The 72,089-nt window shown below is 36.8% G+C and overlaps 1 pseudogene across 1 annotated transcript; it reads left to right on the top strand.

Annotated features, from left to right (window-relative positions):
- The first annotated feature begins 7,027 nt into the window (after positions 1-7,027).
- LOC149537195 (uncharacterized) lies at positions 7,028-24,774 on the top strand (annotated as a pseudogene). The gene is made up of 7 exons (XR_016358046.1): positions 7,028-7,512; positions 8,497-9,568; positions 10,511-10,780; positions 10,859-11,974; positions 13,641-14,099; positions 23,681-23,857; positions 24,177-24,774. The product of XR_016358046.1 is annotated as an uncharacterized LOC149537195 (transcript).
- The last annotated feature ends 47,315 nt before the right edge of the window (positions 24,775-72,089 follow it).

Here is a 72,089-nt window from a genome sequence, read left to right on the forward strand (position 1 = left end):
GCTAAAATGTTGAACCTACACATTTATGGAGAAAATTCATGCAAAAATTTAAAATTTCAGGCAAAAATTCATAAAACTTTAAATTATGAAGGATCTCAATGGCTTACCAAGGCACCATAGTCAGTCGAACACTCATATTTGCAACCCCTCTTGAATCTATGCTCTCATAATGGGACAACCATCCTCACTGGCTCAAAGCTCCAAAACAAAAAAAAGTAAAAGGGGAGTGTAAAAATGAAATGGGTAAAAGGTCGTTTGACCTATTTAACCCTCCTTTGGGGCACTTTATGAAATTTTCAACCCTATATGCCCAAATCAATGCCTTTGACCCATTTCATTAAACTAGCTATCATTCCAAAACAACTCAATCACCTACATTTATCCCACTTTACCATCAATTGTTCTCATCACATTTTCAAAAATAAAATTGGCATATCCCTATTTTTGCCCATTACTTTTTCCAATTTCATTTCTAGGAGGGCAGTATACCCATATCAAACTGGGGCATCAAAAACGTTCAAAATAAAAAACATTCTGCCCCAACCAATTTCAAACGACAATCAAACAAAACTAGGGCATCCAAACAAGTTATCTTAAATGAAGGATTTTAAACATCGCAATATCAAATCAAACATCAAATTATCACCAATCAGATATCGTACCAACTTTGAATCAAACATCATATCAACATCAGTAATAAAATATCAAATCATCAACAATCAAGCAAACATCTTTGACCAGATACTCAAACAACAATATTTGGCCTAAAAATCAGAAAATCAAGACAATCTTTGAACTAATAAGAGGGGCATTTGTAGACACCCTAAAATTGGTAAAGACCTAAAACAACACAAGTTTCGATAAAATAACGTAAATTAAGAACAAAATTAGATAATGGAGGAAAAAAACAAACTTTCAAATCAATGGTAACATCAAGTCATTAATCAATCATTCACCTATCAAATCAAAAAGGACCTAAATCACTTTAAAAAGAGGGGAAAAAAAATTATAGAATAATAAAATGAAATAAAATGGAAAAGGAAAAAGGAAAAGGAAAAGGAAAAAGTTGAAAATAAATGGAACATTTATAAATCAATAAAATTCATTCATCCTCTCAAAAGTGAAAATCCTCCTTTTTGAAATTAAAAGAATTGAAAAAACCCTCATTTATCCTCACAAACTAAGTCTGTTGCACTTTTTCTTTTTGTGCCTTATGAGATATTTATAGTTTCACCATTACCCTCCAATAAAAAGTAAAATCTTGATCCTTACCCCAATCCCCTTCTGAAATCATATAAATAGGAGGGAAATTCAAGAGCAAAAGGACCCATTTTTTAGGCATCTGCACTATAGGCATATTTAGAGTTGTCATCCATGTTAGCATTGTTATTGTATAGAATTCATGTAGTTTTGGTATCATGTTAGTGTTACTTTAGTAGTTATCTAACATCACTTGGCATTGTTTAGTCTTATGCATGCACTTATCATATCATTTTAGTGTTATTATCTTCATATAATCCACATTTTCATATGATTCTTACATAGACTTTTGTAGATCTACATTCATAACATACTCCCATTCTATAACTGTCACTAAGATGTTGGTCTGAGAGAAATTTTAACAGTTGTAGTTAGGGAAACATGAGATATTCATGGAGTCTTTGTTTAATAGTGATCTCTTGGGTCTAGATTAGTTCATTTTTATTTCGATTACACTCTACATTAAGGTCTCATGAATACACTATTTCATCGTGTACAAGAAGCAAAGTCAATATCAAGACTAGTGATAGTGTCTTGGTCATTTTGGTTAAAGATTATGATCCACTTTTTGTTGTAGACTTCCAACACTCTAATTTTCCTATGACAACCAATTGAACATATGATGTCTATTTAACATTTCACAATTCAACTCAAGTCTATCCATAATGCTCTAATGACCATTTACTTTCATAATTTGATTTTTCTACCAAAAAGATTAACTATTGATAATATTTTGATCTACTAAGGTGAATAGACTAGTACACTTCATGTGACCATTAAATACTATGTTGATCATGTCATGCTTCCACTTCTCATATGTCATTCACAAACACATCTTCTGCTTACCCCACCATAGGCAGGGACTAGAGCTACATGCAACTCTTGTTTTGATCATGATATTCAATTAATTTCTAAAATTTATCTTTAAAGGCCAACTAACATAAATTTTGTAATGTATTTAAATGTTTATTTTATAAAGTATTTTTTTGGTGTATTTTTTAAAGAAATATCAATAAGCTTATAGAGATATGTCAAATATTTGAAAGCACAATTGCAAAAGGAAACTACTTATAAATCAATTTCCACATTGCATTTTCTTCATGCATCTTTATAAGTCATAAGGAAGTCACAATCTCTTTCTTACCTTAATTGCTTGAAGTTGGATTAGCGGCGATTGCATGCTTGCAAATAGAAGGATTGGAAACTAATATGGTTCATTTATTTATTAAATATTAGTTAGCTGTCACATTTTGTCACTGTAGGTTACATCTCTCGGTGCAAAGAGAAATTGAAACATTCTAAGTGGCAAATGGTTGGTTAAGGTTGGTTGGGGATCTCTCTTGACCTATGTTTTTTTGGCCTTTTGAGAGCTTTTGCCCTTCTTATTATATTTCTACAAAGTTTTCTTGTTGGTTGTGTGTTGTTAGCATCATTTTCATGCTTTTTATTACACACCAGCTTTTGGTGTTATTCATTGACAATGTTATACTTATGACTTCATCAAAATCAACCCACTTATTAATGCCGATAGGCATTTTACAATGGCAGAATGGGTAGAGTGGGATGGTGTGAGCATGTTAATGTTAATGTTATTCTTCTATGCTAAATTTGACAACCATCTACATGTCAACAGTTTAAATATTATTATAAATAGAATATACTTTTAAAAATAATTTAATAAATACCACATTAAATATTTGTTTAAATTATAATATTTGGATATATAAATCATAATTTTTTTTCAGAAATTAAAATAAAAAGCTTAAATTAGTAAAAAATTAAATAAATGGAGATAAAGAAAAAATAAATAATTTTAAATGTAGTAAATTAAATTATTATTATTTTGTAGTATCTATCGACATTTCTTTAGAAAGATTTATTTAAGATATTTATGCTAGTTTTATTTATTTTCTTAATTAAAAATGTTATAATAATTAAATCACAATATTGTCATTGTAATCAAAATTTAAATCCAAATAGAATGTTATTATTATTATACTTATTATCACCAATATTTTTAAGTTCATAAATAAATTAATCAATCTACAAATTGTTTTACGGGTACCTAATCATCAATTTTAACAAATATTTAATATTAGAAAAATTTAAATCTCAAACACAAAATACAATGAATAGAGTACGAGGGACAAGATCTCTTAACCCAACCTAAATGGTTTTGGTCAGCTATCGAAGAATACTGCAATAAAAATTTGTATAAAGAATGGCCCAACGACAAGGCCACGAAGCCATGCAAATAAAATGGACAATGTAAATTGTGATTACGTTTAGCGCTGCAGACAGTGTACATATTGAAGTGGGCAAACCTTAATAGCGGCATGAAGATATATATGGGGATGTCTATGGAATGTATTGAAGAAAGAGTAATGTTTTTCCTCCTGCGACGGGTTGCTCCTAAATACTGATATGGTGTATGTATTGCAAAAGGAAAAGTAAAACTGATACAAGTGTACCCCTCTCCTTTTCTAGCCTGATTGTGTAAATTATGTTTAAAAAAAGTTTGTTTAACCATGCAAGGTGAATATACTTTTGGATTGTGAACACCGAACAATTATTTTAGAATTAAAGTGTATCAATAGATCTTATAGCTAATTTAGCACGACTATTTATACATTTTAAATAGTACAAGTTTAGTATTCAATTCAACTAATTATTACTATTGTTCTGGTTTTTTAATAAGTACAATCCATACAAGAATTAAAGAAGGAGAATCTCCAAATGTTCATACTTAAAATGTTCTAATAACTATGCATTACACTTTATTAGAAGTTGTCACACTTCTATACAAATATTCTAATAATAGTCTATTATATTACACAATTCTATTAATAGAATTATTATGTAAAAATAGGGGTAAAAATTTATTAAGACATAAAGGATTACGACAAGGGGAGATCAACAAGAAGCTCTCTCTTGAGCAGCAAGTTTATCAAATTCTTGTAACAACTCAAGGGGAAGTTGCTCTTTATCCATAACATTCTAGCCTGGAGCATGACCAGAAGCCCATTTGGCCAAACAATCAGCAGCTTTGTTCCATTCACGAGGAATGTAACTAAACCTAATGAACTCAAGAGATGTACAAAAGAGAAGAGTCTAATTAACAACATCGATCAGCTGCCAACTAACATCCTCAAGCTCCTATAGGGAAAGTGAGTTCACCACCACTTGGGAGTTAGACTCACAAATAATCTTGTGGCATTCTCGCAAACAACATTATTCCATAGCATATAAAATGGCCTAAGCCTCCATGATATTGTTAGTATGGTCACCCTTATGTACTGAGAAAAATAATTTAACTTCATCAGAACTGCAACGAGCCATTCCCCCAATACTAGCAGGGTTTGGATTCCCTCTAAAAGAAACATCAGTGTTAATTTTTGAAACTCCATGAGGAGGAGAAGTCCAATGCCCCTTCTGATTCACCCATCATTTTCCCTATTGCAGAGGCTGTTTGGGCACTCTTTGATACCATTGAGCTGCAACCCCATCTGGAAGATGAAAATTGAGGCGATTGCATATAGCAAGATCAGTTGGATCCATACCCCCATCTATCACACACTTCACTTGAATAGTTTCTTGAAGAGAATGTGAGATCTTCCACCAAAGATGCATAACACCAATCTGAACGTCTTAGAAGATTCAACGAGTCCTCTCCAGCCAGATATGCCAAAGAATGAAAGATGGGCCAACAATTCAAGCAACATGGAGAGGAGAAGACTTGGAGGGAGCACTGACCAAACAGGCCCAGAACTCAAGCAAAGAGGAAGCATGCCTACAAGAGCAACCCTAAGCACTCCACCAAAGGTGTCATAACTGAGTAGAAAAGGAGCAATGAAAGAACATATGGGAGACAAACTCCTCCCCATTACCACACAAAACACAATAAGAGGGGCCCTGAAATCCATGTTCACAAAGATTATCCCACGTGAGACAATGGTTGTGAGCCACTAGCCACATGAAAAAATTTCACTTGGACCAAGAAAATTTATTCTAAACTTGCTTGCAGCAAGGGACCTTAGCATCCTCGAATAATTGTCATCTCCTGATACCTAGTAGAGACATGATATTTACTAGACAAGGTACCTCCCCAAGCCAAAATATCTAGTCCTACCAGAGAGGAACACTCCCTAGAGGCCAAAATCTAAGAAATCTCTTGACGATCCACCTTTGTGCCTCCTGGAGGCCAATCAGATGAGTGCTTCCATCTGTAACCAACAATAGGTCCCAATTGATAAGGAGTCTTCGAATGAGCCACTTTATCCCATCTAGTACCATGAAAAGAATCACAGAGAGTCTGAAGATGAGGGTACATTGATAATATGGATGAGAATCCATCCCAAACATCAGACCAAAACAAAGCCTCAAAGCCTCCCTTACATATCTAGAAAAGACCTCTCTTGACTAATAGAGCACTAGTCTTCAAAGTATGCCAGACCATAGAGCCACGACCTTTGAGAGGAAGTACAAAAATAGAGCAAGGATTAGTACCACTAAAATATTTATGGGTGATAATACGAGCCCAAAGTTGATGTTGTCCAGAGCACCATCGCCAATAAAGCTTAGTAGCCAATGCTTGACTACTCAAGAGATTTGATCGAAGACTAAGACCACCCTCCTTTTTAAGCTTACAAACAATCTCCTAGCTAATCAAACTCCATTTAGTGCTATGCAAATTACCACTCCAAAGGAATTGCTGAGAAAGAGCATCAAACTCGTTGAGAAAGTAAATAGTAGCAACCTGAACCATGCTTATATAAGTAGGAAGAGATTGAATAATAGATTGAAGAAAAGTAACCTGAGCAGTAATAGAAATCCATATATGAGTCCAATGATTTACCTTTTCCTAAAGCTTGATAATCAAATTTTGCCAGAAGAGTTGTGGCTACCTAGAAACAACAATAGGGATGCCAAGATAAGTCAAAGGAAGCAATGCAATCTGAAACCACAGGGCATGAACAATCCTTTGCTGAATAGAATCAAGAGTATTAAAAAAGTGAATGGAAGATTTGTGCTCATTGGCCTTTTGGCCTGAAGCTACCAAATAAATATCAAGAGTATGTCGAAAGGTTTCAGCTTCCTTGATCCTAGCAAGGCCCACAAGAGCAGAATCATCAACAAATTGAAGGTGAGAAAGAGTAGGTAAACCATTACCCCACTGCCACCTTGAATAGAATTCTAGGACACTTGATACTTAATGAATCTGCCTAAGCTCTCATCCATGATGATGAAAAGATATGGGGAGAGAGGGTCACCCTGGCAGAGACCTCTAGAGGCATCAAATAGCTGGGAAGGTTGACCATTAAGAAAAACTGAAAAAGAGGTAGAAGGAACACAACTCATCCCTTGATAAAAAGGTTATTTCTTTTGCTAGAATTTCTATTGAAATTGATTTGAATAACCCATTACCAGATTCTTTAAAAATTTGTCTTAGAGCTTCTTCCTAGGTGCAGTAGTTAGATTATGAATCCTTCCCTTTTCGATGTCGGGTATGTCATGAGTATGGTCATTTACAGTGTCCTCACAACTTGACTTCCGAAAGAGTGGATGGTTCTACAAATGGTAGTGGTATGGAGATAAAAAAGCCATACTACAAAGCCAACTAAGTCGGAGTGTTTTGCTTACATACATTTCCAGAAAGTTGATTCCTTGATGGAATGCATCGGATTGGATTGGCATTCTTAATATCTTGGGAACTTATCTCTCTCTTGATTGTATAGAATCAAAAAAATATTGCACGCGGTATAGACCGGCCTGCTTTAATCCAGCATTAAGAAGCCCAAGCATGGCCAGTAGAAAATTCGATGTGTTCGAGCTTCAGGGGACCAGACACGAGAAAAACTTTAGTGGACCATCTCTACTATAGATTAATTGCCGCACAAGTTAACGTATTCCTGGACAAGGAGACGCTTGAAAGAGGAAACCATATAAGATTGAGCCTAGAACAAGCCATACAGAATTCACATAAAGTGATCCCCATTTTCTCAAAAAACTATGCCTACTCTGTATGGTGCCTCAATGAATTAATAATGATGGTGGAATCCAAGACTACTATGATTCCTATATTCTATGATGTTGACCACAAGAAGTTCGCCATTAGAAGGGCCCTTTTGCTAAAGCTTTTCAACGGCATAGGGATTTGCTCAGATACAGTGAAGATACCCTGCACAAGTGGTGCAGGGCTCTACATGAAGCTTCTAGTTTCTCGGGCTGGTCTCTCCCTGACGATTTTAATGGGTAGGTATTGTTATTTTCAACTGCATTATTTCTTTGTGATCACATGATTTGAAATTTGGACTTGAATAATAATAGGAAAGAAAATTTCGAAATGGGCGCTGAAAGTGAGTTACTGCCAATTGGAGAATGACATGGAAGAAAAAGAATTGACTTCAATAATGCGAAATGAAACCTCCCAATCAATATTATTCACAAGCTCTAGAATGCGGACAGAAACGAATAGAAGAAGAAACTCTAATATTATAAGAGTTATCAGTCCTGAATAGAGCATCCCCTTGTCTGCATACAACCTGCTCACACTTTCTACCCAGTAAAACCAGTAGATCAAGATGAACCCATCCAGTTTATAACTCTTATAACTATTATAAAATTGACAGTTTTTAACAACTTGGCAAATTTTTGGTGCCAGTAAAAGTCATAAAAGCTTGCTAGGCCAGAAAACTCAGCCAGTTTCTGCAACTTGGAGAATACTCTGCTAGTAATACATCTATGAATTACTCAAATTGTGCATCATAAGTTTATATGTATCTCATCACCATATGGACCTTTAGCTAAGCCAAGAGAAAATCTTAAAGTTATTGTACATTAACAATTCACATGGTGCCTTGGGGGGTTCGGCCTTTGCAATTACAGTTTTACCTACTAATGTTTTCATGTACTTTTTGCATGTTTAAATTTCAAGGTCAAGGGCTCCAATAGATTCTTAAATGGCCTTCAGACAAAAATTAGTCTTACAATGGATAAATTAGTTAAAAGAGCCTGACTAATTCAAACTGTTAGGTAGGATGAGTTGGCAACTGTAACGTTTCATTATATGGCTAGGGTTTTGTTATGTTATGTTTTAACTTTTAGGAAAGCATTACCTCATATATTCCATCCTCGGGGGACATTGCATTTTGTGTCCAGATTTGGCTTTCATTAGGTCCCTTAAAATGTTAATTTGTCTATGTACACATCAGCTAATTAATAATTTTATCTATGCAGATATGAAGGGAAACTTGTCGATATTGTGACATCACAGATCCTTAGAAAGCTGCAAACAACAAGACAAGTTCCTAAATTCTCTGTTGGACTTGAGGAATGTGTGGCAGAGGTGATTACCTTATTACAAATGGAGTCTGATGAAAGACTGATAATAGTGGGTATTTCTAGGATGAGTGGCACAGGCAAAACAACTCTTGCAACATCAGTATTTAACAACATCTGTTTCAATTTCAGTCACAGTTACTTTTTATCAGATGTTAGAAACACTGAACACTCCGAACTGCGAAGGAAAATAGTAAAACATCTGGTACATAGAAACAAAAATTCTGCTGAAGGAGACAGTTGGATAGGAAAAGATTCTATAAGTATCACTAATGCACTTCTGGTTCTTGATGATGTTGACGATCAAGATGTTTTAGACGAACTATTAGAACACTGGTTTCATCTCCAGGGAAGAATCATTGTAACATCTAGAGATACAAATGTGCTATGCAGGAACCATAATCATATATCCTATCATGTAGATGAGCTCAACTATGATCATTCTTTGAGATTGTTTAGTTGGCATACTTTCTCTCAAGAGTTTCCCAGTAAAAAATATCAAGACCTGACTGAGAAGGTTGTAAAGGCCTGCCAAGGGCTTCCTCTAACTATAGAGGTTATAGCTCGGCTTTTGTATGACAAGAAAGACTCCCAAATCTGGATTGAAGTCTTGAAGCAGTTAGAAAGTCGTGAAATTACTAAAATTGAGGAAAGGCTAAGAATTAGCTATGATAATCTAAATGAAACAGAAAAACAAATTTTTCTTGACATTGCATGTTTCTTCATTGGAAGTGAGAAATGCAAAGCCTTGAGCATTTGGAAAAGTTCTGGATGGTCTGCAAATTTGGCTATACACAATCTTTATGCCAAATCTCTTATAAAGTTCAGTTTTGATGATCGTCTGCAAATGCATGACATTCTCCATGATATGGGATGTGCAATTGTGAGAAAGCAGGATCCTGCTGATCCTGGCAAACGCAGCAAATTGTGGGATGAAAAGGAAGTTAGAAAAGCTTTTAAAGATCATTCGGTAATTTTATCTCTAAATCTTGACATGATGATGTCACAAAAGTATCCATAATTTATTAATTTGTTATTGTGTTTTCTCATTTCTGGAATAGTCATATATAAGTCTTATGTAACCCGTTACCATGTCTTTTGCTAATAATCAGAATCTTGTACTGCTCTGATACATGTTATTCTAATTCTATAAATATAATGCTGTAAATATAATCCTTCCATTTGAAAAATGTGGGTATAAGATTTGAAAACTTACATAATCCTCGTCTGATTTTGAACCCATGATTCCATCTGCAGAAATTGGTTTTCTTGTAGTGTAAGACTTGCCCAGTTAGTAAAGTCATTTTCAAACAACTAAACAAATTTCTTCCTCATACGATTGGCCTATGCTCCTTTGTTTACTTTGGTAAATTTGCCTAGTAGTGGTTGAGAAACTAACTAAATATATGGGTATAAGATCTGAACACTTGCATAGTCCCCATCTAATTTTGGATCGATGATTCTTGTCTGCAGGAATTGATTTTCTTGAAGTGGAAGACTTACCCAGTTAGTAAAGTCATTTTCAAACAACCAAACGAACTTCTTCCTAATATAAGGGGCCTATGATCCTTTGTTTACTTGGGTAAATTTGCCTGGTAGTGGCTGAGAAACTAACTTTCCAAGTAATACATCTTGATATTTATTGAAAGCATTCTTATTAGGTTTTAGGAATATGTGGTCAGTGGGGTTCCAAAAGTGGCTTGGGTTAGAGTCCAACCCCAACTTATAAGAAAATAAATTAAAGACTGGCTCTGAGGAAAGCCTCAGGTTTGAGTTGCAAACAAAAAGGGAGAAGTAAAACATTATACAACAATTAGTAAACCAATGAGTTCTTAGAATGAAAAGTTTTCTCTGTGTCTCTTTTTGCGAGCTCTGAATGAAATGCAACTGACAAGGCCCGTCTATGGAACAGGTAACAAGAAGTGTTCAAGGCATCATCTATGATTCTCACAAGTGGAAAGTTTGGAGTACAGAAGATTTTGAGCCAAAGAAGAACCTATGTCTGCTTTCAGTTAGCAACACAATCATACAAGGAGACTCCAGAAAGCTAACCTCACAATCGATATGGCTAAGGTGGAAGTGTTGTTTTCTGGAATGTTTACCTGTAGAACTGAAAATAGCAGTTCTAGAACTGCCTGAAAGCAGCATAAAGCAAGTATGGGATGACCAATTTCATCAAAAGGTAATTTCACCTTGGTTGTCTGCCTGTCTTGGTTTTACTTATGGACAGTTATGATCTAATTAACACTTGTATTTACAGGTATCCAAGTATCTTAAAGTTTTGAATCTCAGTAAGTGCTCCCAGCTTGATAAACTTCCAGATTTTTCGAAGCTATGTTTTTTGGTAAAATTGGAACTGCATGGTTGTGTGAACATAACGACATTACCTGAGTCAATTGGCACTCTAGAAAAGCTAGAGTATCTGGATTTGTCAAACTGTCAAAATCTCAAGGAACTTCCACATAGCTTTTCAGGGCTTGTTTCACTTAAAAAGCTAAACCTTTCTCATTGTACTGGTCTTACTATGCTGCCAGACAATTTGGGAAATCTTACCTCAATGAGAGAGCTTTTAATAATATCTACTTCAATATCTGAGATACCAAACTTCTTTGCAGGCATGTTCTTCTTGGAAAAATTGTCTATAAGCAACTCCACTGCTTTGAAGAGACTGCCAAACTCCCTTGGGACCCTCCATGGCTTGCGCATTTTAGATGTGGACTCATCTGGTTTTATTTGCTTACCTGAAGATATTGGGAAACTTTGCCATCTTGAAGAACTCAAATCTTTCTTTTTGCTGCAATATACTGCAACTCCCTGAAAGTTTTGGAAACCTTGAGAACCTTAGGATCTTAAGATTAAATGGAATTTATAACCTTATGAGACTTCCAGGAAACTTATCAGGTCTTGAAGCACTGCAAGTTCTTGTGGACTAAAGATGCTACCCGCACAGTTTGCATTGCTAATGTCTCTGGAGGTTGTTCATCTAGAATACAACAATTTTTGCAAATTACCCATGAACATTCAATACCTACATAAATTGACTAAACTGGTTATTTGTGGTTGTGAAGAGCTTCTAGAATTGCCCTGCCTTCGAGCAAGTCTAGTCCATGTTGATGTAAGTTACTGTAAAAGGTTGAGGAGAGTCTCAGACTTTTCAAACATGAAATGTTTGGAGACTCTAATGCTGCAGAACTGTGAGGAATTGGAATGTCTACCCGGACTGGGGTCTTTACAGGCTTTGGTAGATCTCAATATAATGGGATGTAAGAGCCTTAAGAGCACAGATATCACAGGCATGGAGTCATTGAAGTCTTTGGGAAGACTACACCTTGGTGGAACCGGTGTCATTGTATCTAAACTACAGAAGTGGGCTAAGGTAGACCCTGTCTGCATTCTCTGTTTTCTTAGATATATTTTGCTTCCGTAATGGATTCCATTCTATAATATACAACCTTTGAGATGGCTGTAGGATAATTAACATCTGCCTGCATTTGTAATAGTTGCCTTGAGAGTTCAATAATTGTTGAAATTTACTGAAAAAATGATAAGCAGCAGTGTTCCCATCCAGCACATTAGAACTTGATTAGGATTACAGCATGGTGTGAATGAGGATTGAAAAACTTCAATAATTTTTAAAGTGTTTTGGATTAAGGTAAAAACAGGTTTTGAGGGGCACTCAAAACCCTTGACAACATAATCAAAAGATAATCAAATATAACCATAATTACCACAAATAGATAGCATTGCAGGTTTTGCATGGACCTGAAACCCCAGCCATCATTACACCAAACTTTATAACAGAAATAGCATTTAAAGACCAAGACCCCAGAGAGGGCAAAAAAGACCAAAACAGTGCTGGAAGAAACAGAATACTAGCAGGACCAACCAGCAACCAGCAACCAGAACAAAAAATGAAACAGACACTTAAACAGAACTAACAAACAGCAACAGAAACAGAGCACTAGGCAAGCTCTTTCATGGCTTTAGCCAGGCTCTTCCCAAGACTAGCAACCTCCTCTACAGAATCCTTCACAGCTGAAGTGGAGGACGCCATGTTTGCCTTCTTTGTGTTTAAGCCTAGTGCATTTGCTTGGACCTCCACTGAGAGAAATAGCAGCAGGAAACACATAATCTTCAGCAAACTATCAACAGAAGCACAGAGATTGGAAGTGACATTGTGCATATTCTGCTCACTATCCTTTAACAGGTGGCGAAAATTAGCCTCATAATGCATGAATTTCCCAGAGATATTACCAATTTTAGCCTCAAGAGCCACCCTCTTAGTGATTTCATCATCCTGATTACCCTGCAAAACCTTAACATTATTCTTCAAGGCCTTCACCTCGATGTAAATCCAGGTGGCTGCTGCCAAGGAGTTGTCCGCTCTCATTTTGGCTTTATGAAGAAATTCAAGAGAACCCCCATATCCACCTCACCTAGAACATCTAACTCATTAGTCAAGCAATTCTCCTGCTCCTTTGCATGGGTGACGTTAATCTCCTCGGGCCCAATATCATTTTGACCTCCAGGAATCGAAGTATCAAGAGGGTGGGAAACATTATCCATTACAATTTCTGAAGTGTTGCCCACAAATTAAAATTGTGATAAATCATCAGGATGTAGAAGTGAACTATGATGTGATCATTCACATTAGTTTTTGTTTTTCTAAAGATGGATGGCAGCAATGGTGCAACTAATGTGATTATTGAAAGTTGAAACCTATAATAAGAGTCAATGAATTTTGTTGGCTGAAAAAGCATTTATCATGTAACTATTTCCTATTGAAGTACTGTTCATTCATCGTTCTTGATTTTCATGGTGAAATTATTGACAAATTTATGTAGAAAGATATTTTTCTGAAATGTAAGGGCAATTTAATATGTAGCCGTGTGTAAACTCCCTTCTGTCCTTAGTTATTCAATAGTTATCATCTTTATTGCATTTCTTGTTAGTCATTTTTATTGAGGGAAAACCATATTCTAGCAGAAAATTATTCATATCATAGCATATTCATGTCTGATGAACCTGCTTTGGTATGGCAGGGAAGGGAATTAATTTTCTATGGGAAAGAAATTCCAAAGTGGCTTAATCATCAAATGCAAAAGAACATGGACAACTACACTGGTTCAAATTCACCTTTAATGGATATTCATATATCAATGGACCAGAACATGAGATATCTAGGGGTTATTTTCTGCTTTGTTTCATATGAGAAGGATAGTGGTATTGATGCCACTGTTATCAGAGGTGAATTCGAAGTCTTAAGGATTCAAGTTGTGAGGAATAGAGGTGAAGATAGTAGAGAAAATGGTAGAGATGAGCTTCATCTTTTCATCTGCAGTGAAAAGCATGATTTTGTGAGAAGCTTGCAAGAGGGGGACAGGATTTGTATTTGGGCACACCCATCACATCTACATCCACGAATATGAGGCAAAAATAGTGGAGTTCTTTTGCTATGCAGAAGGGAAGGTCAAGAGACACAAGCCTTAGAGCAGGAGAATGTCGTCGGTAGAAATTGTGCATCGGCCGACGGGTCCCTTCGGTAAAAGTCTTGTTATGTAGCCGACGGGTAAACAATTTGTAGTGGGCATAATGTATCTGGCCAACGGACTCCTTCGGGAAAGTTCTTTGGAAGATATTTATAACCCCTTCGAGGAGATCATATCATATCAGAAAAGCATAATGTACTGTTGGTATATGCGAATAATAATAAGAGTTCTGCTATTTTCTGTTCGGTGTTCGTGTCTATTTCCTGTGTGTGTTGCTTAATTAATCCATACGGTAAACATTTGGCGCCGTTGCCCGATGGATCTGGCACGTAGGCAGGCGGATATGAATTAAATGCCGAATCAGTTGAACAAAGATAAGAGTAAGCTGAAGGAAAAAGATGACACACGCGTTGCGTAGGAAAATTTAATTTTGGCTCAGCAGATAGAGCGTCGAAGAAGGTTTCAGAAGATTTCTGATGGAAACAAGAGCGCGGAAGGATTGTTGAAGGAGACTCGACAACGGCTTGATTTGATGGAAGAAGCGAGGGAGGAGTTTCTGAACCTGCATACGCCACAGGAAGAGAATCCTGACAGAAGGAGATCAACTCGCACGGCTCGGAGTGCCGAAGGAGCACGAGCGCAGAGTGACCTCTTCGTCCGAAATATACTTCCGGAACGGACAGCTTCGGTTGACGAACCCTCTTCTTCACCAAACAGCGCGGAAGCAGAAAACAACGCGGGTGTGCCGAACAACGCGGGTGTCCAAAACAGCGCAGGTGTGCAGAACAGCGCGGGTGTTCAAAACAGCACGGGAGCTCAGAACAACGCGGGTGATCAAAATAGCACGGGAGTGCAAAACAGCGCAGGTACACAACAAAACCCTCGACATACAATGATAATGGCAGGTCCGAAGGAAAAAATGCCTAAATTTGATGGTGATGAAGCAGCTAATCCCATTCGACATTGTAAAACATGTGAAACAATCTGGAGGGCAAATGGCATAACAGATACAAACAAATGGATCCGACAATTTTCTGCTACCCTACGGGGTGTTGCGATTGATTGGTTTACTGATGCTGATCCACAGAAATTAAATAGTTGGGATAATATTAAGGAGTTCATCGCGGAATTTCAACTTTTGCGTGATGATAATGAAATTGTAGCCGAGATATTCAATACCAAGCAAAAGAAGAATGAAACAGTACGGGTATTTACTAGGAGATTGAAGGACTTAATTAGTGAAATGGAGAATAAACCGGCAGATGGGCTCCAGAAAAGATGGTTCATTGAAGGCCTTCACCCGAAGCTGCGGAGAAAGATGAAGATCGTGCCACCATCGACATACATTGAAGCGTACAATAGGGCAATGAACCTCGAAAGTGACCAGAAGACAAAGAAGAAGAAGAAGACCAGCTCGTCAGATTTAGATGACGATGAGCCTTCAGGAGAAGATAGCAGCGACGATGACGAGGGAAGCAGCAAGAAAGTTCGTGCTCTTCAGAAGGACATGATGCGGATGATGAAGGAATTCAAAAACATGAACAAGGAGACTAAGGGTAATGATCTATGGTGCACGGAGTGTAAGAAAGAAGGCCATACGAAAGGATCCTGCCCGAAAGATCAATTTTGTGAAATCTGCTAGATCCTCGGACACTCGGTAAAGGAATGCCCTTTCAATTTAAAAACAAGGACACCACAGCAAATGTTCCTATCACAGGAGCCATCCCCGTCAGGAGGGAACGGGAACACCAGTACGGAAGGTGCCACATCAGGTGGATACAAAAACAACCGGCGCGGTCCAAACAACAACATCAATAACAACAATGGTGGCAACAACACTGGAGGAAGGAGTCGAATCTAGTACAATGCGAATGGTCGGCCAATTGTTCAATGCCGTGCATGCAATTTGTGGGGTCACTTCGCCTGAGAGTGCACAACGACGAACACACCGAAGTTGCTATGCCGATGGTGTGGACCTGGAGATCATGATGATACTAAGTGTCCGAAGTCCGAAGTAAACTTGATTACCGTAGGGACAGACGAAGAAGAAGTTCTGGCAATCACTCGGAAACAGGCGAAGCTATACCCTGACCCAGTGGAAGAAAAAAAGCGACTGGAGGAAGCAAGGGCAGAGATCCAGAAAGCAACACAGGCAGAAATGGCACGCCTGAAGGACCAGCCAAGTACCTCAGTCAGGAACTGTGCAGAACAGAACATTGTACGGCAAATATTGCAAGCTGAGATACCCGTCAGGCTAAATGATCTGTTGCTTACGATGCCTCAATGCCGTACGACCCTCACAAATATAGTCCCAAGTGCTAAGCAACCCGTAGAGCAAGACAACAACAAACAGGGGGGTACAAGTGCAGAAGATCCGATGTTGTTAGCTCTTTCCTTTGGACGCTATCCGGCGGTTGTTGAAATGGGCATTCTCGGGATTGTACTAATGGACACGATCGTCGACGGAGGATCCAGTGTCAATGTGCTACCAGAGGATACTTGGAAGAAGTTGGGCCGGCCGACATTATGGCCACCTACCTTCCAGCTGCTAACGGCCGATCAACATGGAATCAAGCCATTGGGAATACTCACAACACAACCAGTGACAATCGGAACACAACCATTCCTGTTGGACTTCGTTGTGATTCCTCTCAAGCGGAAGGGGTACGATGCTATTTTGGGTCGGGGGTGGCTGATACAAGCAAAAGCAAAGCACGATTGGAAGAAAAATACTTTATCACTCGAAAGCAAAGGCCGAAAGTATGTCATTGATCTGCACACTCAGATGGTCGGGGATGAAGCCCTCTCATCAGATTCTGAGGGAGAAGAGGATGAAAAGGGGCAAATTATGGAACCAGATCAGGTAGGAGTTTTACGACTGGAAGGAGATGACGATTTGGATTCAGTAAATGGTCTATACCATTGGCAGATAGAGGATTATGAATTGTTTCCAATCTACAACGTACTGACAATAGAAGAAAACAATACCGATGCATTTCCAAAGGAGTTCACTGAAATAACGGAAGGGGATGCGTCACTCGATGTAACCCCCGCACATCGGTTCACTAAAGAACCCATCAAATACAATGAAGTCACGTTGCAGACCATGAATTTGGGAGACGAAGCAGAACCACGGAACATACTGGTAGGGGACAATTGGGACCCAGTATTAAAGGCAGCAACATTCAAAATATTTTTAGAATATAAGGATGTCTTTGCATGGACGTACAAAGACCTGAAGGGCGTGCCACCTGACTTGTGTGTGCACCGCATTCCATTGATCGAAGGAGCAACACCGGTATGGAAAAGGCCCTACAGAATGAACAAAAATTATGCGGCCCGGGTTACGGAAGAAATCAATCAGATGCTAGAAGCCGGAATTATTTTTAAGGTACAGACTAGTGAATGGGTATCCCCGATTGTGATCTCCCTGAAGGACTCCATTCAAATCCGAATATGTGTTGATTTTCGATGCTTGAATGCAGTCACCATCAAGGATCCGTTCCCGATCCCATTCACGGATAGCATCCTCGAGGAGGTGGCGAGACATGAGATCTACTCATTTATGGATGGTTTTTTTGGCTACAATCAGATCTCAATCGCAGAAGAGGATAAACTGAAGACGACATTTGTCGTAGAAGATGGGGTCTATGCCTATAATCGGATGTCGTTCGGTCTGTGCAATGCGCCTGCAACATTTCAGCGGATCATACTACACATCTTTTACAAGATGTCCGTCAAAAACTACAAGGCATTTTTGGATGATTGGTCAGTGTTCAGTGCGGAGGACAAACATCTGGCAGCCTTAGGTGAGTGTATGGAAAGGTGCCGCCGTGCGCGTTTGGCCCTCAACCCGAAGAAGTGCAGATTTATGGTTCCACACGGAAGGTTGCTCGGACACATAGTCTGTAAGGAAGGACTAAAGACAGATCCGGACAAAGTGCGGGTCATATTGGAGATGCAGCCGTCCACCAATGTGACAGAGGTAAAATCTTTCCTTGGGCATATAGGGTATTACAGGCGTTTTATCAAGAATTTTGCCAAGATAGCCTATCCGTTGGATAGGTTAACTTCCAAGACAGAATCATTCCGATGGGACAAGGAACAGGATGAAGCATTTGAAGGACTCAAGGTACGACTGGCTACAGCACCTATTTTGGCATACCCTGATTGGAAGACGGAGTTTCATGTCCATGTGGATGCATCAAACTATGCGATCGGAGCAACTCTCGCACAGACGGGAAGCCACGGGTTGGATCATCCAATCTACTTCGCCAGTCTTTTGCTATCAAAAGCTGAACAAAATTATAGTACAACTGAACGGGAAGCATTGGGGATGGTCTGTGCTGTGCAGAAATTTCGACATTACTTGTTGGCCACTCCATTTGTGTTCTATGTTGATCATCAGGCCCTGTTGTATATGATCAAAAAACTAGTCATTCAAGGAAGAATCAGCCGATGGTTACTCCTGTTGCAGGAGTTTACTTTCAAGATTATTGTACGGCCAAGAAAGAAACATGTAAGCGCGGATCATTTATCATGTATCAGAATAGGAGAACCGGCAGACGGTGTAAATGATGACTTTCCTGACGCACAGCTATTTCAGATTGCTGCACTACCAGAATGGTATACAAGCATTGGCGAATACTTGTCAACAGGACAGTTTCCAAATACCATGCCACCGAATGAAAAACGGAAGTTGGTGATACGGAGTGGAACATTCCAACTGATTAATGGATTGTTGTATAAAATGGGACCCAATCAGATCCTGCGGCGTATCCTGAAGGAAGAAATTCCACGGGTACTGAAGGAAGCGCACGAAGGACCGGCAGGAGGACACATGGGGCCGGACACAACTGCACGAAAAATACTTCTAGGCTAGCAGGATTATGGTGGCCAACAGTATACAATGACGCCAGGGAATGGGTTGTTGCATGCGATACATGTCAGCCAGCTGGAAAACCCTTGAAAAGAGATTTCATGCCTCTGAATCCTTCTCATGCTCAGGAGCTTTTTGAACGATGGGGTTTGGATTTCATAGGACCCCTAAAGACGAGCCGAACCAGAAGATGCCGTTACATTGTGGTTGCCATGGAATACTTGACTAAATGGGTGGAGGCGCGTGCACTACCAGACAACTCAGTGGTAAGTACAACACAGTTTATTTATGAGCAAATTATTACTAGGTACGGCATTCCATTACAAGTAACAAGCGATAGAGGAGGACATTTTGTAAACCATGTGATCCGACTGCTCACCACGGAGTTCAAAATTTACCATTCGCTGTCAAGTCCGTACTACCCAAGGGCAAACGGACAGGCTGAAGCTACCAACAAAATCTTGGTATCAATTATATACAAATCCTGCGCCATCGAAGGGGAGGATTGGGAGGAGAAATTACCTTCTGCTCTATGGGCTTACCGCACGACGTACAAAGTCACAACAGGACACACGCCGTTTCAACTGATGTTTGGACAAGAGGTTGTAGTACCAGCGGAATTTATGATACCAAGCTTACGGATAGCACTAGAAAACAAGTTGGGCGACATGGAAAGCTTAAGGGAGCGGCTGTATAAACTGAACAATTTAGAGGAAAAGCGATTATTAGCACAGTGGGCAAATGAAGTAACGCAGAATAGGCGGAAGGCATGGCACGATAAGCACCTGAAGCTAAACAGGTTTCAACCCGGACAGTGGGTATTAAAGTACGACGACCAGAATGAGATCAAATCGAGCAAGTTCAAGGTTAAGTGGGTCGGGCCGTATCAGATTCGGGAAGTAGGGGATAATGGAGCAATCAAATTATGGACTTTGGATGGACACGAAGTGCCTCAGGCGGTGAATGGGTCGAAGTTGAAGATATATCATGAGCGGAATACTTCTGCGTCAGAAAAAAGGTAAACTGACTTTGTAAAGAAGAAAAAAAGAAAAAAAAACAAAGTAAAGCACCGTACGGCGCCGTACGGTTTCTGGGAGGCACCGTACAGTTTTTAAAAAGCACCGTACGGGTTCTAAAAAGCACTGTACAGTTTCATATTAACAGGAGACATCACCGTACGGGTTTCCATATCTGACTTGGCGTACGGTTTTCCAGACAATTACAGTACAGTTTGTTTAAAGAATGTACGGATTTTAGGTTGTAGTACGGTTTTTAATGAATGTACAGATTCCATGGCTATGGTACGGTTTTTAATGAAGGTACGAATTCCATAGTTGCTGAACGATTTTCTTATGGTACGGATTTTCCTTGCACTGTACGGTTTCTAAAAGTTGCATTCTCTAACACTGAGACCACCGTACGGTTTTTTTAAAGAAGCCTCAGAAGATTAACGTACGAAACTTGGAGCCAAGAGTTGTAATTTCCATTGTACGGATTTTCAAAGACCAAGTAGGATATTGCAAGTACGGCCTTCCAAGAAGGTTGAAATCCAGATTTCGTCAAGTTGGAAGCCGTACGAATTTCATCACAGAAGGGTCAAGTTATCATATGCAACTTGCAGGGCACTGTACGGCTTGTTAAAACACCGACCATACTGAAGGCTTCCAGCATTTCAAGTGTACGGTTTCCTTCTGAAGAGTAGGGTGCGGATTATTGAATGTAGGATCTTCCAGGTTAAGGTACGAAGTTCACCAATAAGCAAGGCGGTATACCATGATCAGTGGAGGGTATTGAAATTACTACCGTACGGATTTGGGGAAGGCAAACTGTGCGTACGGATTTCTCATTCCAAAGGTTGCAATTCACCGTTCGGACTTGGAAGAATTCTTCACTATACGGATTTGGGAGACCGTTAGGAAAAGATAAATATAATTAATGGAGTCTGTAGGTAAACGGCAGTGGAAAAAACAATTAGCACAGTCCAAACTTGCGAAAGGCAGGAGCATGGCAGGTACAGGTAATTTGAATGAAGGCTCGAGCAGCAGCAAGGAGAAGCGTAAGACTGTAGCACCTGCAGTAGCTGAAGTCACACCACAGACTATACAATTTGAGGGATTAAATGGAATGGATTGCTGGAAATGGTGGCAAGAAACCCCTGATGACCATCCAGTCAAAGCAAGCATCAGAAGAGCGCAGGTGGAATGGGCCATTCAGATGCCGATTTTTTGCATTCAAGATTATGAAGGGTATCTGCGTACCATGATTGAGACATATGGCAGAGCTTCTTGCAGGAGCACATTTCAGTACCTGGGACGGAACTTAGTGGTATCATTCAAAGTAGCAGATTTCACACGGGTTTTTGGCATTCCAAGGCAGCAGGGCAGAAAGATTCAGTCGAAGAAAATTCCAAAGGATGGGAAACTATTTTTAATCAAATTAGTATGTGGAGATTTGACTGAAGCAGAACAGGCGGCATTAGCTGAGACATCAAAGGGGAGGGGTTTAAAGAAAACCGACATTTCGGAAGGGCCATGGCGGTGTCTGATGGACTTGGTCAAAAGCAGGCTCACGAGATCCTCTAGGGCATCGGATATCACATTTCCGCAGCTGTCCATGATGAACGGCATAATGACTGGGAAAGTGTATGATTGGGCGTCTGTGTTGGTTGAACGGATGCATGAATTCATGACTCTCCAGCACAAGACCTTCTATATGCCCCATTACGCCATTGGTCTATTTCTGGATGCTGTAGTCCGGTTGATTCCAACAGAGGTGATAGAGGCATAGCCTGGACCACTGGCTCCAGGAGAACCTCCTATCATGCAATGGAAGCACTTGGACACAATCTCTGGGCAGAAGGGTTCAGCAGGTCAAAAGAGGCCTCGGATGGACATGGCAGATGATACTGACAGCGGCCGACAGGAGACATCTTCTAAGCAGGATAGTGTGGAGGGTGAGGATAATGAAGCGGTTCAGATTGTCACGGCTACCCCCTTGCTATTTTCGCGTACTACAGTTCCTATGACTTCCGAGTTGTTACCCCAAGGTCTACACATGGCTCACATTCCAGGGTTTGGGCAGACTCGGTGACCGATATTGATGACTGGAGGATCCCACCAGGCAGTTACACTAGCCGCACCATGGCAACACGGGGTACGGCCTTCTCCTGTCCGACCGGGGGCAGGATTTGCGATCGGCTTTGGCCACCTAACCGCACTCGTCAATCGAGAGACTTCTTCAGCTCCTGAAGCACTTTCGATAGCAGCACCCATGGCGCCTGCCATAAGTCAGTCAGAAGCAGTTGTTACAGTAGCACAGTCAGCAGAAGCTCAGGCACTTCCGGTAGAGAACGTATCAGACGGAGGAGTACAGGAGTGTACGGACCCAACGCAGCTCGAACAACCAGAGGTCATGGATAGAGCCAGTGTTTTTATGAGGCAGCAGTTCTGACTTGTCCCTGACAGGCGTGGCCCGTCCATTCAGTCCCCCAGCTATTCCGGAGTAGCACCTGTACCAGAGCCTCAGTCTCAGGAGGAGGGAATGCCACATGTCGTGATTGCGCCGACAGCAGAGGAGGCGGCACCGGATGTGGGCATGGCTCCTGCTGATGAGGAGGACAATAGTGATCCTGAATGGTCATTCGAGGACTTCGCCAAGGAGGATTATGGGTCGGATGAGGATAGGTGCAGGGACTACCTCAGGACTATGAAGTCTGCATTGAAGAAGGGGCATGATGTGGCGATTCAGGCTCTCACTCGACGAAGGGAGTGGCATTTGATTCGAGCATATATTCGTGGGATTTGTCCTAAGCGATTCCAAACTTGTTTTGTAGATAGAGGTTGGCCGACAGTTGAGACACTAGAGATGTTGGCAGATTGGGCCACTGAGCCAGAGTTGGGACCGAGTGACACTTCGATGATGAAGTTGGCACATGAGATCGTGGGACTGTACAAAGAGGTTTACTATGCGCGGCAGCGCGCGGAGGCGGATAGGGCAGCAGACAGTGTTGCAGCTCAGAGATCTCTAGCGGTTGAAAAAGAGGCAAGAGGAAAGTTAGCCACTGATTTGGCCGACAAGCAGGCAGCATGGGCAGCAGAGCGGGCAAAACTATTGAAGGATATGGCAGCAGTGGTACAGGAGAAGGACGCAGCTATCCGGAATAAAGATGCAGCAGAGCATGAGTTACAGTTGGCCAGGAGGCAGGCTATGGATGCTGCGCTTCTACTGAAGGAGGCCGTAGAAGTTAATTCATAGATTCAGACAAATCTGCGCATCCGGACTGACCAGGTGTATGAGTTGCGTCGTCAACAGCACTCTTCTGGGACACCTCCTTCTTCTCTCTAGTATTTCTTTTTCTTGATTGTGGGTTGTCTCCTAATTTTGCTAGTCGTCAGGAGACAACTTTTCTTTTTGGGGGGGATGATGTCGTCGGTAGAAATTGTGCATCGGCCGACGGGTCCCTTCGGTAAAAGTCTTGTTATGTAGCCGACGGGTAAACAGTTTGTAGGGGGCATAATGTATCTGGCCGACGGACTCCTTCGGGAAAGTTCTTCGGAAGATATTTATAACCCCTTCGAGGAGATCATATCATATCAGAAAAGCATAATGTACTGTTGGTATATGCGAATAATAATAAGAGTTCTGTTGTTTGCTGTTCGGTGTTCGTGTCTATTTCCTGTGTGCGTTGCTTAATTAATCCATACGGTAAACAGAGAACAATTTATATGATAAACTCTTTCTGGACTTGGCATGGATACAATGGAGCTGGATTGCATGGAATCATTTGCCCACAGATTTTGGCATGAACATTCTTGCTGCTTATGACTTGGTAAGTTCCTTCATGAACAAGAAGATTTGGACCTATTCTATGTCACTTGCATCACAGTCATTGGTATTGCATCAGAAGCTTAAATAAGTTTAGAATTGATTCTCAAACAAAGCCAAACTAGTTTTTCTTTCTCTGGAGATCACTTTGATTCATATTCTTTTTCATTGTATTTGGTAGTTCAACATTGAACTTGGTGAAGGAAATTGACTCACACCTAGCTTATCATATACTTCATTTGTCTTGACAGTTAACACAAGCAAGGCACTTGAGGAAATCATGTCATGTGTGACAATTGACAAATTAAAGTTGATATGTACTGTTTTAAATGTAGAAAAATGGTTATATTGTTTGAGAATAATGATATTTGTGTTCTGTTTTGCAGGGTCTCAGTTTTTCTCAGGACATGCTTCGCATGGTAATTGAAAAGGCAGGAATGAGATGGAAATTGGAGGAATACTTTGAACTAGAAACTGTATTGTTTCAGCAAACAGAAGAAACTGCTGGTGAAACAACAATAAATTTGAATCCCAATTTATTGGTTTGGAGGAACTCTGAAGCCATATGTGGAGCAACTGGAGGTACCAAAAGCAGTGAGGTAGATATATATGTGGGGAATAGATGGTTGGAATGGAGAAGTCTATTGGCCAATGGGTGGTCAGAATTGTTGATAGAATTGGGAGTAAGAACTACAAAGAGATCAATTACAGATGTTCATGTAAAAATGCTTTTAATATGTAGCATTTGGGAGCATAAATCAAATTCACCCTCTTCAAGAACTTTTAAACTATCAAACATAGTGTTGATAGAAGAGCACGGGTTGAAAGACAAACAACACTATCTAATTCTATAGATATTTATGTTAGATACCTTGGAGGATGAGACTCATTTCTGTCCGTCAAATGAAATGATTATTTCTATAATGTTTAAACATGAATTACAATGAAAAATTATCTACTTATGCACGTTCAATAGATAAATAATTTCTCTTCCTGTACAAATTTCCATTTTGTGGCAATGGTAGCATCCAACTAGTGTAGAAATCTTGCCTTCAATCCTATGAAGTTATGAAGCATTCCCCATGATTTTCAGGCAAAACAAGAGACTGACTTGAGGGGAGTCCAATTCCATGGTGGAAGATTTGTGTTTTTTAAACTTTAGACAAGGACTATACACTGGTCAGCTAACCTCACAGATTATTTTGAATGTATTAGCAGGCATGGACAAGTGTTCTAGAGAATCCTGATGACCAATCAGATAACTGGTATGAACCAAAATGTTGGATGATCAGAGTGTAAGAGTATTTCCACGCTTTAGGAAATGCTAGTCATTTCCTCCACCAAATTCACTGGTAAATCAGAGGTCAGCCTGATAAACAACGACACCAACCAATCAAGCTGGCATCCCGCAAGTTGTCAGTAAAATTCAGCACTGAGCATCCTGGATCTAGTTGTACAATTCCTACTTTGGAATGCTGAAGGAAATCTGAAGAGGCACGATAAATTTGGGGATGAATCAGAGTTTGAAACACCCTACAATTTTTCTCATGGACAATGACGTCCAGAAGATTAGTAGTTTCCTCTGCTGCTTCAATTGCTTCCAGGCAGCAGCTGATGTGCGTTATTGCTTTTCCCTTTCCTGACTTTTTAATTTTCTTTCCTCTTGTGGTCTTAGATAACTAGTCTTTCTTTAAGAACTTTCTTATAGAGGACCATCAGATTCACTTCCACATCTGGGTGGATTGGCCTTGCCATTTGATTAAAGGACAATTGGTTGGCCAGTAAATTTGTTTTTGATTGGGCAAACAGGGATGGCCAGTTAATTTGTTGTGTTATTCTATCTCTTGCAGCTTATTCACCTGTGTTACCAGTTCTAACAGTAACTGAAACTGCTTTACTTTGCATTCATTTTTTCTCTTCGATAAATCTGGTTCTGCTTAACAAAAGGAAGTAAATTGATTCAATCAGATCTGATTATCTATTTTCATTCTGAGATCAAATTAAGGGAAACCAATCTTGCAGATGACAACTGAAGTTATGAATGTTCACTTTTCTTATACATTCTACTTGGGAGTTATCGCATCATCATATGCCTAGAAATATTGAAAGCTTAAAATCATTTTTAACAACTGAATACTATGCCAAAAATTGGTAGCATAAAACAGAACATTCGACATTGAGCTAAAAATTGCACTGGATTGGATCAACTGTAACGATATGTTTGAAATATGCTATTCCTTTTTAATTTAGGATTTCTTGAGTTTAAAGAGCAAATAAAATAATATCAAATAAGAAAACTAAAAACGCAGATGATTGGAAAAACACATAATACAGTGAACTACATGATTCACTGTTAAAGGCTACATCCACAGGAAAGCAGGGCAGTATCTTTATTCACTGTTACTCTCACATACAATACATCATCTGCACTCATCCTTTTATACAAATGTATTACTTTTTAAAGATGAAGAGAAAGCAAAGAAACAAAGAGAAGAAGTAAAGAAATGGTCAAATAACCATTGGACTTCACATTCTCAACAATCTCTCACTTGACATCCAACTTATACAGCTACGAAGAATGCTATCACCTGCATTTCCACTCTTAATGCTACATTTTAATCAAGTCTAGAGAAGTTTGGAGAAGCTTTGCTAGAATTAATCATCTCCAGATTTTGTTTAGGAACACTTCAGATGAGTCTTCTCCAAACCAAGTCCAAAACCATAAAATCTAGCAGTTGCTTAGCATTCTGATTATAGACAATACTCATAGTTGTTGTAGCTGATGTGTCCACACTTCTACCAAACACTGCAATCTGGTCTTTCTCTACTGTGATCTGGAGCCTAATCAGACTCATAGGTTTATTCAGTGCGATTTTCCTCTAGATTATTTCTACGGGGGTTTGGGGTGCATTCACTATCGTAGTACAAGGTGGGGTCCAAAGCCAAAAATGCCCTTATATTGTAAAAAGGGTCGGCTACTATTTTTGTATTATTCTAACCCTAATTTTGTAAGTGGCAAAAGCTTGTATAAAAAGGCTTAGGGTTAGAGATTTCATGATGAATGGTGATATTGTAGCTTCTTGCACAGTATTGAGCTGTAAGGGATTACGGATTGTAATCATTGGATAATAATAATGTTGGACTTGCTATTGGTGGATGTAGCCCAGAGATTAGGTGAACCACATTAAATCTTGATGTCTTGTGTTCTCTTTTATGCGATCTACTATTTTCTGGTATTGGTTATATTTGCATGTAACTATTATTTCTATTCAAAGTTAATACTAACATTTTCCACATGCTTGATGGTTCCAATAGCATCACTTTTCAATACCAAACCTTGAACTATACTATGGTCAGGCAGTCTTCCCCCCAGCCCCAATAAATAGCGCACTGTTGTAGGTGTTCCTCCAAGCTTATGATGGTCTACCATTACATGTTTTCTACTAGGCTTAAGATTAGCAAGAAAAGGCACTTGAATACTAATCCTTTGGAAAACTTTGAGAGTTAAGCGCAAACCCAACTTATCACGGCTTAGCATTTAGCGGTATCTAGAGTAGGATATGTTAGTGATTAATGTTCACAATATAACTGAGGGGGCGAGGTGAATCAGTTATATAATTATCTAACTCAATATCAACTTAAATCCAACTAAATTATGTGAGCAATGTAATCAGCAATCATGAAAGACAAATATACACAGTGACACCAAATATGTTGATTAGGGAAACCCTTGATCAAAGGGAAAACCCCGGTGAGAATGATACCCACAAGATGATGTACTAATATAAATTTTCCTTGTGAAAGGCTAGACCCTGTTAGGAGTCTAATTAATCACATTCAATACATGTAGAGTCCTTGTGAGGAGACTTTGAATCCCTATTAGGAGATTCTAACCTTGTTAGGAGTTGTGGAAGGCAGCTGAACCCACTGTCCAAATAGCTTTAGGATTAGATCAACGAACCCACTGTCCAATTGACCTCAGTGCTATTCCTTTCAGAATAATAAATGTAAAAAAAGCTTTTACTTCTTCCTCTGTCCAGTACGTTGGACTTCTTCACCTTCAGATCGTGCAATCAGATCTGGAACTCTATACTCAGTAATAATAACCCTTAAGGTCACTTACACACATAGATAAGTCACTCTGCTTCTGTAGTGCTTTGCTGCTTAATAATTCGCAAGTCTTGTCTACTCACTCTATGTTAAACATGGAAAACATCTTTCCTTTATACCATGCTCAATAATAAATCCTTGAGTTGGCTTTCTACTTAGTTAATTAAATGAATACACATTTAATTAATGATGTCGGCTCACAGTTATAAACAAACTTTCACACGTGCAACTTTCGTACATGCGCACTCTCTCACGTCATCAACAGTCAGCATACTATCTCCTATTAACTACGCAACCTTTCACTGTATTTGTACATAACTACGGCAATCACATAATAGGAACCGCTTTCCTAATACTCTATTTCTATACGATTTTCTGTAGATCAATCATATCTTATGTACACTATCAATTCAGGTTCTGCACACTTACCCTTGTAACAAAGACATACTATAGTATGCGCTGGAAACTGCGCATTAATAGATAAGTAATATATTGTTTTTAATACAAAAATCACAGTTTGCCGCTCTGTCAGTCTTTACAAATTTGTTACTATGTTGTCATCAATGACAAACACAACCATGAATACATCATATCAATGTTCTACAATGCTCCCCCATAGCATCAGCATTCATGCTAACAATCTCCCCCTTTGGCATCAATGGAAACATAGATGAAAAACATCTAAGTTCCAAGAATACAATATATATCTTCTTTCGTTTTCCTTAAATAATCATGTTCTGCTTTCTTCCCAATTGAACTACATAGAATGTTTTTCATGTCACTCTCTCCTCCATTGGCATCAATGTCAAAGGTAATACTCAAATGGTTCAATTGCTTAAAGGTACAATAATTTACCAACATGACCATAAGTTAGTCTATTGCTTTACAACTTTGTATATAAATCCATAAACAACTCAAGTGTCTAGAGACACTGTTTCATACCAATCACCAATTACGAAGAGTCTTTTGCTGACTCTATTTATCACAAATACTCCACCATTGAGGAAGCATTAACATTCAGTCCAGTCTAACAATAGTGCTTTGTTCCCTAGACTGATGCACCTTTGCATCTTCTATTCTGAAGTAGGCAGGGGCATAACCCGAAGCCTAACTCTTAGGTACTCAAATGTATCCTTTGGTAAGGCTTTTCTGAAAATATCTGCAATTTGTTCTTTGGTGTTAATATACTCTAGCCTGATTTCTTTTTCTGCAACTGTCTCTCTCAACACATGATACTTTATAGAGATATTCTTAGTTGTAGAATGTAAGACAGGATTTTTTGACATGTCAACTATACTTGTGTTATCATAGTAAATGATAATAGGTTCTTTGAATGTAATTCCAATATCCTTCATCATCTGCTTCATCCATATGCCTTGATTACAGTTGTTTGTTGCTGCAACATATTGTGCCTCTACAGTGCTTTGTGAAGTGCAGTCTTGTTTCTTGTTGAGCCAAGAAACAAGTCTTCCACCAAGAAAGAATGCTCCTCCACTAGGACTTTTTCTATCATCCATATCTCCAGCCCAATCAACATCAGTATAAGTGCAAAGAGTAAAATGATTACTTCTATCATACCAAATGCCATAACCAAATGTACCTTTTAGATATCTGAATATCCTCTTTTACTACTACATAGTGATATTCTTTAGGATCAACTTGAAATCTTGCCACAATTCCAACTGCATTAGCTATGTCTGGTCTACAATGAGTTAGGTACTGCAATCCTCCAATCATAGATCTATACTTCTTTTGTTCAATAGTGGGTGTCTCATCTTTGTAGATAACTTGTGACCAGTTACCATAGGGGTTCCAACAAGCTTACAATTTTCTAGTCCAAATCTTTCAAGTATTTAGTCTTAAGAAATAAAGATACCTTCTTTATTTTGAACAATTTGTTATCCTAAGAAAAATTTCATCTCTCCTATCATACTCATCTTGAATTCATTCTTCATATCTTTTGAGAATTTGTTACTAGCTTCATAATTTCCTCCAAAAAAGATATCATCAACAAATACAATGATTATCAACAAACCATTTTCTATTTCTTTCAAGTACAAGTTGTTGTCTGTTGTTCCTTTATCGAATCCAAGCTTTGCTAAGTATTTATCTAACCTTGCATACCAGGTTCTGGGTGTTTTCTTTAATCCATACAAGGTTTTCTTTAATCTACAAACCGTATCCTTCTCTTCTATCAAAGGAAAACCTTTTGGCTGCTCAATATGAACTTCTTCTTCAAGTTCTCTATTCGAGAATGCTGACTTGACATCCATTTTATATACTTTGAAGTTTTTATTTGCTGCGTATGCCAAGAACATTCTGACTGCTTCCATTCTTGCTGCAGGTGCATATGTTTCGTCATAATCTATTCCTTCTTGCTGAGAGTAGCCTTTGCATGCTAGTCTTGCTTTGTTTCTTATTACTTCTCCTTGTTCATTCATTTTGTTTCTAAACACCCATTTTGTGCCAATCACATTCTTGTCCTTAGGTCTAGGGCCTAGTTCCCATGTGTCATTCTTTATTATCTATTCGAGTTCTTCCTTCATTGCTTTCATCCAATGATCATCCTTGATTGTTTCATCTGCGCTCTTGGGTTCTACTTGAGATATTAGACATAGTTCTTCACTGATTCTACTTCTTGTCATTAGTCCTTTTCTTTACTTCTTATTATCTAATCAGCAGGATGATTTCTCATCATATTTTTATTTCAGGTAGGAGTTGTTGCTTCAACTCTTATTTCAAGTATTGTGCTCTGTTCTTCTCTTATTTCTTCAGTTTGTATATTATCTGCAAATCATTATTAGTCTTGAGAAACAATTCATTGCATCTATTTGTCATCTCAGAGTTATAATCCATCATCTTGTCTTTGGTACCAAACTTTTCATCTATTCTCACATTTGTGCACTCTACTATATTCTTTGTTCTGTAATTGAAACATCTGTAGGCTTTACTTTTTAATGAATAGCCAAGAAACATACCTTCATCACTCCTTGGATCAAACTTACCGATATCATCATCTCTCTTGATGTAACATATACTCCCAAATATTCCAAAATATTTGACCAATGGTGAGTATCCAAACCATAATTCATAAGGTGTTTTTTCCATACCTTTCTTGATCTGTACTTTGTTCAGAGTATATACTGTTTTATTGACTGCTTCTCTCCAAAATGTCTTTGGTACAAGGTCTTGCTACTTCAGCAATTGATCTATTTCTTCTTTTAGCAATCCCATTCTGCTCAGGTGAAGATAGTTGTCTTTTGATTCCATGCTCTTCACAGTAGATGTTGTATTCTCTAGAAGTGAATTCTCCTCCTCTATCATATCTTAAGCTCTTGAGTTTTTACTCTTGATTCATTCTCTACTTTGTTCTTGAATATTTCAAATTTCTCAAATGCTTCTGATTTTTCTTTAAGAAAAGATACTCACATCATTCTAGTAAAATCATCAACAAAAATCATAAAATATGTTTCTCCATAGAGTCCTCTTGTTCTTGAAGGACCACTTAAATCTGTATGGACCAATTCTAGCTTCTGTGTAGTTCCAAATTGCTTGCTAGGAAATGAAATTTTCTTCTACTTAGCCAAGATATATTCCTTACAAACAATGTCAATGGGCTTAGTGATCTTAGGTAAGTCTCTCACAACAAGTGTATTACTTGCTTTCACAATGTTGTCAAAGTTTATATGACAAAATCTTTTGTGCCATAACCAACTGTTGTCAACTTTAGCTACTAAACATGTTATTTCAGTGGTGTTTAACTGAAATACATTACATCTAGTTCTTGTGCTAGTACCAAGCAATTTTCCTTCCTTGTCCTTAATGATGCATGTGTCATTACCAAATTGTAATTGATAACCCTTGTCCGTAAGTTGTCCAACACTTAACAAGTTATGTTTTAGTCCATCAACAAAATAAACATCATCAGTATTTGTTTTACCATCAAGTGTGATAGATCCAATTCTTGTAATGTGATAGGCTGCATTATTCCCTACTCTAACAATCCCTCCATCATGGCTTTTGAATTTGGCAAATTTGCTCATATCACCAGTCATGTGATGTGAACACCACTATCAATGATCCAATCTTTCTTTTCAACTTGTGAAATCAGCACACTTTCTTCTCTAATCTCTTTGTCAAGATCATCCTCCTTTATAGCTATGAATCCCAATTCATCTTCACTTTTGCTTTGGTCAAATTCTTCTTCTTCTTCTTCTTCATAAGCATATAAGCAATTTCTAGGTCTTCTAGATTTGAATCGTCCCTTATACTTCCTTTCTCTTTTGGGACACTTAGATGCATAATGACCATATTTATTGTATGTCCAACATTTAAAAATGTTCTTACCATCTTTTTCTCTTTCCACAAGAAGAGCTACTCCTTTGATCTTTTCCTCAACAATCTTGTTGTTGCTGGCAACATCTTCTTGTGCTCTTGTATTCTTTGCTAGACTAGGTTTAACACTTAATGCACTGAATGTTGTCTCCACTTTTGCTAATTCTCCAGATTGCTTCAGATCGAATTCTACAGCTTCCAATCTACTAAGCAATGTTTCTTTGGTCAAATTTTTAGTACAAGGTATCATGAGCTAAATCATCTATGTAACTGTCTTGAAGGGTGGTGTCAAACTTTTCAAGATCTTCCATATTACTTCATCATCAGATTTGGTTCCTACATAAGATTTGATTCCTGCAACAATCTCAGATATTCTGCCAATATAGCTTATAGATTCATATTTCATCATTCTAGCATCTTGAAATGCCCAATTCAAGTTTTGTAATTTAACTCTTTTTGCATGTGTATCACCCTCATAATTAGCTTCTAAAGTTTTCCAAATTTCATGCTCGATGTTTTGATTAATTTTACTTGACTATTCTCACTTTTAGGTAGAGTTGACAATATTGCTTCTCTTGCCCTTATGTTGCACATGAATACTTCTCTTTGCTCCTTGGTACAACTTTCAAGATTGTCTTCATCTGCAATCTCCTTAGATACCTTGGTTACAAGCCCATATCTTGGACCCATGCACAAAAGATGAGTTTTCGTCTTGTCCTTCCAGCGGTCGAAATTGGTGCCATCAAATTTTGGACTTTCCTTTTTGAATATATTCGCCATAGATCTCCTTAGGTTTTTAAACCCTTTCTTCAAAGACCTAATGCTCTGATACCAATTGTTAGTAATTAATGTTCACAATATAACTAAAAGGGGGGGGGTGGGGGTGCGGGGGAGGTGAATCAGTTATATAATTATCTAACTCAATATTAACTTAAATCCAACTTAATCATGTGATCAATATAATCAGCAATCATGAAAGACAGATATACATAGTGACACCAGATATGTTGACTAGGGAAACCCTTGATCAGAGGGAAAACCCCGGTGGGAATGTACTAATATAAATGTTTCTTGTGAAAGGCTAGACCATGTTAGGAGTCTAATTAATCACATTCAGTACATATAAGTCCTTGTTAGGAGACTTTGAATCCCTATTAGAAGTTGTGGAAGGTAGCTGAACCCACTGTCCAAACAGCTTCAGGATCAAATCAACAAACCCCCTGTCCAATTGACTTCAGTACTATTCCTTTTAGAATAATAGATGTAAAACAAGCTTTTACTTCTTCCTCTATCCAGTATGTCAGACTTCTTCACCTTCAGATTGTGCAATCAGATCTGGAACTCTATACTCAGTAATAATAACCCTTAAGGTCATTTACATGCATAGATAAGTCACTCTGCTTCTGTAGCACTTTGTTGCTTAATAATTTGCAAGTCTTGTCTACTCACTCTATGTTAAACACAGAAAACATCTTTCCTTTATACCATGCACAATAATAAATCCTTGAGTCGACTTCCTACTTAGTTAATTAAATGAATACACATTTAATTAATGTTGTCGGCTCACAATTATAAACAAACTTTCACATGTGTGACTTCCGTACATGCGCACTCTCTAACATCATCAACAATCAGCATATTGTCTCTAGTTAACTGCACAACCTTTCACTATATTTGTAATGAACTGCAGCAATCACATAATAGGAATTGCTTTTCTAATACTCTGTTTCCATATGATTCTCTGTAGATCAATCATATCTTCCGTTCACTATCAATTCAGGTTCTACACACTTACCCTTTTAACAAAGACATACTATAGTATGCATTGGAAATTGCGCACTAACGGATAAGTAATATATTGTTTTTAATACAAAAATTCTAGTTTGTTACTCTGTCAGTCCTTACAAACTTTATATTATGTTGTCATCAATGACAAACACAGTCATGAATACATCATATCAATGTTCTACAATGCTCCTCCATAGCATCAACAATCATGCTAACAGGATATGCTATACATTTTGATTTGCAAGTTCTCTCTTTGGTCTTGTTTACCTTCCTATATGTCGCATAACATTGGATGTGAGGTATATTGTGTGGAGCTATGGTGAACACTAAGTTTTTGAGCATGTGTTATCACTTCGTCATTTTTTGGTGATGACATGGGGATCATTTATCTCTTTCCATTGTTTAGTGTGAAGAACTCAAAGAGCTACAAAGACTTGTGATGAGAGTTGAATTTGCATCATATCAATTTACAGATTTTGTATATCATTATGTATGTTTCTTGGTACTACATGATAATGATTACACTTTCCATATGATGTTATTAGGTGGATCTTTACGTATCTTGATCATTCTCAAATATTATATTACCTATGTAGTGGGAGTTGCTAATGTATATGTTCTTCATTGATAAATTTGGCAATTAGACCTTGTGCTTGCATGTTATGGGTTGTATTTGTTGATGGCATGAGATTCATTTGTTATGGTTTGCATACGTATAGTTGGATGTGTTAGAACTTGTTGTGAATCAGCTATGGAGATTATTTCTTGGCAGCTACCAATGCATATTTGATACTTTTGGATTGAGTGTTGTCTTGGGATATCACTTGAGGCAGGACATAAGCTTCTTTGGGACAGATAGTGGCATCTCTTTGGATGGCTTATTATCTTTGTGCATTGACATTATGGAGAAAGAGAGTATTCATTATTGGGATAGTAGTCACCTTGTTTCTTATTGGAAGTATCTTGATAGAGCGCATAAAACACTTTTCTTTCTAGTGGAATAAAAGTTGGATACAAAGAGAAAATATTCGAACTTATTCTTGAAAGAATGGAAAGGATGTGATGTAATAACACCAATGAAATCTCAACTAAAGTGTAATTCCACTAAGCACATTTAATCAGACAGTTGGCATACATCGCATTGTAAGCCTATCAATTCAAAGCTAAACTCCATATTGTTTCGCTTGTTCTTATATATTCTAAAACTGAGTGTAGAGATTACTATTTTAGAAGCTTGCATAGCTTAAACTAAGTATACAACTAAAATAAAAATCTCTTTTGAATTTATTACTGAAAATTCCTTGAACAGGTTTATCATTCAGCAGGAATGCACTTTGATAGGCCTAGCACAGATATCTCTGACTTAAAATATTAAAGGTATGAAATGGTCATATATACATGTGCGGGTCTGGAACCATTTGCATTGGCTATTGGTGCATTCTTCCAGGGGATTGACCGCCAATCATCCTAGAAATTACTATTGCACCTTTGCTGTTGTGTTTCTGGAACTGAATGTATTAGAATCTAAAATAATACAAAATGCACCCTTAACACCTTTCAAAGCAGACATATTGTTCAAAGATTGATATACGCAGGAACTTTTGTAGCAATGATGAAATGTTTTCGATTAACTGTCGTCTGTGGCTGACTCGCTATCCAGAGTAGCTCTCATATCCGCAGCCCGTTTACTCACACATATTGAAGCTCTATGAAGCGGAAAGGATCACGATGGACAATATAGGTGAAAACAATCCATAATTGCCTATCACTGGCAAATATAGGTATCACGCACTGCTACCCACAATGGCAATGATGGAGATTGTATTCCGGACTATTCAAAGCCGCGTGTTGTCTTTAAGGATGCCTTTTCCTTGCTTTCAAAAAAACAGTACATCCCGAAGTGGTCCCTGCCCATTAGATTCAAAAACCCATTGTCGGAATGAATCGGCCCGATAACACTTTCCTGACCCACCCGCTGATAATAGAGTTAGAGGGCAATCATAAAATATCGATTCATATTTCACCACTGACAATGATGTTATGTTAAACTTCCACGGCATAAGATTTATGCAATTTCTTTCCTCCTGAGCACATCTAATATTTTAAGACATATAAATCGGACCTTCATATCTCGCTTCAATAAAACGGACAGTCTGAACGAAGATGCGAACCTTCTACAAGTTCAGGTTTATATGTGACAGCCGATGCCCTCCATTAATGGGAGCTGATATGAACAAAGAAGAACATGATACATTATTGATTAACACTGGCCACCTCTGTTATTCTCAAATTGCTGTGAAAAAAATTCTGATTTTCTGCTGATTCATTCTTCCAAACTCTTGTATTGATCGTCCACTCACAAAAATGGTCTTTAAAAGGTTCTCCGGACTGATAAATTTGAGAAAACTTTCCAATTGAATAGAATAATTATCAAATATCTTCTCCACTCCTACGGACAAATAAATAATATTACTTTTTAATATGTTTAGTTCCTTTGGAAAGTATTCTTGGAATCATTCAATTCAACTTTAGATTCAATTGACCAATCAATTCGTAGGATTTAAAAGATTAAAAGAAACTTCAAATGTTTATATTTTTTCTATTTTTCATTATTTTATAAATCATATTTTTCATAGACCATACTATTTTTTATTAAAGAAAATTCAATTTTCTCTAACAAAAATACAAATATTTTTTAACAATATCATGCATAATGAATGCATTAATTACAACTTTATCTTTTTCACAATTGTGACTAGTGGGTTAACTTTTCAAGTTTTACATTTATGTTTATCTTTGTCATTTGTAAGAAATTAAAAATATTTTGTCATGCATTAATTACAACTTTGCATTTTTCACATTTGTGACAAGTGGATTAACTTTTTTAAAATTAAATAATCGATTGATCAAAAAAAAGTTAAGTACAAAATCAGAACAGGGGAGGCAAGCCTCAACCACCAAGTTCAACTAAAAATCATAGACAGCTAACTTGCACAATATGTAATAGTTTTACGAGAATACAAAAAAGAAAGAGAGGAACTAATCCAGAATATCATCATGGTCTTCAATCCAAGTAGTCCAACCATGCTCTCCTTCCATCCAAACCACTTTCTTCCTCTCAAGAATATGAGCAAAGAAATCCAATCTGTCAACAAAAGGGCCTCTAGTATCCCTTATTTCCTTAAGCAATCGCTTAAGGGCTTCCTCGAAAGCAGCCTAATCATCAACAATGTTGGTCCATTCCAGCCCATGTTTCATTTCGTGTCCATCATGCAGGAGCCTTTTCAGCCTATCTTTCTCAAGTTTCATAATGCAACACACCTGCGAAACAATCTTAAATCGTATGAATTTCAATTGAAACAAATTAAGGGATCTACCAATGTCTTGGAATTTGTCCTCATTCCTATATTTCTAAATAAGCCAAAGAATGTGAGAGGAGAGAATATTCCAAAAGAAATTAGCATCCTTTTTGAGACCAAAAATGTATCCAAGAATAATATCCATAACAGAGAAATGAATAGTAATAATTATTCCAAAAAAATTCCAAATAATCCTAGCAAACTAACAAGTAAAGAAAATATTTCTTAAACTTTCAGGAGTCATGCATATAGAACAAGAGTCAACATCACCAATTTGATTCTTAACAGGAAGTCTGTCAAGAAGAAGCTGACATTTAAAATGCAATATTTTGGGAGGAATAGGAGATTTCCAAAATCTGTCAACAACTTTTTGCCATTCAAGAAAATCTAAATTCATATACCAAATGGAATTCAAATGTGAAAGAATGGAGTTATCTTTATTAAAAACTTTATAAATATCCTTAGCTTTGATATTACGCAGGAGGGAACCATCCTCCTAGCGAAAGGATAAGAATCTGTGGGAATCCACATCACATCTACGAGGCAAATTGAATGGGCTACATGCATTAGAAATCAAATTATAAGTACGCTTGTTGGAGTCGGGAAGATTAAACTTAAGTCTAATATCCTGCCAACTAGCAAGATTATCATTTTCCAGAATATCAATGAAACTCTTAATACCAAGATTATTCCAATACTTAGTAGAACACCCTTGAGTCAGGGCAAGAGGTTTGCCATTGTGCTTCAAATTCCACCAGATGGAATGTTCACCATGAATTGAGTTATTACTATCAAAATTAGAATTATAAATAAAGCCCCTCACAAGCTCCCAAGCCTTCCAGATAGACTTAAAGACCAGGGAACCTTGGACAGAGATGGAGAACGTCCCTGCAACGAGATCAGGAAAAGGAAGATTCTTCCAATACTTAGCCTACCTAGGGAAGCTAGATTGAATATTATGTCTCAGAAGAATTTTCCAAGGCTCCTGTCCATCAAGGGCCTAAAAAATCCATTTAGCAGCAAGAGAGACCCCTTGAATCCTAAGGTCTTTGAGGCCTAATCCACCTAACCTCTTATCAATATGACACCAACTCCATCTAACAACATGTTTTTTCCTATTCCCTTTACCATCAGACCATAGGAATCTCCTAATGGCCTTTTGAATTTCAAAAAGTTGGTAATTGCTAAACATCCAAACAGAGGAATAATAGATACTATAAGAAGATTATTTTTTTTGGCAAACTTGCACTCTACCAGCAAGGGAAAGAACCCTATTATCCCACTTGTAGAGCTTTTTGAAATTCTGTCCTTAACCCAAATCCACATCTCTTTGAGTGAAGGGGAGATGGAAAAAGGAACTCCCAAGTATCTAACAATCTTGTTAGTTCTGCCCCATGAATAACCAAACTGGAGGAACCAATTAGGAGGTTCCTCTTTCTAGCCAAGCATAACAGATTTGGACTTCGATATGCGAGCACCGGAGATGGCCTCAAAGAATTCAAGCTTTTGATTATGATGTTGGATATTAAGATAGGATGACTCAAGGAAGAGAGAAGTGCCACCCACAAATTGGATATTGAGAAGCTCAAAATTGTCAGGAAGCGAGATTCCATTAACCTTGGGGGAGATAGCGTCATCTCTAAGGATATAGTACAAAGCATCAGAGGCAATGACAAAAAGATCAGGAGCAAGAGGACAACCTTGTCTAATTGATCGGGACAAGGGTATAGGGTTGGATAAAAGACCATTGATTTCAATTCTAGCAGAGGAGTCCTTAAGAAGGACTTGAATGAATCTATTAAATTCAGCAGGGAAGCCAAAGGCCTGAAGAATAGAGAGGATGAAATCCCATTCAACATGATCATAAGCTTTCTCAAAATCTAAGTGAAACATAGAAAAAATTTGATTTGATGACTTAGCCCACTCCATAGATTCCCAGCTTGTAACAAGATTTTCTAGAATATATCTCCCCTTGATGAAAACAGTCTGGGTGGGACAAATGAAATTGGGAAGAACACTAACAAGCTGAGAAGCCAAAGCTTTGGCTAGAATTTTGTAAGAAACATTGAGCAGAGTAATCGACCACCAATTCTTGATAAGAGACTTATCTCCATCTTTAGGGATGAGCTTAATAATCCCCTTATTAATAGAGCTACCAAGAGTGCCTCGATCATAGGCCTCTTAGTAAAGATCCAGTAGATCTTTAGCAATCCAATCAATATTAGATTTGTAAAATTCAGCAGGTAGGCCATCCGACCCAGGAACAGATATAGCATCAGTAATTTCCTAAAGAGAAATCCTAGCCCTAAGAGTGGCAACATCATCCTTAGAAATTTTCTTAGGTATAAGCACCTTGCATTTATTCCTAAGCTCTTTGGTATTACTACTGTCCTCAAAACTGAATAAGGTTTTGCAAAAGTTCTCAAAGGTAGCAACAATGTCATTAATGTCATTGAGCTCTTGATTATCAATGACAATTCTATCTATTTTTTCTTTACTCTATTTTTTCTTGAGATAATTAAAAAAGAATTTGGAACCCATGTCCCCATATTTTAACCATTACTGATGCCCTCTGATAGCGGCTTCAATGGTTTTAACATGTTGATGTTTCCTCAGAGAGTCTTTGGCAGCAGAGACACATTTAACAATTGAGATGGAAGTAGGATTAGCTTGAGCATCCAATTCAGCAGATTGTAGGTGATCATTTAATTCATTTTCAACTCTTCTATAATTCTTAGCCTTTCTTTGGCCTAAGGCTTGGAATATAACCCTCCAAGAGGAGACATTCCTATTCCATCGATCCACATGGGAAGGGGAGTTATTAACAAGATTGAACATTCTAACCATCTTAACAGCAATAATAGTGTCATGATCATTAAGTAAAGATGTGTTAAGAATAAATTTATCATTATGATGAGTGCTAGGAGTAAGAGCATTCCTGATATTAATGAGGGCGACAATAGGAAGATGATCAGAGAGAGTAGAAGATGAAGCAAAAATAGGGGATTGCTGATGATTGGGAGAGAATGAAGCAAAATCAGAGTTGACATAAAATCTATATAGCCTGGAGTATATCCTATTATTCCGCTATTGAAAGTTAGACCATGTATACCAGAGGTTAGAAGTGTCTTTTCTTTGTCCTTCCAAAGGATCGAACAAGTTAAGTTTATGTTTACAATGATCCCAATAAAATTTCTCTTGATGTTTCCAGGCAAAGGGAAGACCACCAAGCTTATCATCTTGATTCTCAACCATGTTAAAATCTCTGGCCAAAATCCATGGTATGTTGGGTAAGTTATAAAGCCAATTCCAAAAAACAATTATGTCTTTAACCTCATTAGGGGCATAAACAGAACACACTCCAAAAGAGAAGCCATTAAAATCCATTAAGACCCAATCCACACGATTGCAAAGGGACCTACCATAGGAACTAATATACTTTTCCCAATAAGGATTAATTAACAGGGCAACACCTTCTTTCCCTTTAGGATGATTGGTGCAGATTTTAATGGCATCCCTCTAGATGAAATCCAGAGAAGAACTAAGAAGAAAATTAATAGCCTTGAGCTCTTGCATCATGTGAAAGTCTATATTTTTATGCCCCAATAAAAATCTCTTGATACTATGCTTCCTATCAAAAGACTCAAGGCCTCTTATGTTCCAAGATATGCACTTCATGATGAAGAATGCATGTGAGGGCCAGTAATAGGAGTCAAAATCTCCCCTTTCTTTTTGTTTTTAGAGCCCAAGGGCCTGCCCTTTATCTTAGAGGCATTAGAACCCAAGAAGGGATCATCCTCATCCTCTCCATACTTCGAATGAGATCCAACCATGTTGAAATCCCCAATAGTATATGATCCATCAAGTGTCTGGGTCATCATACTATTCGGATTTCCAAAATTCTCAATAATACTAGTCCCAACCAGCTTTTGAGATGTAGTATTATCAAAATTTTTATTAGCAAGTATGACTTCAATAAAATAATCATCATCTAATTCTTTAAGGGCAGAGATGGGGGGGCTAATGGTGTTACCATCAGAAGGGGGAGCTACATTCAGGTTAGGGAAATCCTTACGACTAACCATGCATGTAGGGCCCTCACTTATTTTCAAGAAAAAAACATTTTTATCTTTTCCCTCACAAATGAATGTCTAATCAATATTAATTTATCACTATTTATTTTCCTAAATGTAGAGTTAAATGTTTTATATTTCTTATTTTAGATATGTTGATTAGTTTTACATTGATGTTTATTTTTACCATTTGTAAAGAATGTTATTTCTTTAAGTTTACACTATATTTTACTAGCTACTATTTTACAATCTTTTTTTTTTCTATTTTTTTAAATATTTTTACAAATTGTAAAACTAATACTACCTCTCAAACTAAATAAATATTTTGGTAATTTGAATTAAGTAATCAACAATTTATTTTTTTAAATCAAATATTTCAACTTATAATGAATTGGTAGAAATGACTAGTTCATTTATATAATATAATTTTTATTGTTATTTATATATTTCTTAAAATAATATAATTATCAATATTTTTTTAATTGCCTTCAACTCTCTCTATCATTCTACCTTTAATTGTGCATATAATAACATATCATTCTCTTTTTTAGCTCTTTCTTCATTTCCTTTTCTTTCTACCTATAAATCTATATTTTCTTTCTTTTCCAATTATTGGTAGGAACTTTGATGCATTGCATCTCTTGTTTAATATTACTTTTAATTTTTATATATTAAATAATTAAACTTATTGTCAAGATAGGATATTAAAGAGGATAAATTGTTTTATGTCACATTTTTGAGTTGCAATGTTAATGATTTAAATTTTATAATATAATTGTCTAAAATGTCAAAAATTGTTAGATTATACATATCGAGTGGGTTCGATTTTGCAAAATTGTTTTCCTAGGGTTTTGCATGCTACTACGGATTTTTTTTTTGAATTTTTCTTTGGCTTTACATCTGTCATACCAAATTAATTGTGGGAATATTAGGGGTCTTTATTATGGCTCCGGCCAACTTTAGCCCAGTAGGTGATACTGCTATTGGAGTTACTACAACAGATGCTCATGGTGTCTCCTTTGAAAAAATGGTCACAAAAGTTTATTCCAAAAGTGTTTCACAAGGTAAGCATTCCCTTGACATTGTTCTTAACATCCACGAGTTTGATGATGCATGCAACTGGTTAGAGAAGCATACCTTAATAGGGTTTGCATGGAAGTGGACCTCTCTTGTGATCTCAAAGAAACCATTGACATTCAAGTTAGAGTGCACACCTTCACCCAGAAGGTGTTATATTTGACCATGTCGAGCACTTGTTATTGGTGTCAATTAGCTGAGCATAAGATCAAGGACATCCCTCTAGTCATGTCTCACAAGTTGGCTCCTATCAAAGAAATTCAGGACAAGCTAGTTGAAAATGCTAAGAAAGATGAGTGGACTGTGGTAGTTTGCAAAGGTAATACTTCCTTGTCCAAGCAACAAGGTTCCTCCTCTACCCAGCCTTCGCTAAAGATTGTTCCTATTACCTTTGTCACAACACCAAACACACTGGTGGTTCATTGCCCATTTCAAACCCAATCGACCAAGGGATAGCATCATTTGTAGGCACTTCTCAACCTGCATGGGTTCAAACTCCTTAGGTGGCATCCATGGTGGTCCCACTTGGGTCTCATCCCTTGTGACGCTCTCGTAGCCCAGATGGTCGTGAAGAAAACTTTGATGGTCCGGAGAAGCAGAGAATCATCTCTGGTGTGACTCTTCTCCAACCTTCCCCTCCATTTCATCTTTGCATAACAACTTCTCCTCTCTTGGGGACAAGGAAGATATGCAAGAACTGTATCAACGAATTTTCTCTCATGGAATGTGTGAGGTCTCACAAACCTCCCCTTGCAAATATTATGTGTGATATACTAGACATCAGCTTGGATTCCTAGACATCATTTCTCTATAGGAAGTTAAGATTTTAGGGTTTTTGGTCAACACTAATTTTCATGTTATTTAGCCAAACAACATGGTTTTTCTTTCCAACATGAAGCTGGTCAAGGTGGTGTAGTTACTCTTCTTTCACTTAGTTTGTCTTGTTCTATTATTGCTTATGGTTCTTACACCATGCACAAGATTGTTTGGATTTTGTTGTCCTTCCATAATCATTCTTTTGGGATAGTTAATGTTTACGCTCCCAATGATGTTGTGGAACGATCCCATCTGTGAAATTGGGTGGTAGATTCTTTGTCACGTACCACTTGGGTTGTTTGTGAAGATTTCAATATGATTGAGTTAACCTTTGATAAAGATGGTATTCTGCCCTAGTGGAAAGTTGGAGAACTAGAATCCTAGTACTACATGCACAATAAATTAGGCCTTTTTTATCCCAATGCCCATTGTCCTCATTTTGGTGGGAGTTGGCATACTTGGTCTAATTTTAGAGTTGGCTCTAACATGGTCTTTAAAATACTTGATCGTGTGATGATATTTGCACAATATTTTTTCTCTTTTTCTAAAGAAAAAGATTTGTGTGTCATTCCTCTATTGGATGTGACCTTGTCAGATCATTTTCCCATTTTTTTATTGTCACCTAGAAAATAGCTCAGAGGCATCCCTCCAAAACTAATTTTTTCCTTGACACATCATTGTTGAGTCATGATCCAACTATGACTCACATTTTGCATGTTTGGAATTTAGAGTCTCAACCGCACACCCATTTTGGATGGATTCAATGGTGGAATGACACTATTACTCGTACTGCAAGATTTTTCTAGATCTATGGTAGCCAACTTGCCCTATACCATAGATGGTCCTATGAGGCCACCACCAAAGATTTGTGTGCAGCTTTAGAGGCCTTGGCATTGAATCCATTTGATCTAGATCTGCAACTTTAATTTGTCAATATCTACTATCAAAAGCAGGTTGCCAACAATTATGCCTCCAGGGGGGCACAAATCAAAGCCTATCTCCACTAGCTTGAAGTTGGTGACCAAGCCTCTAAGAAATTCTTTCAAGCTCTCAAAGCTTGGCATACTTTGGTTGGGATTAAAAAAATTAAGTAAGAACAACAAATGTTCTTTGTCCTTCCTGACATTCTTCAAGCCTTTGTCTACCATTATGAAAAGGTTTTCACTGCCTAAGATCAATTGTTAGAGCCCTTGTAGGCTTTGAAGGAATGCACCACTATGACTCCTAATCACCTTGTGATTGAGTAATGTGCTTTTTGTAAATAATTGCTTACTATTAGTGACCTCAAGGAGGTTGTCTTTTCCATGACAGATGATAAGGCTTCTAGGTGTGATGGTTTCCCCTGAGAATTCTACAAAGCCTTTTGGGATTCCATTGGAGCATACCTTCACAAGGTTTACCTAGAAGCTTTTCACTCTAAATATTTAGGTAACATTATCAACAAAGAAAATATCAAATTCATACCCAAGGTTAGCGATCTAGAAGATATCTGCAATTGGAGGCCTATTAGTTTGTTGAATGTCTCCTATAAGATCATAGCCAAAGTAAAATATGACATCTCTTACCTTTGGTTGTCTAACTAGAATAGATAGGCTTTATCAAATCCTATTATATCCTCAACAACATCATTGTCATCTGGGAAGGCATGGAATGGGCTCATAGGTTGAAGCAACGAGCTCTCTTTCTCAAAATTAATTTTGCCAAAGCTTATGATTTCATTGAATGACCCTTCATTCTTGCTATGCTAAAAGCTTTAGGATTTGGACCTATCTTTCTTCAATTTGTCCAAATTCTTTTTGCCGATGCTTCTACTTGCATCACCATTAATGATAGACAATTTGAGGCCTTTGGCCTTTACAGATCTATTCTCCACGATTGTCATTTGGCTCCTACTTTGTACTTCCTGGTTGTTGAAGGGTTCGGTTACTTGTTAGCCCATGCCATCTCCTCTAGTCATGCTCGAGGCATTGCTCTTTCTAAGTCCCCCATTCAACTTGTCAATGGACACTTTTTTGATGATTCCTTCCTCACCCTTATTTATGACAAGGTCGATGTTTCCAATGCCCAATGCTTGGATATGTTTTCTTTGGCTTCTTGGTAAGCCATTTGGTGGTACAAGATACTTTGTTATTGATAGTCCTTCCTTCATGTACCACCTTGGCTTGCTCAATACCAATGGAATAGGATCCAACATGGTGAAATATTTTATTGCTTGGGTATCCTTTTTTCTTTTCAAGCTTTTGCAATGGACCTTTCAAATGTCATGCTTAACAAAATCTCCAAAAAGTTGAACTATTGGATTACCAGGCCTCTCTCTTTGGTTGGTAAATTCTAAATTTTCTCCAAGGTCATGGCTGCTAACCATGTGTATTATTCCTCTTATTGGACTCTGTCCAAAGCCTCTTATTCCAAATTGGAGAAGCTTCTTAGAGATTTCCTCTAGGCTTTGGATTCTGAGCATCATGGCTTCCACAAAGTCACTTGGGAATATTGTTGATTACCCAAGGAATCTAGTGGGCTTGACGTTATCTCCACTCACAAACAAAGTATTGCCTTATGTGTCAAGTGGGTCATCCTAGCTCTTTATGGAGATGAGGCCTAGAAGATTCTTATCAAGCACTACATTTCTTCTAGTTTTCCTATCAACAAGCCAACTTGGAAGGGGATCGAGTTTCAGACCCTTCTCATCACCTCTGAGCTTGTTCATATCCAAGGCTCCTTTTTTAGTAAGAGCATTTGGAGATCTTGGGAAGCTGTCAAGTCATGGCTTCAGTAGGAAAATAATGGTTTCAGAGATGGGCTTTCCTTGAATCAACACAATTTGTAGTGGTCACCCTTGTTTTCTATTGAGGGTGTGCCACTTGCCAAGCTTTAGGGTGCTAGTGCGCTGCATTTTTCCAAATGCAGTATCAGGATGCAAAAAAGATTTATTTTCCAGAGTCTTCTTGAACTTGAGATTTTAGGAAGATATCCAAGCCCAATATCGCCTGATTCATCCATATCGGTAGAATTTTGATGTTCTAATATTTTCTCTACCTCCCCACTTGCTTCATAAGTTGGGCATTCTACCAGCCAAGCATTGGTGGAAGGACTGGAAGTGGTATCTGTGTACTCCTCTTGTAAATTACAAGCCAAAAATGGGATATCTATGGCTAGTACCTCATTTTCCCATGGTTAAGTCTCTCAACCAATGTTGGCACCTTGAGTCCACACAAGAAAATTGGAAATACAAGTTTAACACTATCTGGAAAGCCATTACTAAGCCAAAGATTGCACACTTCACTTGGTGTGTTATCTTCTAGGGTTTGCCTCTGGGTACTTGACTCAAGCATTTGGGGATTCCTGAACACGTTGTCCTTTTTGTGGGAAACCTAAGACTTTCTTGCACATCTTTTGGTTTTGTCGTAGAGCTCAACATTACTAGCTCTGGATCCCTAATTGTTCAAACCTTTTAGGCCAAAACCATTTTCATGGCATATAGTTTTTCTCAAGGACTCTATCAAAATCTCATTTAAATTCTTCCAAATTTGGCATGCTTTCAGGTTAGAGATTTTTTTCATTCTTTGGAAAGATAGAAATGATATGCTTTTTACACACAATTTTCTAGATATAAATGTTTCTATGTATACTAAGGCTTGCATAAGTAATAATGTTATGCTACAGATTCAAGTACAAGCCAACAAAGTGGCTCTTGAGGTGTCCCACCTACAAGAGCTTCTCAATCATTGGGAAAATGCACCACGTACAGTTTCTTAGGTGTCATAATATTTTGCTTTGACGAACTAGACTCTACTGCATGGTCGTTGTTGGGGGTGTAGCTCCTTTGCATGCCACTCCCAGAAAAAAAGTTCTTAGGCCATGTGTCACTATTCCATTGGTTGGGATGTTTACCACTGCTTCTGTGTAGCATGGCTTAGGGTTGTTGTTGGATGCTCCTCCTACTACTCTTGTTGTTACTTGTTGGCCTCCACCTACTGCTAACCCCAAGTGGTCATTCCACTGCCTGGACTTGGTAATTTCACCACCCAAGGTAGAGGGTGAGGAAAAAGAACACACTATAGCTGATGCAAATGATAGGCAGACTCCTCTTGAGCCACCCTCTAATCCCACCAATGCTTGGGGATTTCATGATCAACAGGATCCTCCTCCCTCAGTTGGCACTTCTTTAGCTACCTAAGGGCTACTTTTATGCTTTTTTTGATGAATAATTGTTAGCGTTTTTGGCTTTTTCATTTGAACTCTTGCAAGTTGATCTTGTACTCCCTGACCCCTATTTTTTGAATATGTAACTTTAATATTAAATTAGTAGAGAAGGGATTGTTCATCAAAAAAAATGTTGGATTTAAGAAAGCATTTTCTAACATGAGTTTTTAATTCCTTAGTCTTTTTCAAAGAGTTGTTTTAGAGTTAGTGAAACTTCATTGGTGTTTTTTCCAAACTTATGCATGAGATAGTTTTTAAGATAGTTTTAGATATAGTAAGCTAAAGGCTTGATCACATTTATTAAACCATTTTTCTTTATCTTTTTGTATATGACTCTCTTCTTTGTGTTTGAAGTTACCTTTTGTAGCCTTTGATTATTCAATGTGAACGAAATGACTAATTTCCACTCATAATAGTTGAAGGGTGTAGATTGCTTATTGATTTTGTTGGATATCAGACTTTGTATATTTTGTTGCAAACTTAATATGCTCAAATAAATGTTGAAAGAGAATTGTGAAAGTATTTAATGACACAACTCCCAAAAGTGCACAGTGGCACAACTCGAGAGCGAAACCCCCCCCTCCCTGAAATTATATTTGGTAAACCCCCACACTATGATTTTGGCACTTTACAAATATGTTCTTTTATAATTCATCAAAGTTCATTGCGTAGGAAATGTTAAAATCTGATTTTTTGCAAAAAAAAATAGTGGTTAACTTTTAGCTATCATCCAAAAGTTATTTGATAATCTATTTATCACTAAATGCCCTACTTTTGATTACATGAATAAATGATTAAAAATTGCTTAGGTGAGATATAACCTACGCCTACAACTAGTTGTGGAATCGACTTTGAAATTTTTTCCAATGACTATCTACACTTGAAAAAACATGATTCTATTTCCAAGGTACCAAATAAAAAGGAAAACCACCAACCTTCCCCCACCATGCCCACTTTGATATCCTTACCTAGCCCCCCAATAAACACTTTGATGTAACAAAAATGGCTTAAAAGGTGTTGATAGCTAATCTATATATTAACAAATTGTTTTAAGTATTAGAATTACAATAAGTGTAGTTATATAATGTTTTGCCAAATGTGTCACAAATTTGACCAACTCTTGTTGGGGTGGTTGTGTAAAGACTATTTGGGCATTATAGTTGAAGTTAAGGTGGCTTGGGATTTGCAATCAATTATGGATATTGACTACACAACAACTAGAATGCACCTTGTTGTAATACTTTTTTGAAGTCACTTTGTTTTTATACTATATAGATACATTTTGGTTTCCCCATAGAAAACACATTGCTAGTTGTGGGAGCATCCAACTGAAATAGAAACACCCTAGCTAAAGTAATCAAGACTCAAAATGTGTTATGCCATGAAATTCACCTTTACTAAACAAGATGGTGTACCAAGTGTTAAAATAATACTATAAATGAGGTGGCATAAAAGTTATGTGCTAGCTAATTTGGCATACAAAAGTTGACCAAATATTGTTGTGATGGTTATGTAAGGGCTATGTGGGCACTATAGTTGAAGTTGAGATGACTTGGGTTTCACAATTAATTGTGTCTATTGACTATAGGGAAACTTGAATTCACTTGTTTGTAATGCTTTTTTAATGTCATTTAATTTTTACACTAAATAAATGCATTTTGGTTGCTCCATCAACAACATCTTGCTAGTTGTGGGAGCATCCATTTGAATTAGAAACACCTTAGCTAAAGTAATCAAGACTCAAAATGTGTTATGCTATGAACTTCACCTTTACATAACAAAATGTGTTAGAATTCTTTAGAATAATTGAGAAGGGGGGTGAATCAGTTATTCAAGGTCCAGATGTACAAATAAAACTTTTCACTTGGCTTAGTGAATCCATAAAACATTCATATATGTGCATTCATCCAAGCTTATCACTAAAACTTGCAAGTTACTTTTAAATCAACTTCCAAAAATTTAAACATGAAACATAAAAGATTCATCAACACACTTGACACAATGATTTAACGTAGAAACCCAATTTGGGAAAAACCACTAGAAATATGCTACTCCTTTTCACTGGGTCTATTATTTCTTCCTTCATTCCTTTGAGTAACTACTTGATCCATAAAATATTTGTGCAATTTATAGCAGCAACAACATATTCAACTTTAGTAGTAGACTATGAGGTACAAATTTGTTTCTTACTAGTCCATGTAACTAGTCTCTTACGTAAGAAAAGTGCTCCTCCACTGGTGCTCTTTCTATCATCTATGTTGCTAGCCAAGTCAACATCAGTGTAGGCTCTCAAATCAAACTTCTCATTCTTCTTGTATTATAGGCCAAACTCTTCTATTTCTTTCAAGTATCTCATTATTCTTTTTACAACCATCAAATGATTCTCTCTGGGATTTGCAGAGAATCTTGCAACTATCCCTACAGATAATGCAATATTAGGTCTGCTATGTACAACATATTATAGCTTTCCAATCATAGACCTGTATAGTGTTTGATTCACTTCAGTAAAATCATCATTCTTTGATAGTTTATGTCCTATCACCATATGTGTACTTATTGGTTTTGAATCTTCTAGTCCAAAAGTTTTCAATATTTCCTTGATGTACTTTGGCTGAGTGATAAATATGCCATACTTCAGTTGATATACTTGTAATCCCACAAAGAATTTGATTTCTCCAAACATTGACATTTCAAATTCATTTTTCATCTGATTTGCAAAATCCTTAAAGCATCTTGTCCTCCAAATATTATATCATCACGAAATTTTTTAGATAAAATAATACCTTTCCCTTTTTTTGTCTTTATGTACAGATTGTTGTTATCATCAATTCTTTCAAATCCAATCTTCACAAGATACTTATGAAGTCTTGCATACCATGCTCTTGGTGCTTGTTTCAAATAGTAAAGAGCTTTGTGCAGTCTACATACCATATTCTTATTGTTATCATAAACAAATCCTTCTAGATGTTCTATGTAAACTTCTTCTAGTATGCCATTCAGAAATGCAGATTTAACACCCATCTTATAGATTTTGAATCCTTTTTATGCATCATAAGCAAGTAGCGTTCTTACTCTTTCCAATCTTGCAATAGGGGCAAATGTATCTCCATAGTCAATTCCTTCCTCTTGTGCATATCCTTTGCAAACTAGTCTTGCTTTGTTCCTTGTGATTTCACCATTTTCATCTAGCTTATTTCTAAATACCCACTTGGTGCAATCACATTTTTGTCTTCTGGTCTAGGAACTAGACTCCATGTTTTTTTCTTCTCTATTTTCTCAATATCTTCTTCCATAGCTTTGCACCAGTCTACATCTTTTAATGCAAATTTTACTATCTTGAATTCTTTCATGCTCAATAAACATGATTCACTTCTCAATCTATTTCTTGTCATTGGTCTAGCAACTTTTTTTTTAATGATTTGATTAGCACTATGATGCCTTCTAACATATTTGAACAATCTTGGCTTATATCTTGATTCTTCATTTTGTCTTTCATCTTCGGAGTCACTATGTATATTTTCGTCAGGTATCTCAGTATCTCTTTCATGTACACTAACCTTAGAATCAGAATGTGCAATTACTTCATTCTATAACTCAACATCTGAATGCAGCCCTATTCTTAAATTCAATTTGACATTCACAAGATGTGAATCTGTAGTTATTGAAACTTGTTGTTGGTCTCCAACTTGATTTGCAACTTCTTCTTCAACAGACATTCCTTCATAAAAGCATACAAATGATTTGTATTCTTCTAAGTTTTTCATAGGTTCAACATCATTTACTTTTGTATATTCATCAAAATTAACATTTACACTTTCCACAATTTTGTTAGTGTTAGTATTCAAATACTTGTATGCTTTACTTCTTGTGGAGTAGCCAAGGAATATACCTTCTTCACTTTTTGCATCAAGCTTACCATTTCTAGCATCTTTAGGAATGTAACATTTTCTCCCAAATACCTTAAAGTATTTTACATTGGGTGAGTATCGCTACCATAATTCAAAAGGTGTTGAATGAGTACCTTTCTTGATTTGCACACAGTTTAGGGTATGGACAATTGTGTTTACAACTTCTCTCCACTATTTTAGAGCAACATTTTTTTCCATCATAAGTGCCCTAGCATAGTCCATTATTGACCTATTTCTTCTTTCAGAAATTCAATTTTGTGGAGGGGTTCTAGGTTCAAATGTTTGTCTTTCAATTCCTCTATCATTACAGAAAATTTCAAACTCATTTGATGTGAATTCTCCTCCTCTGTCTGATCTCAAACATTTCAGACTTTTACCTGCTTCTTTCTCAATTCTTGCCAAGAACCACTTGAACATTTGAAAAGCATTGTATTTTTGTTTTAGAAGCATGACTATCATCATTCTAGAATAATCATCTACAAATAACATTATATACTTCTCTCCCTTGTATCTTTGCACTTCAATTGGTCCACACAAGTCAGTATGAGCAATCTCTAGTATCTCTTTAGAGGTATAAGTTTTGCTTTTGAAACTTGACTTTGTCATTTTGCCTAGCTAACATTGTTTGTATATCACATTATCAGGCTTTTTCAACTTGGGAAAACCTCTAACTTTCTTCATGTTATTGATACTAATCAAGTTATCAAAGTTAACATGACATAACATTTTTTTCCATAGCCATACATAATCAAATTTCATAACAAGACAAGTAGCATCCTCTATATCAAGGTAAAATAGATTGCTTCATTTTGATCACCTTTTCCAATCAATTTCCCATTTGTATCACATATCTCAGTAGTCTTGTTTCTGAATTCAACTTTGCAACCCAAATTGTTTAGTTGTGACACACTCAACAGATTATAATTTAGTCCTTCAACATAGTAAGCATTGTCACATGAGATATTATCCGTTAGTTTAATTGAACCTTTTCCTTTTATCAAACATGGAGCATTATTACCAAATCTTACACGGTTTCCATCATAATAGTTTAAGGTAACAAACTTATTTTTATCTTCTATCATGTGATGTGAACATCCACTATCAATGATCCATCTATCATTTTTGTTCACACAAGTCACAAGTGCAATTGCCTTATCTTCATCAGATTCGTCTTTCATTGCAACATAAACTAATTCATCATCATGTTCATCAAAATCACCCTCTTCATCAATGTAGCACTTCTTGCCTTTGTCTTTGTAATCCTTGTTGTCTTCATTTCTTCTATCTTTGTATTTATCACTTCTGTATTTTTTCTTCTCAGGACATCTAGCAGCAATATGACCAATCTCATTGCAATTAAAACAAATGATAGGTAACTTACCTTTGAACTTGCCTTTTCCTCTGTGGAATCTTCTTGCCAGTAGTGCTTCTAGTTGTTCAACATCTTCTTCATCTGTATCACTATCACTAGAAACATGTTTTATCTTTCTTTTCTTCTTCTTTTTTTCTCATCAAAATCTTTCAATAACAACTTAGCCTTGAAAGCAGATTCAAGACTCTCTGGTTTGTAATTGTCAAAGTTAGATAGCTCAAAAGTAGTGAGTCTACCTAGAAAACCTTCAAGAGTTAGATTATTTCCTAGAATACATCTTAATTCTTGGATTGCAAAAACTCTAATAGCATAGATAGGCAGTAGTGTTCTTAAGACTTTACTTAAAATGGTATCATCATCTATATGACCAGCAGTTCCTCTTATTACACTAACAAATTCTTTTATCCTAGCAACATATTGAGCAATATTCTCACATTCTTCCATTCTCATGTCATCAAATTTATCTCTGAGGCTCTCAGATTCAGCTCTTTGAACATTTTGGTCTCCTCCATAGATGGTGTGCAAGACATCCCACATTTTCTTTGTAGTTTTGCATCCTTTGATATCACCAAATTTTGCATAGCTTAGGCTAGAGGCAATCTCCAACATTGCTTGATTGTGTTCTTTCTTCTTCTTCATGTCTTTAGAAGTTGGAACTCCAATAGGATCAACATGTTCCACTGAGATGGTGGATTGTGCATCATCTCCTATTCCTCCAAGATGCAGGTTCATTAGACTTTTCCATGTAGGAAAGTTGTCTCTATTAAGCTTGGGTACTTCTCTTTTGACATCTTGATCTTTGTGCTTCTAGTACCTTCAAACTAGTCCTCTTTAGCAGATGGCTCTAGTACCGATTGTTAGAATTCTTTAGAATAACTAAGAGGGGGGTTAATTAGTTATTCAAGGTCCAGATGTACAAATAAAACTTTTCACTTGGATCAGTGAATCCATAAAACATTCATATCTATGCATGCATCCAAGCTTATCACTAAAACATGTAGGTTACTGTTAAATCAACTTGCAAAAATGTAAACATGAAACATAAAAGATTAATCAACACACTTGACACAATGATTTAATGTGGAAACCCCATTTGGGAAAAACCACTAGTAACATGCTACTCCTTTTCACTCTTCTGAAGTGATGCCTTGTGAAAGGCCAACCTTGTTAAAAGTTATAGCACATGCTGTTAAATCTGACTCAATTAAGAGATTTCAATCACCCTATTAAAAGTGAGCCTATTAGAGGACTTTAGGCCATTCACTTGGAATGCCACCCGGTTAAAGAATTTTCAAATGACTGTTAGGTCAACCATAATCTAAAGTATATACTCTAAACTGATACAATTATTAGAGAGTAACAGTAGAGCTTTGATCTAATACAACTTACATCTTCTCTTGTAGATTACAGATCACTGTTCAGTCCTAAATTTTTCTTGGCTTTCATACTTTGTAGTTTTGACAGCTTGTTCACCCTTCAAGAATACATATCTCCTTGAGACTTATTGCCTAGCACACCAATGCAATCACATTTTAGGTCACTTGATAAAGAAGAGTCCTTGACTTCTTGTCTTCCTTCTTTTGTATGTTCTTTTCCTTGTCTCTCTGACTTTCTCCTCTTCTACTTCATGACTAGACATTCCTATAAATAGGAAAGTAAGATACTTTTCCATTTTACATCATCCATTTTTGGGTTTGGATGGATCAGGTAGGATACAATGTATCTACCTCATATTCCATATTTCTTCTAGAAACTTCTCCTAGAATCCATTTGAATTCACCTAGAAATGGTTTACCTCAAATTTTATGCCACTAGCTCATCAACATTATCTTCCACCTAGTTCACAGACTTCAAGAAAAAAAACTTGTTTGCTCATATTCGATGAATCTTAGATTTTTCTAATAATGCAATAGCTCGACATTATCAATCTTCTAATGCTTAGCACATACTGCGTTGCTCGACATCAATTGTAAATTTACTCAGCATCAATTAAAGTTTACTAATGCTTGACACATACTATGTTGCTCAACATCAACCACGAATTTACTCAACTTCAACTGTTTTACTTGGCATACACTAGAATTTTCTTTTACTTAGATCCAACTGATTTTTTTCTTGGCTTGCACTAACTTTGTTCAACACCTACTATCAATTCGGTCAATCTTGGCAGACAATCTTTGTGTAACTTGTCCTTCTAAAATTTCTAAGTGTAACCATCCTTTGTAACCTCAAGTAGATTATCAATACATCATGTCATCATTGTCTTAACTAATCCTTGTACTTCATTACATAATCATAACTCAACCTTTCGTTTAGGTGTTTATTGTTACATCTTATTGATCAAATCCTTTCCATCATTCAAGTGATAGTACTTGAATCTTATAAGAAATTTTCTTAGCAACAAAATAGAAAGTTTGACATCAATGACAAAACAATGATTGAAATACATTTTCTACTTCAACAATCTCCCTCTTTCAATATTCTCTTTCAGCAATGATCTTTTCAATTAGATCTCAACAAAATGATGTACCAAGTATTCGGCCTATACTACAAGAAGAATGAGAGGTTTGATTTGAGAGTATACACTGATGTTGACTGGGCTGGCAACATAGATGACAGAAAGAGCACCAGTGGAGGAGCACTTTTCTTATGCAAGAGACTAGTTACATGGACTAGTAAGAAACAAATTTGTACCTCACAATCTACTATTGAAGCTAAATATGTTGCTACTGCTATAAATTGCACAAACATTGTATGGATCAAGTAGCTACTCAAAGGAATCAAGGAAGAAATAATAAAACAAGTGATACTTTATTGTGATAACACAAGTGTTATCATTATATCAAAGAATCTAGTGATTGCAACACTAAGACAAAGCACATTGCAAACAAGTATCATTACTTGAGAGGGCTAGTTCAAGATAAAGAGGTGAAGGTGGAGTATGCTAACACAAATGAACAAATTGCGAATATCTTCACAAAACCATTACCTAAGGATGAACATGAATATCTAAGACGTAAATTAGGGGTGATACCCCTATCAAAGGCTATCCAAATAACATGAGGAATGCCCTGCATCAAACAAGTTGATTTTCAGATGTCACAAATTGATGCAGAGGATCTGACTTTAGGTGTTGCCTGAAGTAATCAAACAGCTAAAACTCTAGAATAGTCACAAGCAAGGTGATAGAGGGAGAAAATAGAGATACTGCAAAATTCTACATCTACATGTTAACATGAATAGATGATATGTCTATGGCATTATTGTCAAAGAGGGAGAAAGAGCATTAAATTGATCATCGTCAGAGGAAGTTACAAGAGCTATTCTACTGATCATAAGGGAGAAAGAATACAAGAGGAAGATATCAAGAGATTGCTATCCTAGAAGGAGTTAATTATTGATGCTGCTAAAGAGGGAAAACTCTTAATTTACTAAGTAAGAGGGAATTACAAGAAGAAACTTAGAGGAAGTCATAAGAAAGAACTTTTGTAACCTAATTAGATGATGGAAGTTGTTGATAGAGGGAGAGATTTTGATACAAGTTTTCTTTTTGGTATTTCCTTACTATTTTAACTTAGTCAATTTGGTCAAACAAAGTGTTTTACCACTCAGGTGACTTGGTTGATTAGTTTGGTTTGCCATCAATGCCAAAGAAGGAGATTGTTGGGATCTTATTAAAAAGATCATTACGGAAAGAGATTATTGAAAAAGGAAAACTGTTGAAGCAAAAAATATGCTTCAATGATTGCTTCATCACTGATGTTAAACCTATTATTTTGTTAGTAAGACAATTTCTTATAAGATTCAAGTACTATCACTTAGTTTATTGATGAAGAGGATTTGATCAATAAGATGTAACAATAGCACCTAGAGGAAAGGTTGAGTTATGATTATGTAATGAAGTACAAGGATCAGTTAAGACAATGATGACATGATGTATTGATAATCTACTTAAGGTTACAAAGACTGGTTACACTTAGAGAATTTAGAAGGACAAGTTATACAAAGAATGTCTACCAAGCTTGACCGAGTTGATAGTAGGTGTTGAGAAAAGTTAGTGCAAGCTGAGCATAAAATTAGTTGGAGCCAAGTAAAATAAAATTCTAGTGTATGCCAAGTAAAATAGTTGAAGCCTAGTAAATTCACAGTTGATGCTGAGCAACGCAGTATGAGCCAAGCATCAGAAGATTGATAATTTTGAGTTGCTACATTATTAGAAAAATCTAAGATTCACCAAATTTGAGCTGACAAGTTTGTTTTCTTTAAGTTTATGAACTAGGTGGAAGATAAGGTTGATGAGTTGGTGGCACATAATTTGAGGTAAATGATTTCTAGGTGAATTCAAATGGATTATAGGAGAAGTTTCTAGAAGAAAGATGGAATATGAGGTAGATACATTGTATCTTACCTAATCTATCCAAACCTTAAAATGGACGATGCAAAATGGAAAAGTATCTTAATTTCCTATTTATAGGAATGTCTAGTCATGAAGTAGAAGAGGAGAAGGTTGGAGAAGACAAGGAAAAGAACAAAGAAAAGAAGAAAGACAAGAAGTCAAGGACTCTGCTTCATCAAGTGACCTAAAAGGTGATAGAATTGGTGCGCTAAGCAATAAGGCTCACGGAGATATATATGATTGAAGGGTGAACAAGCTGTCAAAACTATAATATATGAAAGCCAAGAAAAATTGAGGACTAAAAAATGATCTATAATCTGCAAGAGAAGTTGTAAGTTATATCAAATCAAAGCTCTATCCTTACTCTCTAGCAATTGTATCAATTTAGAGTAAATCCTTTAGATTCAGATTGACCTAACAATTGTATCAATTTAGAGTAAATCCTTTAGATTCAGATTGACCTAACAATCATTTGAAAATCTTTTAACTGGGTGGCATTCCAAGTGAATGGCCTAAAGTACTCTAACAAGGCTCACTTATAATAGGGTGATTGAAATCCCTTAACTAGGTCACATGTAATAGTGTGTGTTGTAACCTTTAACAGGGTTGGCCTTTTATAGGGCATCACTGTAGAAGAGTGAAAATGAGTAGCATGTTACTGGTGGTTTTTCCCAAATTGGGTTTCTATGTTAAATCATTATGCCAAGTGTGTTGATGAATATTTTATGTTTCATGTTTAGATTTTAGCAAGTTGATTCAATAGTAACCTGAGGGTTTTAGTGATAACCTTGGATGCATTTACAGATATGAATAATTTATGAATTCACTAAGCAAAGTGAAAAGTTTTATTTGTACATCTGGACCTTGAATAACTGATTCACACACACCCCCACCCCCCCCACCCGCCCCCCGCCCTACTCTCAATTATTCTAAAGAATTCTAACACATTTTGATATGTAAAGGTGGAATTCATATCGTAACACATTTTGAGTCTTGATTACTTTAGCTAAGGTGTTTCTAATTCAATTGGATGCTCCCACAACTAGCAAAACCAAAGTCACCTCAACTTCAACTATAGTGCCCACCTAGCCCTTACATAACCATCACAACAAGAATTGGTCAAATTTTGTTTGCCAAATTAGCTAGCACATAGCTTTTATGCCACCTCATTTATAGTATTGTTTTAACACTTGGTATACCATCTCGTTTAGTAAAGGTGGAGTTCATGGCATAACACATTTTGAGTCTAGATTACTTTGGCCAAGGTGTTTCTATTTCAGTTGGATGCTCCCACAACTAGCAATATGTTGTCTATGGGGAAACCAAAATGTATCTATATAGTGTAAAAACAAAGTGACTTCAAAAAAGTATTACAAGAAGGTGCACTCTAGTTGTTGTGTAGTCAATATCCACAATTGATTGCAAATTCCAAGCCGCCTTAACTTCAACTATAATGCCTAAATGGTCTTTACACAACCATCCCAACAAGAGTTGGTAAAATTTTTGACCACATTTGGAAAAACATTGTATAACTACACTTATTGTAATTCCAATACTTAAAACAATTTGTTAATAATTAAGATTAGCTATCAACACCTTTTAACCCATTTTTGTTACATCAAAGTCCTTATTGCAAGGTTGAGTAAGGAGATTAAAATGGGCATGGTGGGGGATGGGGTTGGGGGAAGGTTGGTGGTTTTCCTTTTTATTTAGTAACTTGGAAATGGAATCATGTTTTTTCTAGTGTAGATAGTCATTGGAAAAAAATTCAAAGTTGATTCCACAACTAGTTGTAGGTGTAGGTTATATCTCACCTAAGAAATTTTTAATTATTTGTACATGTAATCAAAAGTAGAGCATTTAGTGATAAATAGATTTTCAAATAACTTTTGAATGATAGCTAAAAGTTAACCACTATTTTTTTGCAAAAAATTAGATTTTAACATTTCTTACCCAATGAGTTTTGATGAATTATAAAAGCACATATTCGTAAAGTGCAAAAATTATAGTGTGGGGGTTTACCAAATATTATTTAAGGGGGAGGGGGGGTGGGGGAGGGGGTGGGGTGGGGGGGAGGTGGGTTGGCTCTCGAGTTGTGCCATTGTGCACTTTTGGGAGTTGTGTCATTAAATACTTTCACAATTCTCTTTCAACATTTATTTGAGCATATTAAGTTTGAAACAAAATCTACAAAATATGATGTTCAACAAAATCAACAAGCAATCTATGCCCTTCAACTATTATGAGTGGAAATTAGTCATTTCGCTGACATTGAATAATCAAAGGCTACAAAAGGTAACTACAAATACAAAAAAGAGAGTCATATACATAAAGATAAAGAAAAATGGTTTAATAAATGTGATCAAGCCTTTAGCTTACTATATCTAAAACTATCTTAAAAACTATCTCATGCATAAGTTTGGAAAAAACACCAATGAAGTTTCACTAACTTTGAAACAACTCTTTGAAAAAGATTGAGGAGTTAAAAAATCATGTTAGAAAATGCTTTCTTAAATCCAACATTTTTTTTAATGAACAATCCCTTCTCTACTAATTAAATATTAAAGTTACACATTCACAAAATAGGGGTCAGGGAGTACAAGATCACCTTGTGAGAGTTCAAATGGAAAATCCAGGAACACTAACAATTATTCATCAAAAAAAACATAAAAGTAGCCCTTAGGCGGCTACAGCAGTGCCAACTGAGGGAAGAGGATCTTGTCAATCATGAAACCCCCAAGCATTAGTGGGATTAGAGGGTGGTTCAGGAGGAGCTCGCCTGTCATTAGCATTAGCTATAGTGTGTTATTTTTCCTCACCCTCTACCTTGGGTAGCAAAATTGCCAGGTCTAGGTAGTGAAATGACCACTTAGGGTTAGCAGTAGGTAGAGGCCAACTAGTAACAACAAAAGTAGTAGGAGGAACATGCAACAACCACCCTAAGCCACACTATAGAGAAGTAGTGGCAAACATCCCAGCCAGTGGAATAATGATGAAGGGCCTAAGAACATGATGTCTGGGAGTGACATGTAGAGGAGCTACACCCCCATCAACGACCATGTAGCAGAGTCTTGTTAATCGAAGCAAAATCCTATGACACTCGAGCAATCGTACATGGTGCATTACCCCAATGATGGAGAAGCTCTTGTAGGTGGGACACCTCAAGAGCCACTTTGTTGGCTTGTACTTGAATATGTAGCATAACATTATTACATATGCAAGCCTTAGTATACATAGAAACATTTATATCTAGAAAATTGTGTAAAAAGCATATCATTTCTATCTTTCCAAAGAGTGAAAAATTATCTCTAGCCTAAAAGCATGCCAAATATGGAAGAATTTAAATGAGATTTTGGTAGAGTCCTTAAGAAAAAATATATGCCATGAAAATGGTTCTGGCCTAAAAGGTCTGAAAAATCAAGGATTCAGAGCTAGTAATGTTAAGCTCTGTGACAAAACCAAAAGATGTGTAAGAAAGTTTTAGGGTGCCCAAAAAAGGACAATGTGGTTAGGAATAACCAAATGCTTGAGTTGAGGAACCAGAGGCAAACCCTAGAAGATAACACACCAAGTGAAGTGTGTAATCTTTGGCTCATTAATGGCTTTCTAGATAGTGTTAAACTTGTATCTCCAATTTTGTTGTGTGGACTCAAGGTAGCAATGTTGGTTGAGAGACAACCATGGGAAAATGAGGTACCAGCCATAGATATCCCATTTTTAGCTTGTAATTTACAAAATGAGTACATAGATACCACTTCTAGTCCTTCCACCAATGCTTGGTTGGTAGAATACCCAACTTATGAAGCAAGTGGGGAGGTGGAGAAAAGACCAGAATGACAAAAGTCTATCAATCTGGATTCTAGTGATATTGGGCTTGAATATCTTCCCAAGATCTCAGGTTCATGAAGACTGGAAAATAAATCTTTTGGCATCCTGATACTACATTTGAGAAAATGCAATGCACTAGCACCCTAAATCTTGTCAAGTGGCACACCCTTAATAGAAAATAGGGGTGACCACCACAAATTGTGTTGATTCAAGGAAAGCCCATCTCTAAAACCATTATCTACCTACTGAAGCCATGACTTGATAGCCTCTCAAGCCACAATTGATTGCAAATCCCAAGCCACCTTAACATCAACTATAATTCCCAGATAGTCTTTACACAACCACCCCAACAAGAGTTGGTCTAATTTGTGACCACATTTGGCAAAACATTATATAACTACACTTATTGTAATTCCAATACTTTAAAAAAATTGTTAATAATTAGGATTAGCTATCAACACCTTTTAAGCCATTTTTGTTACATCAAAGTGCTTATTGGGGGGCTAGGTAAGGAGATCAAAGTGGGCAAGGTGGGGGATGGGGGTAGGGGAAGGTTGGTGGTTTTCCTTTTTATTACGTAACTTGGAAATGGAATCATGTTTTTTCAAGTGTAGATAGTCATTGGAAAAAAATTCAAAGTCAATTCCACAACTAGTTGTAGGCGTAGGATATATCTCACCTAAGCAATTTTTAATCATTTATACATGTAATCAAAAGTAGGGCATTTAGTGATAAATAGATTGTCAAATAACTTTTGAATGATAGTTAAAAGTTAACCACTATGTTTTTGCAAAAAATCAGATTTTAACATTTCCTACCCAATGAACTTTGATGAATTATAAAAGAACGTATTCATAAAGTGCCAAAATAATAGTGTGGGGGTTTACCAAATATAATTTCGGGGAGGGGGGGTTGGCTCTCAAGTTGTGCCACTCTGCACTTTTGGGAGTTGTGTCATTAAATACTTTCACAATTCTCTTTCAACATTTATTTGAGCATTTTAAGTTTGCAACAAAATATACAAAGTATGATGTTCAACAAAATCAATAAGCAATCTACACCCTTCAACTATTATGAGTGGAAATTAGTCGTTTCCCTCACATTGAATAATCAAAGGCTACAAAAGGTAACTGCAAACACAAAAATGAGAGTCATATACAAAAAGATAAAGAAAAATGGTTTAATAAATGTGATCAAGCCTTTAGCTTACTATATCTAAAACTATCTTAAAAACTATCTCATGCATAAGTTTGGAAAAAACACCAATGAAGTTTCACTAACTCTAAAACAACTCTTTGAAAAAGATTGAGGAGTTAAAAAATCATGTTAGAAAATGCTTTCTTAAATCCAACATTTTTTTGATGAACAATTCCTTCTCTACCAATTCAATATTAAAGTTACATATTCACAAAATAGGGGTCAAGGAGTACAAGATTAGCTCGCGAGAGTTCAAATGGAAAAGCCAAAAAAACTAACGATTATTCATCAAAAAAAGCATAAAAGTAGCCCTTAGGCAGCTAAAGAAGTGCCAACCAAGGGAGGAGGATCCTTTCGATCATGAAATCCCCAAGTATTAGTGGGATTAGAGGGTGGCTCAAGAGGAGTCTGCCTATCATTAGCATCAGCTATAGTGTGTTCTTTTTCCTCACCCTCTACCTTGGGTGGTGAAATTGCCAAGTCTAGGCAGCGGAATGACCACTTGGGGTTAGCAGTAGGTGGATGCCAACTAGTAACAACAAGAGTAGTAGGAGGAGCATCCAACAACAACCCTAAGCCACGCTACAGAGAAGCAGTGGAAAACATCCCAACCAATTGAATAGTGATGAAGGGCCTAACAACTTGATGTCTGGGAGTGGCATGCAGAGGAGCTACACCCCCAACGACAACCATGCAACAGAGTCTAGTTCACCGAAGCAAAATTCTATAACACCTGAGCAAACGTACATGGTGCATTTCCCCAATGATTGAGAAGCTCTTGTAGGTGAGACACCTCAAGAGCCACTTTGTTGGCCTATACTTAAATCTGTAGCATCACATTATTACATATGCAAGCCTTAGTATACATAAAAACATTTATATCTAGAAAATTGTCTGTAAAAAGCATATCATTTCTATCTTTCCAAAGAATGAAAAAAATCTCTAGCCTAAAAGCATGCCAAATTTGGAAGAATTTAAATGAGATTTTGGTAGAGTCCTTGAGAAAAACTATATGCCACGAAAATGGTTCTAGCCTAAAAGGTTTGAAAAATCAGGGATCCAGAGCTAGTAATGTTGAGTTCTGCGACAAAACCAAAAGATGTGTAAGAAAGTCTTAGGTTTCCCAAAAAAAGGACAACATGGTCAGGAATACCCAAATGCTTGAGTAAAGAACCTAGAGGCAAACCCTACAAGATAACACACCAAGTGAAGTGTGCAATCTTTGGCTCAATAATGGCTTTCCAGATAGTGTTAAACTTGTATCACCAATTTTCTTGTGTGGACTCGAGGTGCCAACATTGGTTGAGAGACTTAACCATGGGAAATGAGGTAATAGCCATAGATATCCTATTTTTGGCTTGTAATTTACAAGAGGAGTACATAGATACCACTTGTAGTCCTTCCACCAATGCTTGGCTGGTAGAATGCCCAACTTATGAAGCAAGTAGGGAGGTAGAGAAAATATTCAAACATCAAAATTCTACCGATATGAATAAGTCAGGTGATATTGGGCCTGGATATCTTCCCAAAATCTCAGGTTCAAGAAGACTCTGGAAAATAAATATTTTTTGCATCCTAATACTGCGTTTGAAAAAATGCAGTGTTCTAGCACCCTAAAGCTTGGCAAGTGGCACACCCTCAATAGAAAACAAGGGTGACCACTACAAATTGCGTTGATTCAAGAAAAGCCCATCTTTGAAACCATTATTTGCCTACTTAATCCATGACTTGATAGCTTCCCAAAATCTCCTAATGCTCTTACTAGAAAAGGAGCCTTGGATATGAACAAGCTTAGAGGTGATGAGAAGGGTTTGAAACTCGATCCCCTTCCAATTTGGCCTATTGATAGGAAAACTAGAAGAAATGTAATGCTTGAAAAAAAAATTCTAGGGCTTATCTCCATAAAGATTTGGGATGACCCACTCAACACATAAGGCCATACCTTGTTTATGAGTGGAGATAACACCAAGCCCACTAGATTCCTTGGGTAATCAACAATATTCCCAAGCAACTCTGTGGAAGCCATGATGCTCAAAATCTAAAGCCTAGAGGAAATCTCTGAGAAGCTTCTCCAATTTGGAATAAGAGGCTTTGGATGGAGCCCAATAGGAGGAATAATACACATGGTTAGCATCCATGACCTTGGAGAAAATTTAGAATTTACTAGCCAAAGAGAGAGACTTAGTAATCCAATAGTCCAACTTTTTGAAGATTTTGTTGAGCACAACATTTGAAAGGTCCATTGCAAAAGCTTGAAAAGAAAAAGGGATATCCAAGAAATAAAATATTTCACCATGTTGGATCCATTTCCATTGGTATTGAGCAAGCCAAGGTGGTACATGAAGGAAGGACTATCTATTACAAAGCGTCTTATGCCACTAAATGGCTGACCAGGAAGCCAAAGAAAACATATATAGGCATTGGGTAAGTGCACCAAGTTGTAGTGCCAAAAAGATGACACCCTTTTCTTTCCTAACTTTCAATAGTGTGTACACACTATAGCGCATATGCACTATAGTGCATATAGTGCATATGTGCTTTTAAAAACCCCATATTATTATAAATGGGTTGCAAACCCATAGCCCATTCATTTTTTCTTCATTTTCCAACTTCCTCTCCTCACAACGCATATGTGAATTGAGAAAATTGAAGGTTTTTGCCACCCGCCTTGTCAATATGCCTCCTTGCCATTGAAGTTCGAGATCATGAGCACGCCGTATATTGTCTAACCTTCTTTTTGCATTGTTTTATATGTTTTTTGTATCATTTTGTAGGTTTTTTTAGATTTTTCTTTAAATTTGTTTATTTATTTAGATTGTACTTGATTTCTTATCAAGAAATGTGAATAATGAACTGACAAATTGCCAACAAGATCAAAACCAAAACTCTCAACAAGATCCAAACCAAAACCCTCAACAAGATGAGAATCAAAACCCTCCACAACACGAACAACAAATTATTCAACCTGCACCAATTGGAAGACCTCCTCCTGGCACACAAAAAAACATAATAAATGAAATAGAAAGAGGCAAAAATGAATTAGAAGCACTCATTGATAGGTTGAAAGCTTGTGGACAAACCAATCCAATGGAAGCTCAATTGGCATCCTCCCTCAATGACCCACGTAACTTCTGTTAGTGGTTAGTTAGATATTTCGTAGGTTAAGAGGGATGAAGAAAAAATATATTATGCAAACAAATTATCATATCAAGATGTGGAAAAAAAAAAGATATACCAAAAGGTAGCATTTGTGCATTATTTAGAAAGCGTAGTGAACAAAATATTGTTAGAGAGACAACTAAATGGTTCCCCATCCATTGGTGCATACACGATGGTATTACAAATAATTTTTGGGATAGATGGTCGATGGTTTTTGATGCCCCTTCCTACAATAATCACGAGGTCCCAATATATTTCTTAAGCAAATCATTTTGTGAGTTTATCCTTGGGGAGATCCCCAATTATTTTGGTATATTAGAATCTCAGGGTAGAGGTGGGGGGTTATCATTTGACAGGTTGGGGGCACGTCGTGACTCTAATGTAGTTAGGGCACCTATGGTCAAGCCATAGGGTGAGCATGTGACTATTCCTTCAGTTGTGAAGGAACGTGTAGAGGCCAACACTCTAGGGACTATTAATGCTTTTACACAGACCCTCACTCATTGTACGAGTCCATTTGTTAAGGATGAGACTTCTATGTGCCGTGGTCACATGTGCACATCATGTGGATCCTTATGCACATTTGGCAGTCATGCTGGAGATAGTGCAGATGATGGGCTCGTCACTGATCAGTTCCTAAATGATAGATTTGGCATTGACACACAGGTAAATTACAATTATAATAAACTAACTTGATCACATTTCATATGTATAGTGAACGACTAATTAAGTAGCATGTATTGACATTGTTTAAAATTTAGGGTCAGAGTGTTGGCAGCCCTAGTAGCGATCCCCCAGCCCCATTTTTTGTCCCATCGACGAGTCCAAATGTATGTATCAATTTAATCATTTAAATTAATACATACATTTATTAAGTAATCATATGAAGGATTGACAACAAAAAATTATGCATGTGCATCAGTTCTCTACAGGACCATCGACATTCACTGTGGACTTTGAGCCTAGACGTGATACAAACTTTGTAGAGGTACATTTGTTTCATGTTAATTTAATTCATTTGACTATATTTGTTTCATGTTTCATGTTACATGTAATGTGTATTGTATGACATGTAGCTCTTGATATCTGAGACTCCTCCTCATCTTTGGCAGTTTGTCGATCGTGGAGTGGCTGTAGCTATGGCTAGTTCACAACCATTGACTGAGGTATGAAAGAATTTTCTTGGTTTTAGTTGTTTTTCATAATAGTTAGTATCAAAATTTCTAATGTTATTTATAAGTGATTATATTGATTGAATTGTTGTAGGGTCTTATTACACCCGATCATCCACGAGCCTTCAAGGTGGACTTGCAAAGTGACTATTTGATGGTGATAAGAAAATAATTAATTTTGTGTGTAAATATATTTGATTTCAATGTATAATAATTATTGATTCATATCTACTTTGTTTGTATCAGCTCAAATTAGAGAAGAGCCTCAACAAGAGGATGAGCAAGCATGTGAGGAAGACCCCATCATCACCATCATCTCCCTCCATACGATGACCAAAGACCTCTAGAGATTTGTTTCCTTCCCCCTGTGGGAAGCAAAAGATATAGTTGATAGACATACATGTATAGGCATTAGGGGACATATATGTTGGATTTTATGCTAGTGGACATATTCGATATACATTTGATGTATATATGACATTTTATATTTTTTGTATGACATTTATTTGATGCATGACATTATTAGACTTATGATATTATTGGTTATCATAATATATTATGTGTTTGTTAATGTATGACATTATTGGTTATCATTTTATGTTATATGTTTGTTCATGTATGACATTATTGGTTATCATAATATATTATATGTTCCTTCTTGTATGACATTATTGGTTATCATAATATATTATATGTTCATTCATGTATGACATTATTGGTTATCATAATATATTATGAGGTTGCATGGGTACTTGTACCCACACCCCTGGTACTCATACCCATGTACCCAAGTACCGGGTACTCGGTGGAGAGCATCATAGCTAAGGACCTTGATTGAGATTTCAGATTTTTTTTTCAATTTTTTGTTTGTGTATTAGTTGGTTGCTTATCAAGCTTAATTCAATACCTAATCAGTTTGAAACTTTGACAGAATATTGATTAACAATAAACTTTATCACTGTTTAAGCATAGGTTTATCATTTCTAATATGTCATCTTCATATGATTTATGATCTTGTTCATGTTTAAAGTTTTCCTTCTCTGTTATTTGTTTATCAAGCTTAATTCAATACCTAATCAGTTTGAATTTTTTATACAATATTGATCAACAACAAACTTTATCAGTGTTAAAGCTAGAAATTTATCATTTGCAATATGTCATTGTCATATGATTTATGATCTTCTTGTTCATGTTTAAAGCCTACCTTCTATGTTAGGCATCTAAACATTTATCATAAATTATTATTACAAACATATAACAAATCTGAAACCGAAAACAATACATTACATTTGCAAACTTTATCACTGTTCTTGATTTGAAAAATCATTTTCATGACTCATAAATTTAGGTTTTCTATAAATATAAAGTATAATTAAAAATAAATTTTGACATACCCAAGTACCCTTGTCCCCTATTATAAAAAATAGTTGTACTCGTACCCGTACCCGTACCCATACCCTAAGTACCCCAAGTACCCCCGTCCCCATGCAACCTTGTATATTATATGTGGATCTTGGTGTTTTCTATACACCTATGTAGTCTATAGGATCTCTTGTTACTTAGAACATCCCCTAACCTTGCCCAACCTCCTCATTAGGTTAACTAATCCAAACTTCCAGCATCGCTCCCTTACTCTTCTAGGAACAATATCCCTCCAAAAGTTTAATAGGTATACTAGGGTACCATAGCACTCCCAGTCCAACCAAGGTTTCCATGATGTCCTAAGGTTTTATTGTAACACTTATTCTATGCTTGAATGGATAAGAACAATGTGTTTGTACCTGATTTCAAGATTTCTTCACAAAAGGGCTACAAGAAGAGCCCCTAATTAGGCCTCCACTCGAATTTCTAGGGCCACTAGCTCTTTTGTCTTAGAGTTTCAACACCTTTGACCTTAAGAATAATTGATACATAGGACCCATGCTCAAGGATTTTTAGGGTCTCAGGGTGCATACAGGTTGTACAACAAAAATAGCAAAATTGAGGGTTTGGTAAGGTTTTCTTGGCTGTCTATAGTCCCCACTTTTAAGACACCTTCGACACTTCATCAAGACTCCTCCACAAGTTAGAACCTCCTCATACCCCTTTTCAATCCATTAGAAGGGCAAGTCTTCATTCTTCAAGCTTTGCTCTCAAGAGCTCTTTCTTTGCTAACAATCCCTAGCCAAGCATTGCCTAGCTCGCCTAGGGCTTGGTCAAAGAATTCTTTGCACTCACTTTCAGGGCCCTTTCTTGCATAATATAATAAATTAGGATCTTTAGCATTCAAATCCAAAAGACCATGGAATTTTCACGGTGGAGACAAGACTTACAACCCTTTCATGATAAACAACTCAAAAACTGGCAACAACTAGGCATCTTTGAAGAAATTTACAAAATGTTTCAAAAATTGGTCACAAAATATAACTAATGCATGGTGAATATAGAGGCTACAAGTATCTAATGTTTTTTAGCTATTATAGATAACTTTCATATATCTATTGCTTGACCTCATTCAATCCATGTCTCCCGGCTTAAGGCTCCACTTTCATGGCATTAATATCCTTAAAAGTGTATTATGCCAGTGCTTTAAGATAATGGGATGCATGTCCCATGTTCATCTATGACAAAATACTTTCCTAAACCTTTTTGTTCTTTAACTTCTTGAATTTGATGCTTTTTCTACTATACAAATCATCTTTCACATCACTAATAAGACAACCATGAACTTCATTGCTTTGACATCTTTTGGAATCCTTTTTCTCATTTAGGCTGTGAATTTTGGAGTTCCTATTGTCATCTTCTTTAACACTACTATTTCCATAATGCTATAACTGTCACATTCTCCAAAGGGAAAACCTCACTATTTCAATGTCTTATCCTTAATGATATGACAATTACACATCTTTGGACCTCTAGATTTCTTAGGTTATTATTCATTAGATCACCATTCGTCATAACAATATAATAATATATTGATATAGTGTAGCCTCAAAATCACCATATATCACTAGTGCACTAACATGTATGTAAAAATATTTGAAAGCCTTTGTTGAATTCTTAGTTCATGCTAGGTGAAACTTGTAAATTTATTCTAATAGAGTTCAACATTGAAAAAATAGGAGTAGATAATAAGTTTCATCAAACTACCAACCAACCACCACCTAAATGGCATTTGGAGCTCCTCTTCATAGCTTTAGAACTGTGATTGTTCCTTCGTGGTTATCCCTTTATGAACTAACAACTTTACAACTCATTGTAGTATTTGATTGTGAGTCATCTTGCACATATAGAACTAGGTGTTTTGTTAAAAGATCCTTGAAACATTTTAATTTATTACTTCTACTATAAATAGTACTAAATGTTTTCTACTCTATTACACATGATTACTAGGTTTATTAAGATTGTTGTCTCACTATGTCTTATTTTTTGTTAAATTCGCTATCATATGATCTATTAAATTAGTTCTTATATAACTCTACCATAAAGGTTCTCCATGCTTTTTACCATATGACTATAATCTATGTGATATAGTAGTAAACTAGGTTTTAAGAGGTTTTTCATTATACTTTAATCAATCATTGATCTCAATTGGACAACTCCATTCCATTTGCACATAACTACTACATAGGATTCTCACATGTACTTTTTCACTTGTTTGGATTGAGCACTATTGTTGTGCTTAGTTGAAAGAAAAAGTCAGAATGATTTTAAAGATTGTCATGATCATACTTTGCCACTTGACATTCTTTTACTTATTCCATCTACATAGGAAACGATTACACTTTCTTTAACCCTACCACAAAGCCCTAGAAATGAACATGATATTAAGTTTAATACCATGTCATTGTTTTCATGGAAATTAGCATTTTGATAAAAATTTAAGAGTTTTTCTAGATATGTTGATAGTTACACTATGAAAAAGGTTTAAAAATTTGTTCATCACACTCATTATTGTTGCCTTGAATGTTTTCCTTTGATCTCATTCCTTCATAATGCCTTTACCTTATGCATTGGTTATCGTTAACGTTGTTTTGATAATTATAGTAGCCTTTTATCTAAAACCCTTCATGAATATCATCTCCCTTAGTCTATGACGTACATCCCAACCAATCATTACTTAGAATGTAACACTTTCCATAGTCATTCCCTATCATATTCAAAAAATGTTCCCTACTTTGATATTTATTTACCATTATCTACTCTTTATTTGCATATATCGTATGAGTTTCTTGGCTCTCTCTTTGGAAAACTATCCTCAATGTATTGTGTAGAGTCTATTCACTTATTGTCATTCTAAAATATACTTTCATACTTTATATATCTATTTACTTTGACTTCTTTTTTTATTCCCTCTCATGAAACTATCATACATTGGTGAGGGTCACATGTACTCACAACTATCAAAAGCACACTTCTTTAAAGAATCCAAACCATTATTCAATATAAGACAATGAACTAAAAAATATCACAGTTTACAAATCTATCATTTAGGAGCATGGTAATTTGATTAGTATTTTTGAATGATAATGCAAGAGATAGTGAATGTACTCTTTGCTATTCACAAATATGACATTACATAAGATAAGATCCTTGAGAAACCCTCATAATGATGCAAAATAGTGATCCCTATCATTCCTTTGATATTTTTCACACAATCTTATAAACCTATGGCACATTAGAATATGTTCCATATTAAGCCTACCTCTAATAAACCCTTAAGATTGTGAGTTATGACGAGGAGGAAAAGTTATTAGCCCTTTAGAATCTTCTCCTTCTACACATCACACCATGTTTTCTCCATGATATTTTGAAAGTCGGGGAGATAAATAGAAACTTATGAACTCTTGTAAGCCCTTTAATGTGTCATCATCTTTCTTAGAGATGTTTTGGTTCGGCATGCCCGAGAACATTCAATCTCTCAACAAGACGGGATGAGCTTGGGGGTAGTGTTTACCTAGCCACCCAGAGCTAACATAATAGACAATTTGATCCCATGATGAAAGGTGAGAGAGATTTGGTAGTTGGCAACTTTGTACTGGCCAACGCTACAAGTTTCAGCATCACCCAAGATGGCATCACAAAATCAAAACAAAGTAAGATCTCCAAAAAGCACAAGAGGTAATTGTAGGTCTCTGCAACATGGTCTTATAGGGATGAGAATCACATCCATACCTGACACGAGCTCTGAGATATGCCCTATCAAAGATCGTTGCCCTATGGCATTTAGTGACCCTTAGGGACGTTTCAGTTTGGCATGCCCGAGAATTTTCAAGCGCTCAACAGGATGGGATGAGCTTGGGGATAAGGTTTACCCAGCCACTCGGAGCTAATAGAATAGATAGTTTGATCCCATGACGAAAGGTGAGAGAGATTTGGCAGTTGGCAACTTTGTACTAGCCAACACTACAAGTTTCAACACCACCTGAGATGGTGTCAAAAATCAAAATGAAGTAAGATCTCCAAAAAGTGAGAGAGGTTATTGTAGGTCTCCACAACACGGTCCTATAGGAACTAGAATCACATC

The sequence above is a fragment of the Cupressus sempervirens genome, chromosome 10 (assembly GCF_028749045.1).
Source record: "Cupressus sempervirens isolate cs-2001-9-10 chromosome 10, ASM2874904v1, whole genome shotgun sequence".
In the NCBI taxonomy this organism is placed as follows: domain Eukaryota; kingdom Viridiplantae; phylum Streptophyta; class Pinopsida; order Cupressales; family Cupressaceae; genus Cupressus; species Cupressus sempervirens.